We start from the raw sequence: 72,089 nt of genomic DNA on the forward strand, positions 1-72,089 counted from the left end.
ATAAAAGGACTATCACTTCTGCCCATGTTCCATTGTTCAAAGCAAGTCATGGGGTATAAAATCACTGTACTTCTCACAGGAGCAAGTATGAAATAACATGTTAAAGTATGTACATTTTATGGGAACTCAGGGGCCCTTGGGAAGGAAAGGAAGAAACATATGTGGTATAACATTCCAGGAGCCCTGAGAGAGGGGGAGAATCAAGAAACATACACAATGTAATCTTCAGATCTGTAGGACATCATGCCCATCTTGGACTTGATTGGGCAATCTGGGAACTTCTATGCAACATAGGCTACTCCAATGTCCATCCCCTGATTGGTTCACGTAGAATACCTCATTAGCATATACTTCACCAATCAAGCAAACTTCCTCCTTTAGAAACACAAAAATCTCAAGTCAGGCAGTCCTGGCCAGCAACCTTTTTGGAAACACCCACCCCCACTCCTGCCCAGCCACCACCAAGTGCTGCAAGCCTTTTCTGCTTCTTTCAGTAAACTTCTCACTTTGCTCACTCTTCCTTGCCCAGGTGCTTCATTCCTCATGGTCACGAGACAACAAACCTGGCAGAGAAGAGGTGCGGCAGCACAGAAGACTGCAACACTCCTTGCTGAACGAGCCTGAGAGGAGAAGTTGCAACCCAACAGGAGAGGAGAGGCTGCGCCACAGAGCTGCAACCCAAGGAGCTGCAACATGGGAGCTGTGCCCTTTCTAAAGGATCTGGCAAAAAGGAATCTGCCACATCTATTGAAGACGAGACACAGAGCCCAGCTATTGGATCTGCAGACTCCACCTGCCAGTACTCCTGCAACACATTGGTGAGGGAGGAATTATTAGGGCCAGTAATTTCATCTGCCATAGAAAATTAACTGGAAGTCTGATCATAAAATTTACAGAAGAAAGTGACATGGACACCTAAGTTCTAATCCAGCTATGTCTCAATCCAAAACAAATTTGTGAAAAAAATTACTAGAAGTATACAAACTCTATGAATTGCTTAGATACTCGCCTAGGCTATGTAGTCCTCTTTCAATGCTGTCCCCTAATGTCCTGTAATGCCTCTGCAGATTTCTGCGTTGCCAACAGACTTGTAAGGTCACTTAAAAAAATCTGTTGTGGTAGGCTTCTGACTCAAATTAATGTCAGCGTTTACTTTATTCGTAGAGCCTCTTCATAGTAGGAAAACATGGAGTTAAATTTGATTTTGTAGCAGTCCATGGCAGGCATACATATTGGAAATTTCCTACTGTTAGATAGAAAGTATAATTTCTAGGGGTGGGAGTTTGGGACTGTGATTAAGATACATCTTATTATTATTATTTTTTTTGACAGGCAGAGTGGACAGTGAGAGAGACAGAGACAGAGAGAAAGGCCTTCCTTTTCCATTGGTTCACCCTCCAATGGCCGGCGCATCACGCTGATCCGAAGCCAGGAGCCAGGTGCTTCTCCTGGTCTCCCATGGGGTGCAGGGCCCAAGCACTTGGGCCATCCTCCACTGCACTCCCGGGCCACAGCAGAGAGCTGGCCTGGAAGAGGGGCAACCAGGACAGAACCGGCACCCCGACCGGGACTAGAATCCGGTGTGCCGGCGCCGCAGGCGGATGATTAGCCTATTGAGCCACGGCGCCGGCCCAAGATACACCTTCAGATGCCTGCATCCCACATCAGGGTGCCTGGGTTTGAGTTGTGGCTCAGCTCCTAATTCTAGATTCCTGCTAATGTGCACCCTGGGAGATAGCAGGTAATGCCTTTCAAAAAACATGAAAATCAATAAAATCTATAATTTCTAAAACATCCAAATAGGCCATTTGCCTAGAAGTGAATCTTTTCTAAAAAAATAAAAATCGATTATTTTAAAGCGTGAGGGTGAGGGTGAGGGGAGAAGGAATAGGGAGAGGAAGAAGGAGAAGGAGATTCATCATCCTTTAGCTCACCCCCCAGATGGCTGAAGTCAGAAGTCGGGAACTCCATTCAGGTCTCACACATGGGTTGCAGGGGCCCAAGTACGTGGGCTGTCTTTTGTTGCCTTCCCAGTCAAATCATTGGCGAGTTGGATCCGGAGCAGTGCAGCCAGGACTCAAATGGGCATTCTGACATGGGATGCTGGCATCACAAGCAGCAGCTTAATCTGCTGAAGCACAATACCAGTCTCTAGGGCACCTATTTTGCCTCCGAGGAATAGTAAAAGGGAAGAATAAAACTAGAATGCCAATGGAACTTCAAGAAGTGAAGAAGTCAGCTTTCCAGGCTCTTTACTTCCAAGTGTCAGTTTTATCCTCCTGCCTGCCCTGAAGAGCCCAAGAAAACATCCTATACTTCCAACTAGCGCCCATTGTTAATGTAAAATGCATTCTCCTATTGTTCTTATTCCATTAATGCAATCAGCAACTTAGAGGACTGGGTTGGAACTCGAACTTGATTCTCAGGCCTAGGAAGCTCTGCTGCTGGTATTTAACTCAAACGCTGCCCCTCCAGTTCTCAAGAACCCTAGCCTTGCATTGGTCACAACCTTTCAGTCTAAATAGAGCACCCAGACAGAAATCATCCAGAGACTGTAAAATTTATTATTTTGGCCACTGAAAATCAGAATTATGGGTGTGTATAATAAACTAGAATGAATCTGGCTTGCAAACAAAGTACTTTTATTAATACATCAGATGCATGAATAGCTTGACAGCAGAACAAAGCAACCAAGGAGGCAAAAGAATAAACGAAGTTTACAGCCCTATCTTCCAGGGCAGACTCTTTTCCCTTCCGTTATATGCAGTGCTTGCTTTCACTTGGATGCTAAAGAATGAAACCTCTTCCCCTACACAACATCAGCAAGCTCCATTGTAATTATCTGTAACTCATAATTTGAGTAACGTTTAAAAAGAGGGGCTACAATAATTGTTGTAATAATGGTAGTTCTTGTTTAAGACTAGCTTAAGCTTGGGTTACATTATTATTACAATATTTGAGCATTGTTTTTCTGACATTAAAACCTGTATTTTAGGGGAAGAAGTGTTAACTAGTGACAAACATTATTCATGTCAGTACATGACATCTTATGTTAAACTGGAATCAAAATTCTGGAAAAAGGATTAACCAGAGTGACTACATTTTAATTGATAAATAAATTAAATGCATATATAGTATATGTATGATATATACATGAATGTTACATAGAAAATGTGTTAGAACACCATCACTTTACCCATCAGTGACAACTAATCCTATATTTATTGTATCAATGCTATTTACTCAGTTTCACTGGGCTAACTACATGATTGCATATTAGTGGTCGGTGGCTGGCTTCCCTAGTCATGCTTCATTGATACCTATAGACCTAGATCCATCCATTTTTGAGACAAACTTAACCAGAGAAAAGAGGAGCAATAATAAAAGAATGACAGGCCATATTTACTAGATGTTTATGCCACAGGAAAGTTGAGTGTTTTCCTTTCATTTCATCTTAACCATCACCCTATGTTAGATCTGGATATTATGATGTTGTCTATTTTATAGAGGAGGAAATGGTTTCACAAATTATCTAATTTGCCCAACATCACTTTACAAGATGCCCATGTGTCTTTGGAATCCTACTCCCCAGACATTTCATGTCTGAATACTGATCTGAAAGGAGCTTAGGTTACATTCTTGTAATTTTTTTCCCAATATTTTATTTATTTACCTGAGAGGTACAGTTACAGACAGAGGGGAAAGACAGAGAAAGGTCTTCCATCTGCTGGTTCACTCCCCAAATGGTCACAACGGCTGGAGCTGAGCCGATCTGAAGCCAGAAGCCAGAAACTTCATCTGGGTCTCCCATGCAGGTGTAAGGGCCCAAGCACTTGGGCCTTCTTCTACTGCTTTCCCAGGCCATAGCAGAGAGCTGGATCAGAAGATGAGCAGATGGGACTAGAAGCAGTGCATATATGGGATGCTGGCACTGCAGGCAGAGGCTTAGCCTACTGCGTCCATCATCCTGTATTTTGATTTGAAGGGCTGGTCACCCCCAGCGAAACAAGCAATAGGGTGTGGCGATGTTTCACAGTTTCATCCCTTTTCTAAGATAGCATGCTTTAAGATGTTCCTTCTCTCACAACCGAGCCCAACTGAATTGTGAAAACATGGATCTGCCATGAGTCATTGCTTTTCAGCAATACAAAGCATCTTAATGACAGATGATTGGAATAACTGTCCTTAGTTCTATCCTGGATAAAATCTGTGATATCTTTAGTAGCATTTTATTATACTCCAAAGTTTCTAAATGCAATACACAAAACATTAATGGTTCTCAATCAGTGGTTACATGTTATATATTGTTACTTATACTGAAGCTTATGAATACTTTCTTTTTATTCTGTAAATTAGATCACAATCAGTATTTCAGTACACAAACTTTATTTTTATTCACTTGAATTCCAATGTTTCCTTAAATTGGAGGAAAAATGGTGGTGTGGCAGTTTGCTAGCAAATTGTAAATTGTAGCTCTAATTCATAGTACATTGTGCAAATTGAGCTTCTTTAATCCAAAGATCCAAAGTCTGAGATGCTCTAAAATACGCTGCAACATTTTGTGTGCTGATTGACACCACAAGTGGAAAATTCCACACCTGATCTCGTGTGACAGATTGCAGCCGAAAGGCAGGAGCACTGAAAATGCTGTATAAAACGACCTTCAGGTTATGTGTATAAGTTTAATTCTAGTATGAATATATCTACTTTATAAATTACACAAGTAAATTTTATATTTAGGGTTAGATGCTTGATATAACGGTTAGCAGGCTACTTGGGATGTCTCATCTCATATCACAGTGCCTGAGTCTGAGTCTTGACTTTATTCCTGATTCTAGCTTCTTGCTAATGCAGCCCCATTAAGCACTAATGTTGGCTCAAGTGCTTGGATCCCTGCCACTCATGTGGAAGACCTGGATTGAGTTCCTGGTTTCTTGCTTTTGACTGGCCCTGACCCTTCTCTTGCACATGGGGAGTGGACTAGTGGATGGGAGATGTTTGTCCCTATCCATCTGACGTTCAAAAAAATCGAATGTTTTTTTTTTTTAAATTTCATGTTTTGCCTTGGATCTCATCCCCAAAACATCACATTACTTATAAGCAAATATTCCAAAATCTGAAACACTTCTGATCCTAAGCATTTAGAATAAGAAATACTCAACCTATATATGTCTTCTAAATATTTAGGTTTGATGTATATTTATATTAATTGATCATATCTGCTTATTTTTCACTGGAAAATGAATCATAAAGAGTGATTTGATACATTTCCCAGCATTTTGAAAAGTAGTTGAACAACTCTTTCTTTGTGATGCTAGATGGCACTACTAGTCAAGACTTTGTTTTTCACAGTTGACTTTCTTATTTGAAAACTTATACAGAGGCATATGAAATAAATTTTAACCTTAAGATTTGGTGGTGAAATGTTAATTATCATGAATTTTCAGAGTAAATTTTCCTTGGAAAGTTAAAATCTTTCAAGTGAAGAAAATTATAAAGTTATATGTAAAACAAAATAAGAGGAAAAGAACTATACAACAAACATTTTAGGCTTCATAATCCAATTTAAAAATTAAGGTGCATTTATTTAATTGGCTGTTGGCTATAACGCTTTAATATCCATGTAAGCAGTTATTCTAAAAGAGACAACAAAAAAATAAATGTCAGTCTGTAGAATTCAATGCTTGCAGACAGGTTGGTAGTGTGTTTACAATACATAAAACATTCTTCCAAGAGTCTTGTAAAGTATCCTTTCTCTTAAATCTTTTAGTTGTTAAAAAAGAAAAGGTGCAAAAGGTGCAACTTTCTCTTATTTTATTGAGACATCACTGTCTCAAAACACTATCCCATTTCTAGGTAATTTACACTGTTATTTATGTAAATGAGTATGCTTTCTAATAAACAGCAATATGTTTATACCCAAAGACAATTAAAAATTTGTGACAGAGTATTCTAGGAACCTGAAATTCTTTCACATAAAGATTTGTGTTTCAAATACATTTATCCAGGGTTATGGTCTGTTCTTTCTCTATGTTTGGCTAGTATCAAATACCAGTCTTTTGTTTATTGTATAGTAAGCTTACAAAGAAAAGGCAAATTCTCAGCCATTTGTGCAGGCATCTGAATACCAGGTTTTAGCTTTTGGATCGTCCAAACGGAACCTACAGCATTCTGACCATTAGCTGGGTCACTAGCCAGGCATTGAGGCCTCACCTGAGTAACTTGAGAGTCCTCTCAATCTAGCTCTTTGATTTGGCTTTCACAGGCCAGTACTTTTTATTTCTTCTCATCTGTCTGCTATCATGTTAACAAGCCAAGGAAAATCTCAGCAGCTCATTGACAGCATAATAAAATGAGATTAGAATTTCACCAGCTAAAGAATGGCTTACTTTTAGGGCTTTAGACTTGAGACTAATGTTGGAGTATGCTTTGGTAATCAAATAAGAAAAAAAAAGCATAAATCAAGCAAACAACCAAGTAAAACCATAATGATTACCCACCAAGGACTACTTGCTGAAGTTGGTTGCGCCTGATTGAAAACTCAGATAAGATCCAAACCAAAACAATGCAGCATCTTTTGTGTTGCTGACATCTTACCAGCAGGTTCATCCCAAATGTTGTTTTTACAGCACTAATAACTGTTATCTAATTTATATTTTGTTGCTATGAACCCCAGGTCAAGACAAGTCAATTGATGACGTTGGTAGCTGCTGTTTTATTTTAGTTCAGAACAAATAGGCAGAAAGTGTGATCACTGAGTTCCTGAAATGGATATTGTATTAAATACCTCATGGCTACTGGAGATTTTGGCAACTTCAGAAGGCGTTTTTAACCAAAATAAATAAAACTTTCAAAAAGAACTGGAAGGGAGACAATGTTGTTTATTGTGCAAGAACAATCAAGAACATAATGGAATATTCTGTCAAAGAGCTGCAAATTAATATCTAATCTCAAATACAGGCAAGACTTTTATTCTTTTAAGTAGGTTTACCAAACAGACTAAAACAAATTGTTTTAATTATGTTTATATTTTCAAGCCACATTTTCCATATACAATTAAGTTATTTAAAATTCTGCAATTGAAGTACTTGTCTTTAATAATAAGGTCTGGGTTTATTTGATTAAAATGTGATTTGGCATAGTTAGATGTCTAACATTTTAATTAAGGATATTACACGTGATTCTTGATATTTTTCTATTCTATAACCGGTTGTTTTATTGGTTACACATACTTTGAAAATTAGTTTATTAGTTATTCCTTATCCTGCAAAATTCAGACAGCAAAAAGGTATATATTAAGTGTAAGTAATATATGCCTTTATTAGCTTGCATGTAATATAGAGTTAGGTAAATAATGTGACTTTAATATGCTCTATTCATTATTAATTAGTGCAATACAAGAACTTAAACGGCCCAGGCCATTTTAGCAGGAATAAAAGATGTTTTTAAAAGAGTAGCAGTCCTGTAACAAATCCTATTTCTCAGCCGCACTAATTGCTTTCATGCATTTAAATCCTGGCTAGCGCTGAAAGGTAAAAAGCAAGCTAAGAAGCTGCATGACTGAGAAACCCAAACAATTCTTAATTTTTTTCTTTTCCCGCTCTATACCTTGAGAATTTGCCATCTGGACTGCATACTGTATTCGATGTTTTAACTCTTGATGTTTTAAAACAATAGCACCGAAACATTTGAGCATGTTGATTCATGACTAAATAAATGTGCAATACATTAAATTATGCAGGTGTATATTTAAAACTCCTCATAGGCCCAAAGTGTATGGTGAGGACAGGCCCTTGCCAATTTGGTGTTGGTGCATCACCGTGCAGGATTGATCATGGATGAAGCATATATTATCAACACTGTGTTTGTTGGTATTTAGGAGAAATATTTCAGAGATTATTATGTCACATTTTTGCTTTGGTTTGGGCCTTCTCAGAGTTAATTAGTATCCAAGGGACTCAGATGCTTTCTTTCTCTTCATACTTTCATCCCAGGGTGATGTTTGCCTGAGGTTGAACTGTTTTTGATTAACTCTATGTGATAATGAAAACCATGAGAATAGTTTTGTGTAGGAGTTCCTTCTTTCTGTTACATATAAAACTGCGGAAGTCCTACAATATTTAACACTGAACTCCATTCCCTGTCTGCACCCGGACCTCAAACTCATTATGGAAGTGTGAGGAGTGATTTTATCTAAAGCCGTTACTGTTTCTGTAAGGTGTGCTTAAGTGAAGAGTTCAACTGTTTTTATTGGGGTGAGGAAAAACACATTCTAATGAGGGTTCAAGGCAATTTTTGTGCTCTCCAAGGACAGGCAAGGAGTCAGATAAGCAATCGTACATAAACAATTGAGACAAATGGACCCACACTTCCTCTTTTATCGTGATCTGTGTATTTTCAGCTAATCACTAGTTACTATTGGTGTTTCCTCCACATTGTGAATTTATAATAAGGATCAACTGACTGTAAAATTGTCAAAATTGTTCGAGCAAGACTCAAAAAAAAAACAATTATTTTCTTTCATGCAAAAACTAACATTGTGAAAAAATGAAATTCCCTTCTTCTATTTTATAGTCCTTCTGTTTTGGTGAGCCCATTGTCATGCTGATTTTTTAAAATCATCGTTCATGTTAATCTGTAGACAAAAGTCACAATGAGGTGTGGGCATCTCTAAGTACACATATAAACTTTCCATCTTTCAATTTACTCTTTGCAAACTTATATCTGAATCCCAAAGGCAAAGACAATAATAAATCAGTTTGCAAAATTGTCACACTTTGCAAGAAGCTAACAATTTATATTATACTCTCTTCTGTTCAGTTTTCTTCACCATTAGTTGGATCAAGTTCAATCAATGAAAAATGAGTGTATCCAATGCTCCAGAACATAGCAACCTAGACGTTGTTTGATAGCTTTCAGGTTGTAAGAATGAATTCAGTATGCTTCAGTACATAGGATTTTTGGGAACACAGCAAGGGAAGATTGGGAAATGTCTCAGATGCGGTATCTTTCATTGCCATTTACATACAAAAAAATAAGTTTCACAGTTTAAGAATACATCTGGTGACTCCACAGCATTTGTCTCTTTCCTTTCTTTTCCTTTCCTTTCCTTTCCTTTCCTTTCCTTTCCTTTCCTTTCCTTTCCTTTCCTTTCCTTTCCTTTCCTTCCTTCCTTCCTTCCTTCCTTCCTTCCTTTCTCTCTCTCTCTCCTTCTCTCCCTCTCTCCCTCTCTCCCCCTCCCTCTCTCTCTTCTTCTTCCCTCCTTCCCTCCCTCTCTCTCTCCCACCCTCCCTTCCTTCTTTTTCTTCCTTCATTGATTTATTTAAGAGGCAGAATTAGACAGAGGGAGGAAGAAACCAAGAAAGAAATCTTCCATCCACTGGCTTACTCCTCAAATGGCCTCAACCGCTGGAGCTGGGCTGATCCAAAGCCAGGAACTAGGAGCTTCTTCCAGGTCTTCCATGTGGGTGCAGGGGCCCAAGCCCTTGGGCCATCTTCTACTGCTTTCCCAGGTCATTAGCAGGGAGCTGGATCAGAAGTGAGTTAATGCCCTGGCCTGAAGCGCTGGCATCCCATATGGGCACCAGTTTGAGACCCAGCTGGTCCACTTCCAATCCAGCTCTCTGCTGTGGCTTGGGAAAGCAATAGAAGATGGCCCAAGTCCTTGGGCCTCTGCACGCACGTGGGAGACCCAGAAGAAGCTCCTGGCTTCAGATTGGCACAGCTCTGGCCGTTGCAGCCAGTTGGGGAGTGAACCATCAGATAGAAGACCTCTCTCTCTCTCTCTCTCTCTCTCTCTCTGCCTCTCCACTCTCTGTGTAACTCTGACTTTCAAATAAATAAATAAATCTTACAAAAAAAAAAAAAAAGAAGAAGAAGTTTAGCAGCCAGGACTCAAACTAGCATCCATATGGGATGCCAGTGCCACAGGCAGAGGTTTAACCTACTATGCCATGGCACCTGCCCCTGGTCCTTCTCTTTCATAAGCAGAAAATGTGAGGTTCCAACTGGGATAGTAATCACATCTAGAGTAGTAAGACACATTGTTCAGAGCTTCCTTCACAACCTCCTGGTTGCTTTAACTTATTTTCCAAGTCAATTCTAATTGGCCGTATTCTATGCAGGCCACACATGATAAACTGAACTAAATAGCTAGCTAGCTAGCTAACTAACTAAGGCAATTCAGCCATAACAAATACATTATAGACTAGAGTTTTGAGCATGCCAATCAATCAGAGATTTCTCACAAGACTACTAATTTGTGTGACTCAAAGATATGAGCAAACTTGGAGAAGATAAGTGTTTGTTTCAGGTTATTTTACTAATTTTACCTCTAGTATTTGGGTTGTCCAAAGTATGAGTAATTGACAACTTAAAACGTTTGAAAAAGCAATGCATAATAAATAACAATATATATACAAATGCTAACACTGGTTTCAAGTTTAATTAAAGGGACTTGATATGTATAGTTTTCTGCTCTCATCAGCTGAGTGCTATAAACTACTTATGCATTAATTGCTGAGCACTCTGATGAAAATTGACATAAGCCTGAATGGTTGGATCCTTTAATTTCCTTAAAAGAAATACTTTTAAAAGAAATTGAATCATGATTGAATAAAGCAATTCTAAGACTTTAGTGGATATTTAATGGACTATTTCCTACACAGCACAACAAATGGAACATTTTTCAAAAGGAATAAATGTCATGAAAATGCTTACAGACACAAAAGAATAATAAATTTTTAAACTACAAAGCTAATAAACTAGATAAACTGGTGTCATGCTAAGGGAAACCATCCTAGTTCATTAAAGTCTAACATCTGAAACCACTATGCGATCTGTTCCTTTCTACTACCATAGTACAAAGGTGCTAAGTTACAGGCATCAGATTAACTCCTCATACATTTAGGCTGAACTTTACTTGAAATGCTATTATGCATGTTCAAAGAAAGGATGCTTCCTTTGAAGAGTGTTTCTGAAAATTCTAATAACATTTACATGTACATAAATACACATTTTAAATGCAAATTTTAACAAGTCACTATCTTAAGAGGAAAATCAGATCCAATAGTTTTTGACAAATAAAAGTTGTACTCATTGATATCACTCATGCGTCCATTGGGATGTATCACTGCTGATACCATTGCCAGTAATACTGAAAACTCATTTCTCAGAGAGCTATTTTATCTTTGGCTTCTTCTGTAAAAACACTGTAAGAATTAGTGTTTTGAAACAATTTATACCAACACAGCACTGATTTAAAAAAAAATTTGAAATATTTAAATCAGTGACTTGATGGATATTTAATTATTAATGTTTTTCCATAATATCGATCATGATTAAAAACCAAGTGCTCCTATTTTATATTCATGGCATGTTTAGGCTTATTTTAATTTTATCTGATTATTCTGAAAACACCATCTCTTAGAATAATTTGGCTTAATAAATAATTTTTGTTGCATCCCTGAAATTAATATTATTTTAAATGTTATTGAATGTGTTATTTTACATTGATTGATTGCTTTAAGCTTTACTTTTTTTTTTTTTTTACTACAAGCACAAAAATGGAGACACTACATGGAAAAGACATGATATATGATTTTGGTGTGAAAAAAGTACTCTTTTAGGAATATTTATTGGTGAGAAAACTTCGAAATAATAAGAGATTTTCTTCTATTTATTGGAATTACACCTTTTCTACAGATATAATTCTCAGAACTGTCTTACTTATTATATAGCACTGCCCAATAAAATATTTTGCAATGATGAGAATGCTCTATCTCTATATGTCTACAAATGTTACCTGGTGTGGCTTCCTTTCTTTGATCACTTAAAATACAAATAATTCAACTGAAGAGCTGCAATTTTAACTTCAATTATTTTAATTACTTATATCATACAGCTAGGGACTACTATATTGGGTGGCATAGTTTGTAGTAGTGACTGAATGAAATGAATCATTTCCTTAGGATTGATTTTGATTGCCACTAGGAAGAGGGAAATACTATGTATAGTATTTCCCAAATGAACATCTGGATAACCAAAAAACTTAAATATGAGGAACCATATGTGTCCAGGTAGTGTAAGAAACACTTCATACTATTTTGGGCATTTTTTGTCAGTGAACAAAATTTTCAAATACTGAACTTGAAAATGATATGTGTAATTTTTGTGAGATTTCCTCTAAGGCTATTGCAAGGTACATTTTAACTTGCTCTTTGTATGTATGGGCCAGACTTTGGAAACAAGAAAATATGCAAAACTAACTTACAACAGGATGACTGTGACAAACAATCCAATATCTGGAAAATTATTGGGTAAGCCATGCAATTCTCAACAACAAACTACATATTGAAACAAAACAAACCAGAAATCTACCTATACTTCTATCTGTATAAAATTCTGAGAAGGTAAATATTCTGTTAAAATCATTTCAGCCATGAGAATTCATTAATTTCAGAATAATAAATCAGGGTCAACATTTTCCAGTCACTCCTCAAATCGCTGTATTAAATCTAACCCTTTCTGTACCTGTTTACTTCTTTTTCCAGATCTCTACTTTGTGCACAAGCCTATTAGCCTTTCTCTCTGGGTACATTATTGCTCCCTGGTTTCCAGTAAGAGCTCCTGGTTTCTGTGTTTCTAATCAAAGTCTCTATTAAACAGTCACAGAGTTTATTGTTTGGTTATGTTTGTAGTTAGTAACTTTTAGCTTTATCTACTTAGTGGTGGTTTACAAATTCTTGCTAATGTTCAATTAGAACAGTAATTTCTGGTGCCTTCTACTCTTATTTTTCCTTTCCTCTTGCAGATCAGAGATGGGGGGAGGAGAAACCACTGAGAGGAGATGAAAAGCTTCAACAAACTCACCCTGTGGGACAGTGGATAAGGAAGATCACAGTTGTTTGGCCTGCGGATCTGGATCTTATTAATGTCACCAGGCTTCCCCAATCTTCGGTGGCAGAAATCTGGATTCTTCCTGCTGTTAACAGCCCTTAACATGAACTGAAGTTCACTAAACTCTCTGTAACCAAATAAACTCAGGGTTGCTGAAATGTCCCTCCTTCAGGGGAATGGGATAGCTTTGTCTCTTCACAATTCAGCTCACTGTCCCAAAGCTGACACATGCCAGGTCGTGCCACGTGCTCTGTGCCTGATCCTGGTCATAGGCTGCCTTCCTAAATTTGAAAGTCAAAGCAGGTCGCTTTATAAAACACTGGAAGAGAATGTGCCGTAAATGTATTTTTGTCTGGTTCTTGCTCTTGCAGTCTGAATTAAAGCAAACTCCTGCTTTTGCAATTTAGATCACAGGCCAGATAGTCCAAGAATATGGTAAAAAGAATGCTAAATATTTCATAGGAGTAATGATCTTTTAATTTTTGCTCCCGAATGTATTCAGAGTTATTAATAAGTATAATTTCATTGCATTAAACATCAGGATATCTTATCTGCATTGCAGTCATTCAGTGAATGTGTGACTTGTGAGTATATGCACAGTAGATATGTGTGTGCATACACATATGTAAATATAATCATATGGGCATATATCTGATTTAGCAAGATAGCAAACACACTTATTTAGTTTTGTAATAGAAAATAATGTGATCTTTTAGCTATGATTTCATTCTCCTGATATTTTACAAAGGCAATAAGCTTGAAAAATGGTAGAGGTCATTATTTTTAAAATAATGAAGACTAATCCAATTTCAAATAGTGTGGTTCAATAAAATTAGTTCAATAAGAATGTAAGTCATCAGATACATTGGAAGGGTAATCAGTATATATTAGTGAGTGGTGACATGGTTTATGGCTATTTTTCTTTCTCAACAATTAGAGTAATGTATAAAGAATAATATACAAACAGGAAGTAGTCATTTTAATTATTTTCAACTGAAAATAGAGTTGAACATCAAACTTAGTCAGTGGAGTTGGTTAGTAATACAGTAGTTAATCCCTACATAGCAAATATTTCATGCTTCTACTTTATGTATTTTAGCTTGTTTAGCCCTCATGACAACTCTTGAGGTGGACAGTGGTATTACTCCCATTTTTAAAATAAAGAAACTAAGATAAAATTATATTAACTAAATTGTTCGTGATCACTCAGCTGGTAAATTGCAAGCTGGGATGTTAACCCAGGCACATTAGCAATGTGCTGGACTGGCAATGGAGTAGCCAAGACTTGAGCTGGCACCCTGATGTGGGATGCTGGCATTGAAAGCAGTGGCTTAACCTCTTGTGCCACAACATCAGGTCTTTGGTATTTTCAGGGGCTAACACAACTGATAAGTTGGTGATTTTTTTTTAATCTATATTGCTCTTTGGATCGGCACCGTGGGTAGTGGATAAAAGCCACTGCCTGCAGTGCCAACATCCCATATGGGTGCCAGTTTGAGTCCCAGCTGCTCCTTTTCAGATGCAGCTCTCTGCTATGGCCTGGGAAAGCAGTGGAAGATGGCCCAAGTGCTTGGGCCCCTGCACCCATGTGGGAGACCTGGAAGAAGGTCCAAGCTCCTGGCTTTGGATCAGCTCAGCTCTGGCCGTTGCAGCCATTTGGGGAGTGAATTCTCCGATGGAAGACCTCTCTCTCTCTGCCTCTGCCTTTCTGTAACTCTGCCTCTCAAATAAATAAACAAATCTTTAAATCTATGCTACTCTTTGTTCAAATGGTTGCAGAGGCTTAGGGAAAATGCTGGCCTTACAGACCAAGCAGTTTAAGGAATAAGAAACAATTTATTTTTCCTTATTTGAATGATTATTTCTAACAGCTGCCTCCCTAAATTCACAAAAGTACAAAAGATTCCTAGAACATCATATAAATGGGGAAAGGCTTATTCTTTGCTGATCAGAATCCCTCTGCTTTTATGTAGGATTAATGCTCTTTTATTTTCCTGCCCATTCCATTCTAATTCTTTGTTTAGAGTCTCTCTTCTCCAGTAAGCCAATTCCCACACTTCCTCAAAGCCAGTTCTGTCAAGTGTGGAGCAGCCATTTCCTGCTGTGGAGAACAGCTTGGTAGATTTCAGTGCTCAACTCCAGAAGCAGGTGGAGATATCAGAGTATCTTGACAGACTGATCTGCTTACAGTGAAGCTCCTTGATAGTTTTACTGCTTGTCAATCGTGACAAGCAGAGCGGCCTCTACAGATACTGCTTTCACAGACGCCTGCTGTACTCACTTATATCTGTCCTCTGTAAAGACTGTCAGGCCAGTGAGATTGGTAGTCCCACACTGTGCTTGATCTTAGGTGCCAAATAGTGCCTCCCTCACTTTATCCTTTTCCCCACATATAAAGGCATGAGCAATAGTCATTTATATTGTTTGGGTATACTACTGATTTCAATCAAGTTCTTTCTGTAACAGTTTTTGCATTAAAAATCTTTTAAGTTAATTGCTGATGGACAGTCAAAGAGATGTGGAGGCAAATAAAATCACAAAATAGGAAACTGAGAAAACATCTTTGAACTCCTCTAGCCCAACATTTTTATTTAGAAATTAAAAAATAGAGACCCAGAAAGAATGAGTGATGTATCCCAAATCATCACACTGGTGACACAACCTAGCCTGGATTCCACACTCTCCGATTTCTGGCCATTAATGTTTCCATCATAATACCTGTATATTTCTGGTAGGAGAATATATTGGGGGATTGTCGAAAGGTACAGGTTCTGCAAACCATGAATGATGCCTAATCCTAAAACTAAGATACACTTTATTTTGATGGATCTGTAAATTCAAGCCTTCTATTAGTAGAAGCTCCTGGAAGTCTTTCCATCTTTAAATTCTTCCTTTCCTTATTTTGTGTTCTACTCAGACCCATTATTTATTTGATCTAACTTAAATACAGTTTTCTTCTCCTGGTGTGTGCTTTATTTATTTATTTAACACTAAATGTCAAGCTCAAAGTTTAATGTTTTCTGACAATATGATGTTACTTTAGATGTTTTAGTCACTTCTCCATTTGCAGTGCCTAATCAAATCCTCCCTTAAAAAGCCCTTATTTGAAACCAGGAATCACTGCCTCTCATCAAGATAACTGTCATGATTTTTTTCACTTTTTCCTAAAAGTAATACTTGTTATTGTTTTTATTATTTTATCACTTTTCATTGTGGTAAAAAGTCCATAGCATTAAATTTATCATTTTATAATTTTTAAGTGCATGGTTTGGTAGATTGAAATTACTTCACATTGTTATGCAACTCTCATCACCACCCCTGTCCAGAATTGTTTCATATTTCCAAGTGGAAACTCTGTATCTATTAAAGAGTAACTCCCCATTCATTTATCCACCCTATCTGTGACAGTTCTAGGTTCTTATATAAGTAGACTCATAGAGTACTTGGCCATTTATGGATGACTTATCTTACTTAGCATAAGGTCTCCAAGATTTATACATGTTATAACCTGTGCCATGATTTACTTCCTTTTAAGGATGTGTAATATTCCACTGTATACATGCCACATTCTGTTTGTTCTTTCATTATCCAACGGGCAAATGGATTGCTTCTACCTTTGGTCAATGTAGATAATACTGTAATGAATATGAGTGTACAAGTATCTAGTTGAGTCCTGCTTTCAATTCTTTTTGGTACATACTCAAAAATGGAATTATATTACATGATAATTACATCTTTAATCTTCCAAGGAACTATCATGTTGTTTTCTGTAGTGGTTGCACTATTTTACCTTCCTACCAGCACTGGACAATGGTTCCAATTTCTTCACATCTTTGTCAATGCTTTTTGTTTTCTGTTTGTTTAGATAATAGTCATTCTAATTGATATGATACATTCTTCTAATTTTGATTTGCACTTCCCTGGTGATTAGTTACGTCAAGCATTTTTTTCATGCACTTATTGACTAATCATTTTTATATCTTTTTGAGAAATGTCTGTTCAAACTTTTGCCCATTTTTAAATTGAGTTGATTGTTTTCTTATTGTTAAGTTCTATGCTTTAGGTACTAGAGATCCTTTGAGATTCTATATAGATTTTAGAATGGACTTTTCTACTTTGTAAAAAAAAAGAAGTCATTGAGATTTTGATAGTGATTGCTTTGAAACTACACATTGTTGAAGTACAGATATATAAACAATATTGTCTTCCAGTCCACAAATACAAAATGTCTTTCCATCTGTATGTGTTTTCTTTAATTTCTTTCACAATGTGTTGCATTTGTAGTGTACATGTGTTTCAACTCATTGGTTCATTTATTTTCTAGTACTTTATTCCTTTGGATGTAAATGTGAATGGAATTATTTTCTTAACTTCATTAAGAAAGTTATTTAATTTAAAATTAAATTATTCACTGTTAATGTACAAAAACAGAGATCATTTTGTGATCCTGTGACTTTGCTGAATTCACTTGTTATTCCTAACAGGTTTTGTTGTGTGTGTGTGTTGGGGGTATCTTTGGAGTTTTCTATCTGTAAGATAAGATCACCTGTGAGCAGTGCTAATTTTATTCCTTCTCTTCCAATTTTCAGGTCATTTACTTCTTTATTTATTTATTTCTTGTTGAGACTTACAATACTATGCTACACAGAAGTGGTGAAAGTGGGCATCTTTGCCTGGTTCATTATCATAGAAGTAAAAGCTTTTAGTCTTTGATTCTTGAATATGATGTTAGCAGTAGACTTTATTTTTAAATGTCATTCTTTCATCTCTCAACCTTCTTCAAGTCTGAAATCTTCCAATAGTATTTCTGTGTCTTATAAGACTTTTTTTTTTATTCAAAAAGGACTGCTCAATTGTATCCCTTCCTTCAGTTTGCAGATATTTAACGAGATACGGTGCTGGAGGAAAGCACTGTGTGTGCTTCATTCTTTTTCCTCAGTCTTCCTGTTGATGTTCCCTGTATCATCTTCCCAAGACTAATTAACTACCAGATGCCCTTGGTGCACCTCCACTCCCTTCACTTGGATCTAAGTGGGAGTCTCATTTTTCTCCTGTGGATAATTTCATGTTTTATTTGGCCATACTGCAGATCCATATACTCAGTTTATATGCCATTAATTTGCCCCCATTGGAATACAGTAAAAGTAATTTAACACCTAAATTCTGTCTTCTCAGATTAAGTTTTATGAGTGTGGTGAATTCAGTACTTTGCAAACAGTAGGTCTTGGTATATGTTAACTAAGGACTGGATGGAGACTGTGAAGTAATTTCATTATCACAGCAATCACATCTCAACAGTCACCAACAAAAGCTGCTACTTAGGACAGTAGCATTTCACAGCTGCTGATAAGTTCTGTGAGAAAGTACAGCTGTTGACTATCACTGAGGATAACAAAAACATTCCAGTAAGAGCAGGAGGCAAGAAAAAGAGAAGCGCACTGAAAAGAAAATATAGATCGGCTTCCAATTTTTGAAGTATATTAAAGATATAAATGTATATAGCATTACACTTTTTAAAAAGCAGGTACTGCAACCAAATTGATCTAAAAATAAAAAAAAGAACTTTACTCATTTTAATGTCTTGAATGACTTCTTGTATAAGATTTGAATTATAAAACTTCTAAAACAATTTGTTAGAACTAGAAAACTTAATTAAAATTAAATTTCTGTATTTTCTAAAGCTATAAGTTTGGACTATCACAACCGCAACATATTTTCTTAAAATAATCATTTTTTAAGTAGCCATTGAAACTTAACTTCCAATAGTATATAAGGTTTTCCTTTTGTTAATGCAGTCACTGATCTGATCATTATTCAGTTTTTTGAACAAAGAAAATAAACGAACATCTAATTTGAGCTAGTTCATTTTAATTTAAATGAAGTTAAGAATCAGTAGCTGCAAGATAATTACTATTACTCTCTGATATTGTTATATTCAATAAATGTTCCAAACCCATGTTACTAAGGGATTCTAGCCTTGGAATAATAGGTTGGGAGTAATCCACTTGACCTGAACATTTTCATTTACAGTATATTTTTATAAAACAGTATGTTTTAGCAAATGTATGAAAATATTTGAGAATTTGCTCCATAATGCATTAAGTTATTGGACATTCTAAGAGCTTTTTATGTTACTAAAAAGAAGAATCTGAAAGTATAAGCCATTTTTATAGTAACATATGTCATGAATCACAACATTTTTAGCTTTTGATAATGGAGTCATATTATTAGCTTTGCTCAGATTTAGAAAATATTTTTGTCCTGTTGAATGGATTGAGGAAAAGAGGAATGGAATATAATATATGTTAATAGGTGGCCTCTTAATGGAGGAAGTTCCAAGAAAAAGAGGAAGTGCTTCCATTTAGCCACATTTCATAGAAAATTCCAAAGTGGCCACAATAGTTCTTTTTCTTTCCAGAATAAAATCAAACAAACTAAATTAACATTTCATGAGTTGTACAAATATGAATGTTGCATGCTCTTATTTCAATGGTTGTACTGCCTAGAAAGAGAAATGTTATGAAATAGGATTAAATCATGCACAGACTAAAATCTGTTGCACATTAGATGGTCCTTACATCTTCCCATGTATAAGTAGGTAACCAATGTGTTATTAAACTTTTGCAGTTTTATCAATGAGCATTTCAGGTTTTCAAAGGCAGTTTGTCTATTTTCTGTTCATGCCCAAGGACACAATTGATACATAAATGACCACATGGAATTTTTTATTGTTACTTTCTTGGAAACATGTGCTTTTTTGTCCTTATTTTATTTTTTAAATATTTATTTATTTTTACCTATTTGAAAGAGAAAGGTGGAGAGAGAGAGAGAGAGAGAGAGAGAGAGAGAGAGAGAGAGAGAATCTTTGACCTGCTGGTTCATTTCTTAAATGGCTGCAACAGCTGGAGCTGGGACAAGCCAAAGTCAGGAGCCAGAAACCCCATCCAGTGCTCCAGGTATCCAGGTATCCAGTATCCAGGTATCCAGGTAGCAGGTATCCAGGTACTTGAGCCATTATCTGCTGTTTCTCAGGGTGTGAATTAGAAGGAAACTGCATTGGAAGCAGAGGAAGGACCTGAAGTCATGTACTCCAGAAATGGGATGTGGGCCTCCCAAGCAGAAGCTTAACCCAGTGCACCACAATGCCTGCCTCTTATTTTATTAGAGGGAGAAATACAAGGCAGCATAGAATTGTGAGAAAGGCCACTGGATTTATCATTTTTATGCATGGTTCTCTTGTATAAGTCACTTAAACTTTTCTGTCTCAGATTTCTCACATATAGACATATAATATATTTATTCTGGTTTTTGAAATTCTCTCCCAAGTGACTGTGAATACCATAAACTAATATGTAAATATAATTTTAAGGAAGTTAAAAATGATGTTCTTTGATAGCACGATAAATGAATAACATGCCAACCACATGATTTGGGGCTGATACCTCATTTTTAAGCAGAATTGGGACATAAATGAGTTATAAACTTGCTAGTAAATGCTTCCAGCTCCAACATTATGAGAACTGTTAATACCAAAGGTACAGTGTGGTCTGAAGCATTCTTTTTGGATGAGATGCAAAATGTCATCCACTACCTATAAAGACACGGCTAAGGAGACATAAACTGTAACATACATGTATCTATTTACTGACAGTTTTGCCATGTCACATAACGGACAAAACCAATAATAAGGCTTTTTTCCACCTTAAATATTGACTACAGAGGACAGTCTGCTGTTCTAGTTCTACTCTTTCCTAGTCACTATGTGCTGTATCTATCTTTCCTTCCATCTGTGAAGACTATATGTATGCACAACTGGGTGACGCCCTCGTATTAGAGCTGAGCCTTTCATTCTGCCGCCAGTGTTTCTCCTTATGATTTGCTACAACTCTCCTCATGCTACTGGAGCTTTTCAGGAAAACTCTGGATGGCTGTTGCTCATTTTGAAAATGTCATTGATGTGGGAAGGTAGGTAGATAGGAGGAGCTGTTGGACAGCTCCAGGTGACAAACATGGGAGGGAAGGTCACGGATTGACAGCCCCAGCAGACTGTTGGACAGCTCCCACAGATCCACCTGACTGTGGGGGCAGCTGATTGACCACTCCAGGGAATCCCTGGTTTACCGTAGAATAGCTGCAGTTGACCCTTGCAGATAGCCCAGCATGGCCGGTGTGGCACTTCTCTTTCTGCGTACTCTCCAAACTTAACTTCCCTTTCTATGCTTTACTCAAGCTTCCCACTCCCATCATGTACCCGATGCCATGACTCTTCTGATGTCTCCACAAATGGGTACAGAAATGAGCAATGCTCAGGCCTCAACCCTCTTTTGAATATTCAATTATGCTCCATCCTGTACATCACCCTTGATGCCTCCTGATGGCAAAAAGGAAGGTTTCACATTGGTGGGGATGGGAGAAGGAGTCTTTGTAAGAGATTTTGCTCCCTAGTTTGAGGTTTTTCTGCATTTGGGGACTTTTATTCATTCACTCCCCACGTCCTTCCACACCATTTGTCTGCACTTAGTTCTTGCCTGTGCAGTTTGCTTTGCTTTAAATAAATCCTACTCTCCTGAACAACTCTGTGCCTCTACTTTGAATGCTTTCATGTGTGCAGGGAAGAACCTGGCATATGCTTAGCTGGAGACCTCACTGCCCACAGTAGCACTAAACTTTCTAGTCTTTGTACTCTAGATTCTTTAAAGTTATTTTGGGGAGGGTCCAGCACTGTGGTGTAGCGGATTGAGTCATGGCTGGTGCCAGCTTCCCTTATGGGGGCTGATTCACATCCTGGCTGCTTCACATCTGATCCACCTCCCTGCTTCTGTGACTGGGAGAGCAATAGGAGATGACTCAAGTATTTGGGCTCCTGAACCCACATGAAAGACTTGGATGAATCTTCTGACTCCTGGCTTCAGCCTGACCCAGCACCAGCCATTGTGGCCATTTGTGGAGTGAGCCTGTGGATGGAAGATCGATCTCTCTCTCTCTCTCTCTCTCTCTTTCTCCCTCGCTCTCTGTAACTCTGTCTTTCAAATAAATAAATAAATCTTTAAAAAGATTATTTTGGGAAAGGGAATTCTTGATTGCCAGTTCTACATTTAAGTGGATCTAGACTTTTTTTTAAACAAATATGTGAATATGATAATGAGGATTATCCAGGAAAATAGACACATAACATTATTTAGGCTTTAGGATCCCTTGGGTGCCCCAAAGTATGTACTGCAGGGAGAAGGGTTTGGAGCTGCTCTCTTGATCCTTGCTTTGCAGCCTATTAAGTCATGCATTACTTCAATTAGGTTTCAAAGATGACTTTCACTACTTTTCTTACAAAGGCTTCCCTGATTGTTCATCTCCCAGCCTGAGCAAAGTATTCTCTGTATGGATCCATCGTGATGGCTTGTCCCCCCGCCCCGAAGATGGGACAAATGAGGCCTTTTTCCAGATTCCAAGGTCGAAAATTTTGTCAAACTCTGCAAGGTCATATCCAGAGCATGCGCTGGGTGTAAGTACATCTGAAAGCACTAAGTCGGTGGAGACCTTCATTATTGAGGTCAAGTTTAAAGGAAGCAGTAGCAACTGTTCGGCTCCAGTAGATTTGTGTTGAGGAAATACAGGCTGAGTTACAGCAAATCTTCAGGATTTTTTGAGAAACGAGAGTTGAGTTTTTTTTTTTTTTAATTATGAAATCCTTCACTTTCTAAAAGCTGTCACATGTGTTATGTAAAACTCTGATGTAGGCCAAAGAAAACAAGTCTGTGGCCTTGATTTGCCTGATGGACCACAAGTTTGTGGCCTCTGCAATAAGAAGCAATATTTATTATCTGGGTGATGATGGGTGAGACACTGTGCTCAACGGTTACACAACTTATCCTAAAAAAGGTTTCTCTCTGTGTGTGCATGTGTATGATGTCAGTGTGTGCTTCCCGACAAACTCTGGTTGTCTTGTGCAGTGATCCTCTCATTTTACATCTATTTGAACAATTGGTATCAACTTGTCTTGTCAGTGGCTCCACACATACTTCTCTTTCAGCGATATCCTTTTGCTCTGAAATATATTTATGAAAATCATCTGAACCTTTAAACAATTTTTTTAGACTTTTTTGAAGGACAGAGTTACAGAGAGAGAGAGGAAGACACAGATCTTTCATCTACTGGTTTACTCCTCAAATGGCCATAACATCCAGGGCTGGGCCAGAAAAAAGCCAGGAGTCAGGAACCAGGAGCTTCTTCGGGATTTCCTTGTGGGTACAGGGGCCCAAGCACCTGGGTCATCTTCTATGCTTTCCCAGGTGCATTAGGAGGGAACCAGATCAAAAATGGAGCAGTTGGGTCTTGAACTGGCACCTATATAGGATGCTGATATCACTTTACCCACCTTGCCACAATGCTGGCTCCTATCTGTACCTTTAATTTGCTATTTAAGAAATACTACTTTGTAGCATTCTTGTATCTATTACTTTATTGTTAATCATATTTTCTTGAATGTTATATTTAATTTCCCAAACTACATGCACTTAATATTCAAAGCATCAATAATTAACATTAACAGGAGTGTGAAGTATAAAATTGAAAAACAAAGGTCCAAAGCAGGAGGGCCCACATTTAAACTCTGTTGTGGTTTAAACCCAAAACCTAGAGTTTAAACGCATATGTCATACATTTCCACCCTCAGATGAATGCAAGTACTAATAGACTTATTCAGTCCATGGACACCCTCCCTATAGCTATTCTTGACTTTTTAAATATAATGTTTCCTCTTCTCTGGTCATCTACCTTAAAAGGATTGATTAATTCTTTTAAAACCTAGTTGCTTGAGACATCAAATACAGAACAATGAAATTAGGAATTTAGAAATTATTTGTTCTAAACCACTCATTATCATGAGAAACATAAACCCATGAACAGATTTGTGGAAGTATATACCATTCAGGAAACAAATATTAGACCCAGTACTACGTTCCCATACAACAAAAATGAAAAACAATTATTCTTAGGAAATCAATATAGTTTATTTTAGATAGCTTGTACAAGCATGCTGGACCTTCCTCTCCTGATTGACAGAGAACAAAAGCAAATGGATTGTCAACAGCTAATTCTTCATCCTGATTGACAATGATAGTTTCTTGCATTGATCTGAGCCATCTGGATGCAGGAAGATAGGGTTGATAAAGCTTGTGATGACCAAATGATGCAGAAAATGTCTGTTTCCTAGACTCTAGGAAATAGAGCTGAGCTCTTCAAGAAGAGCAACTATATCCTGCTTATTTTAATTTTCCAGCAACCCTCTGAATACATAACATTCCTTGAAGAAATGGTAATGGTTTTTCTTCTGTTTCTGATCCAATTAATATCTAAATATTGTGTTCTGTGTCTCAGTCACTCAATGTGTTGTTTTGAGTTTGAGTTTTCACAGGTATTAATCTAATTTACTCTTCACACACACACACACACACAAAAGAAAACTAAACAAAATATCTCTCTTCTCTGTTTCTCTCTCACACACACAAACATATACCTTGTGAAATAAATAAATAAGAATCTCTATTTTTCAGATAAGGATAAAAATTCAGATACAATAATTTCCCCTATAATCATTAAATCTGATGTTGAAACACTTGATTCCAACTAGAGTCCTTTATGACCCACTACTTTCTCTCCCACAGTATCTGTGAAAACATTTTCCTTGAAGCTGTTTAAGCAAACATCATATCACTGATTCTACTACTGTATATCTATGAGTGAGTACAGTATCATGACCATCTAATAGGAAGGAGCATAGATGACAGTTACAATGTCAGGAGCTGAGCTTGCAACAGACACACAGGATCAAAGTATTAAGCAGCTATTATCCCTCACTGGGTGGTAGAAAAGCCAGGGAAGAGCTACAGAGTTTTTAAGGCAACAAGACAAAACACTGCTTTTTCCTTCTAAAAAAAGCCATAGATATTTATAAGTCCCTAGGCTGGCAGAACCAAACTACACAATATAATAGAAAGCACCAAAATCAATATTTAAGGAATATATATATATATATATGCATATATATATATATAATGCAAAAAAATAGTATTCTGGTCCTGACTCTGAACTCCTGTAAGGCAGGAAAAATTTCTATCTTTGTGAAGCCAGGTACATGCAGATGTTGGTGAGTGAATCCTAGAACTAGTTGTAAAAATGTTCAAAACAATAACAAAATCCCCTAATAGAAGAATATACCTGAGAAGGACAAGATTCTTCACCCCAAAAAACACTTAACCTAAAGGTTTATAACTATCATACTTAACAATTACTGTGAATTTAATTTGTTAAAAAAACAAACCCTGCTGATAGTCTATGGCTGTTCTAACTGTCCTGTCATTTACATGGTGCTGTTCATAGTGCCTAACTCCAGTTACTCTCATCTTTAAATCACCTGGCTATTTTAATAAATTTTAGTTAAAAAATGAAATAACTTGATCAGATGCTTTTTGAGTTCCGTCTGACAAACAGTGTCTTCTGAGAATAGATATAAAAGCAGCACCAACTGAGTTAATTTAAACCCAAACAAAAGGTCAGTTGGCAAAAAGTAAAGACCTTTATGACCTCTTGTTCAAGTCCTGGAAGCTATAAATCCTACTAAACTACTTAGGGCTTTATTAAGCAAGCCCAACAAAAGATAATCAACATTGTAATTATTGTTCAATTATGGACTGAATAATAAGCCTGGTTTTTATTTGTCAAAGCAACAGGCCTTTAGTCATTTGCAAAACCATTCTAATGAATGGTAGAAAGCTGTAGGTTACATAAGCAATTAAAGAAAAATCATAAAACTGAACCTTTAAAATCAGTTGAAACCTTTAAAGTATCCATTTAGATTTTTGAAACTCAAGGTTCAAGGGTAACTAAAATGCAAAATGCAAGGACAAAATCCATTCAGGTTTCACAATCTCCAGTGTCTCATTTTGATCAAAAAGTTCAGCCAAATAGAGAAGAAAAACCTGTAGGATTCCAAACCGCAAGTGACCTTGGATTTTCTTTGTGAAGTGTCTCAAAAACAAGAAGCAGGATGTTCTGTAAACCAAAAGTTTAAAATCTGGGTAACACTTTATATGTCTTTTTAAGTACTTAAAAAAAAAAAACAATTAACAAATGACTGGAAGAAAATCCTATCCTTAATTATTTTAAGATGTATTTGTGCCTCATTGCTCATGCAACACACAATGCAATGTGTTTTACAAAGCCATTAAAACTGATTATTAAATAATTTTAGAGCATTATATTTCCTGAAATTATGCTAAATCATTATATGTAATGGTTCAATGGGAATAATTTTGAAAATATATTTTTGTTGAATTCTTACATTTAATACTTCCCAATTATTTAAATTATGTATGTATTTTGTTTGTAAGTAAAAATTATAGAGCACTCTTCAGCTAATAACTCTCCTTTTTTGAATGCAAGGGCATTTCAAGCAGTTTATGGGAAAACTGACGTAAAAGGTAATTTGAGAAAAGTCTGTGGTGCTGTGGATTAAGCTGCTGCTTGCAATGTCAGCATCTCATATCAGAATGTTAGTTTGAGTCCTGGCTTTTCTGCTTCTATCTTCTTGTAAATGCAGCAGGCAAGGCAGAAGAAGATGGCCCAAATGTTTGGGACCTTGCCACCCACGTTGGGAAACCCAGATGAAGTTCCTGGATCCTGGCTTCAACCTGGTTCAGACAAGTAGTTGCGGCCATTTGGGGAGTGAGAGCCAATAGAAGATCTCTCTGTTCACCTCTGTGTCCCTGACGCTGTGCTTTTCAGATAAATAAATGAATACATTTTTTTAAAGATAAACCTTTTTTGGTGCAAAACATCTGAAAATCTATGCATATATTTTACATAATGTGCATTTTCCATGAACTGAAGCATCCCCATATAATTCTATTATTGCTTAAGAGATTAAAAAACGAAAGGACAGAATGACACCTCTTGAAGAGAATTGGACTCCCTCTTGAAACGTAAACTGCTTATTTTTCTGTCTGCATAAATATGCTTTACATGTCAGTAGTCTGCATTTTTGGCTTTGCATTAAAATTTATATGAACAGCTTATGAGTGAGCTATCCCCAAGGTTACAGAGATCTTATGTAATCATCCAATTGGAGAGGTTTCATAAACACAGTATGAAACTTCGAACCCTCTGGTGCTTAGCTACAACATGAACTAGAGGGAAAGAGTGTCACAATAAAGAGAGAATAGTGTCACCTGGCCTCTGGGGATTGGAGGAAGCTTTCTGTGACAAATGTGAAATGCACTGAAACCTGCTTTGGCATTTCGACCAGGACTCAAACCTCTGGCAAAACACAACATTCTGTTTCTAGGAAAAGAGGTTTACAAAGCTCAGAAAACCTTGGACATCAAATAGCTCTTACAAAACAACATTTTGATGATTTAAGTGTGAATGAATGAGAAACATATGGATTAAATTTCTCTTAAAATACACATGGGCTTAAAAATTAAGGGCAAAAGTGCTTGGTGGAATGAGTTTTTAGTTTTACTGAATCCAAAAGATTTGAAAAATAGTTGAAGTTGTTTGACAAACCCCAAACACGGTTGAGTTCTTTAGTGTTTCGTTGGTGGTACCAATCAATTTTGATCTCAGGCCCTGGGTTTCCATCCTATTCAAAGCCTGAGTTATATGCATCCTTGACATTTGATACAATCGCTAAAAAAAAAGTGGATACACCAATCATTCAAGTATAAGAGTTTAGATTATATGTTAAATTTTAGAGTGCTGGGTTTATATCTAAATGTTACAATCATGATTGAATCATTCCAGGAAATTAGAGCGAGTTTCCAGGATTTTGAAGTCAGTTCTTTTCCCTTCCTACTCTTGAAAACTTCAGAAGTGCCAATGACATCCAATAGCAGTGTTTTCAGGAATACTAAAGATGCCTAATTCCCTTTCCAGATCAACCACATCAAAATCTTTGGAGGCAGGGCTTTGAATATCCATATTAAACAAGCTCTCACTCTAATGCCCTCCAAAACTTTGAGAATCGCATTTCTAATACATGTGGCAAGCGCTGTTAGATTTCATCAGGAAAAGGCCATTGTCATTTTCTGAGTGGCTGATTTGAGTGTCAGTACGGTTCAGTTTCTAGACTGAAAGATCTCCACGGGCTGGAACTGTGACCACTCACACTTGCTGTTGCATCACTACCTCCCAGCCCAGTGCCAGTGATAAAATGGGCTCCTGATAACTGTACCTTTCAAAAAGTGTTCTAATAAATTCAACGAGCCAAAAGACACATGGTTTTCTTTAAAGCATTTGCATGGAGTAATATGAAGGTATTTCAAAAAGTTCATGGAAAATGAAATTGAAAGATATTTAGTGCAAAAATTTTGAAATCCATGCCTAACTGCCTTCATAATACACATTTTCCATAAACTTTTAGAAATATGTTTGAAATGACATCAAAGGTTAAATAAATACTGCTCTAGTCAGCATTTTATTTTCTATCTATTTTACTATTGGCTCTTAAAATGCATATGAGACAACATTCAAATAACTCCATATGTCAAAATTGCAGAAAAATGGCTTAACATGTTGCAGCTTTTGTCCAGGTAATATCAATCCATCTAAATTGATCCCCCTCTGCTAAATCTCATGAATAATTCTGTCAAGGGAGTAAATGTTAAATCCAGGATAAAGTATCTTTACAAAGTTACCCGGTTAATGACGCCCTGTCTGTATCTGGTATCGCAGGAACAAGCAGAAAGTGTATCCCTGTAAGGTGATATGATGAAAGAAAAATAAGTGATGAATCACAACCAGTTAAAATATTTATGCCAAAAGATACAAAGAAATGTAATGACAGGAGGAAAAAATTAATACCCGTGTTATTAAAAACATTCTTTCTGACTCACAAGTTGCATATATATTGCTTTTTTCTGTCTAAAAGCAATATTTCATCTTTTGCTAATGTTTGGGAGAAAAAAAATACATGATCAAGAAATCTTCTCGTAATCCAGAATCAATATGATATCAATAGTTTGAACACTCTCTATTCCTGCCCATTAGAGCACCTCAAGTTTAAAAATTTGTATGTTTACAAACATAGACACAGATAGATGCACACTATCCAACATGTAAGTACTTTTTAAATATACTAAAATTTGAACTTATTTTTTAAGTACAAATTTATTCTTTGTGATAATACAAGTCACATTTTCCTGTGTTAGCAAATATTTCTTATTTTAATGATTACAAAATTGCTGATCTAATTTAACTGTTGTGATATTTTTAGGCATTTCGACCATTTAGCAGTTTTGCTATTATGAAAAAAATTCTCTATTTATCAGAGTGTATTTTCAAGCACATCCTTGATGATTGCCTTATGATAGACTCAATACAAGATTAGAATGATAGCAAATGTTTACTGAGCACATGCTTTGGTTCTGACTCTGACTTAAACCCTTTGTAAACATAAGCACATTTATTCCTTACAAGATGCTTGTGAGGGAGATGTTAATTTCCTACTTAACACTGAACCCAGTGTTGACTGTTTTCAAGGCCTGTGCTCTCTACCTGAATGAAACGAATGTGTTAAGAAACGTGTGAACTGTTTTAAGGTTACATAAGGAGTGGTTCTGCAGTCAAGCTGAGCTAATCTGAACATCCTGTGTGAATCAGAAGTGTTATTTTGTTTGACAAAAAGTAGAAACATAAATTTTAACATTGTTTCCATTTTTGTTAATAGGAAACTGAATATTCACATACAAGGACATTTCAAAAGATCAAGAAAAAAATTGAGGAGTGGGCACTCTGTTTAGCAGTTTTGACCTCCACATACTGCATCATAGTATCTAGATTTGATTCCTGGCTGTGGCTCCTGAATCAAGCTTCCTACTAACTCAGACCCTGGAAGGCAGCAGTGACAGCTCAAGTAATTGAGTTTACACCGCTCATGTGGAAGACCTGCACTGAATTCCTGGCTTTCAGCCTTGGCTTCAGAGCAATCCTTGGCCATTTGTGGGCATTTGAGAATGAACCAACTTGTGGGAGTGCTCTGTGTGTGTGTGTGTGTAGGTGTGCATACATGTCTCTAGCTCTCAAAATAGAACCGTTAGAAAATATTTGGAATCCATGCTTATCAAGGGTCTTCATAAGGTTCATGGACAATGTATATTATGAAAAAGTATATTATGCAGGGATTTAAAATTCTTGCATAAAATAAATTTAATTCCATTTTCCATTAACTTTATGAAGTCTCCTTATATTATAAATCCTGCAATACTCTGCTTTTATTTTAAATATATAGTTATTTATTTGAGTCAGACAGACACATACACACAGACACACACACACATACAGCTTGCATTTGTTGGTTCACTCCACAAATGCCCATAACAGCTGCATGGCTGAAGCTGGGAGGTGGGAACTCAATCCAGGTCTCCCATGTGCGCTGGCAGGAAACCAATTGTTAGAGCCACGGAAAGATCTTTTCCTGGGTAACCCATTTTTTCCTGCTTTTATAACTTCAAAGTATTGGCTTCTGGCTTACAGAGTTTCTCATGAGAAACGCACTGTGATTTTTATAGTTGTTTTTCTGAATGTGATGCTGGCCACCTCTCCATCATCCCCATCAACTGTATTCAAAATTCCTGGAGGGATTCATAGCAATATTCATTGCAGGAATTTTAAGTGTTCTTTTAACATTTCTATACCAATTTTTTGATCTTCATTAGCTGGAGTTAAGGAGTCCATGGCTGGAATCAACTGTAGCAGGGCACAAACCCCTCTCAGAACAATGTCTTCTTCAACTGCAACTCTTTTGGCATTTAGGGCACCTGGAACCCTTTGTCCTTTGCATTTGCTTTGACACCACTTGTGCCACCAGCCTTCAACACAGCTATTTATCTGAAAGCTTTGCTAGGTATTACTTCAGTTTTCCCTCTTTACAGTCACTGCTGTGATAGCTAATCGCTCAGTGATTTCTTGAATACTTTTTAAAATTTGAGTCTTGTTACTTTTTCAAAAGAAGTGTAGGGTTAATTTTATGAGTATAAAAATTAACTGAAAAATTGATCCCTGTAAAAAATAAGAATTGGAAAGGGAGAAGGAGGAGAAAGTAGGGCAGGAGTATGGGTGGGAGGGAGGTGGTGGTGGGGAGAATCATCATGTTCCCAAATCTGTATATATTACATGTGTGAAATTATATTCCTTAAAAAAATAAATTAACAAAAAACCCTATAAGAACTCACACAAAAAAAGCATAGCATCATTTTTGGCAACAACGACTTCTCCAACTTTTCATAAGTCATGAAATCCAACACCTTCAAGATTTAAAGTCAATCCTTCTCCAAATATTGCACCACCAGTAGCAGCAGCCACATCTTTTTACCTGGTTCTTTCTATTGTTACCAAGACCTGGAGCTTTTACTGCTACAACCTGAAGATCAACTTGGCATCTATTTAAAATGAATGTACCCAGACTTTCTTCTTCAATGTCTTCAACAATTGTGACTAAGGGCTTAAGGTGAGCACTGGAAATTTTTTGTTAAAACTATTTTGTTTGCAAAGGCTTTATTTTTTGTTGTTTTTAAAATATTTATTTATTTGACAACCAGAGTTACAGAAAGAAAGAGAAAGACATAGAGGTTGTCCACTCAGTGATTCACTCTCCAAGTGGCTGCAGCAGCCAAGGCTGCGTCAGGCCAAAGCCAGGAGCTTCATCTGGGTCTCCCAAATGGGTGGCAGGGCCCAAGTACTTGGACCATCTTCCTCTGCTTTTCCTAGGCCATTATCAGAGAGGTGGGTCAGAAGTAGAGCAGCCGGGACATGAACCATCATCTGTATGGAATGCCAGTGTCCCAGGCAATGATTCCACCTGCTATGCCACAACACTGGCTCTGAGCGCTGGCAATGTTAAGAGCAAGTACAGGGGCCTTCTCTGTGGCAAAGCTGGTAAAGCTGCCTCCTGCAGTGCCAGCATCCCATGTTGGTGCTGGTTCGAGTCTCAGCTGCTCCACTTCTGATCCAGCTCTCTGCTATTACCTGGGAAAGCAGTGGAAGATGGCCTAAGTGCTTGGGGCCCTGCATTCATGTGGGCGACCTGGAAGAGGCTCCTGGATCCTGGCTTCGGATCGGTGAAGCTCTGGCCATTGCGGCCATCTGGGGAGTGACCCAGTGGATGGAAGACCTCTCTCTGTCTCTCTGCCTCTGCCTCTTTGTAACTTTGACTTTAAAATAAATAAATAAATATTTTAAAAAAAGAGCAAGTACAATGGACTGGACATTATAAATTTTCATTTCACTCAGTAGAACATAGGCATCTTGGAATCAAAATTTCTGACCATTCAATGTATTACTCAAGTATGAAGAAATATAGCCTCAATGAAACTTCATGCCTTCAACAATCTCTGAATAATCATACAATGTGTTTCCATCCTTCACTGGGATGACACCTTCTCTTCCCACCTTTTTCAGAAATGATGTTATCAATTTCTTTGTCTCCATCTACAGATGTTATCAATTTCTTTGTCTCCATTTACAGAATTTTTGTAGTAACCTGAGCCGTTTCTTCAAGGGTTGTCACAGGTTTTGACTGCTTCTTAAGCTCTGCAATTGCAGCATCAACAGCTGACACCACATTTCTGATTTCCACCAGATGATCACCCTTGCCAATCTTCTCAAAGCTTCCTTGCCAACAGACAATCCCAGTATAGTAGCAGTGGTATGCCATCCCCAACCTCTTTGTTTCTGTGATTGGAATATTTTGAACATGTTTAACCACAATATTTTTATATTTATCCTTTAAGTCAATTGACTTTGCAACAGTCACACCATCAGTTGTTATTTTGGGACTTCCCCAAATCTGTTTTGTATTTACTGTTTGTCCTTTGGTCTCAATGAAATGGCTACAGCATTGGCTAAAATGTCTGCACATTGAAGCCTTAAGGCTTGGACATCTACACCAAATTTTACTTCTTTGGCATAAGCCCAAATGAGGTGAAGAGCCAGTGTCCTAGACATAGGTCTGATCTGGCAAAGGACTATGCACTGTGAAGCATTTCTGTGGGGTGGCAGCCAGGAATGCACAGGGCAAGGCAGGCTATTCGTAGTGAGTAGGGGTTCAATTCTGGTTTTTTTGTTTTTATATTGGTTTGTATTGTTGTTATTGTGGCCACTATTACTTTCTATCTGCTATGGACTTCAAATTCTTCCAGTAGTGATATCTGTTGCTTCCTTTTGTGGGACACTAAATTAATTTCTGAGTGTTCCTAGTCTACCTTTAGCACTAGGAAATTCCTAAATGTCTATACAGTAGTAGAGATCTCTAATTTGTTGGCTTCTCCCTCAACAGTTTGTTTCTCAGTCTTATGGTATGGATGGAGAGTTTGTTAGTTCTCTTGGTCCTGCATCCGTTTTGGGCAGGCCCTGTAAAACTGGGCATGGGAATGGAATTTTTTTCAGCATTCCTGCTTCCCAATCCACGGTATGCATCAGTAGGAATCTTGAGCAGAAAATTATTTTCTGTCCCTTTGCAAGAAGTAATAGGTCTCTGCTTTTCTGTGTAGTCTTGTGTTGGAGAACTTTCTTGTCCCATTTGTAGGGGCAGTCAGATTTCTCTTCTATTCTTCCTCAGGAAGTGGTAGATCTTTGCTTGATAATGGGAATTGGTCATTTCCCCCCATCTTTCCAAAAGCAGAAGATTTTGTCTTCTACCCTGTCATCAGGAATAGTGAATTTTCCCTAAGTCTTGGGTGGCAAGAGGGTTTCCTGACCCATGCACAGTGTCCTAAGACTTTTGCTTTGTATGAGAAGGGTCCATGAAAATCTTATGGTTTCATGCCAATAGACCACTGACAATGCTTCCTCTCTATTCTTCTGCCTTAACCTCAGTTTTTCTCATGAGTAGAGGCCAATGGAAATGAGTTTCTGAATGGCTGCAAATTCTCCATGTGTCTGGGTGTGTCATGCTAACCCATTGTTGGCCTTTAAGAAATTGTTAATATATTAGCTGTTTCTTATTGGCCATATTTGTCATGGCTCCTTTGTCCTCTCAGAAGGGAAGCAGTTCATTTGTCTGGTATCTGCTTGCAAGGACTTGCCATTTTTTGAATTTAATAATCTGGTTACTCTCGATGAGTGTGAGAAAAAATATGACTTTATGTCCAGCTTTTTCTCATTATTAAGGTGGGGACAAAGTTGTTTTGTGGCTCTCCATGTTCTAAACAGAAATAAAACTCTTTTATCACATATATGTAAAGTCTAAAATTTCACCATATCCTGACAGTCTACCCTCATTTCAAATAATAAAAGGATTATTGAATGGCTAACCTCCAGTCTTCCACTTTCCAATTCATATTATTATTATTACTTCTTCAGTTTTTGTATTCAGTTTGGAATTTGTTCATCCCAGAAATTAGAAACTGTTTTTGGAAGCATTAATTTGGTTTAGACACTTTCTTCTGGTCTTTTGTTATGTTTGCTTTTGAGTCCACCAGTCATTCCTTTTTTTTTTCTTTATTTTAGAAACCTTCTATTTAATGAGTACAAATTTCATAAGTACAACTTTAGGAATATAGAGATTCTTCCCACTATACCACCTACCCTCCCACCACCACTCCCACGCCACCTCCTTCTCCTTCTCTCATTCCCAGTTCAATTCTCTATTAAGATTCATTTTTAATTAACTTTATACACAGAAGACCAATTTTATACTAAGTAAAGATTTCAACAATTTGCAGACATACACACAAAATAAAAAATGGTTTGAGAACCAGCTTGACAGTTAATTCTCATAGTACAACTCATTAAGGACAAAGGTCCTGCATGGGAAGTAAGTGCACAGTGACTCCTGTTTTTAATTTAACAATTAGCACTCTTATGTATAACTTACGTGATCACCTGAGGCTCTTGACATGAGATGCTAAGGCTATGGAAGCCTTTTGAGCCCACAATCTCTGTCAGTAATTAGACAAGGCCATAAGCAAAGTGGACATTCACTTCTCCCTTCAGAGAGAAGTACATCCTTCTTTGATGACCCTTACTTTCCCCTGTGGTCTTATTCATAGAGATCTTTTTTTTTTTTTTTTTTTTTTTTTTTTTTTTTTTTTTTTTAACAGGCAGAGTGGACAGTGAGAGAGAGACAGAGAGAAAGGTCTTCCTTTGCCGTTGGTTCACCCTCCAATGGCCGCTGCGGTAGCACGCTGCGGCCGGCGCACCGCGCTGTTCCGATGGCCCTTTTATATAGGACATTTTTTTTGCCACAGTGTCTTGGCTTTCCATGCCTGAAATGCTCTTTTCAGCCAGACTAGAATGCCTGAAGTGCTGATTCTGAGGTCAGAGTGTTATTTTTTTTTAACTTTTATTTAATGAATATAAATTTCCAGTGTACAGCTTATGGATTACAATGGCTTCCCCCTCCCATAACTTCCCTCCCACCCGCAACCCTCCCCTCTCCTGCTCCCTCTCCCCTTCCATTTGCATCAAGATTCATTTTCAATTCTCTTTATATACAGAAGATCAATTTAGTATAAAGATTTCAACAGTTTGCACCCACATAGAAACACAAAGTGAAACATACTGTTTGAGTACTTGTTATAGCATTAAATCAAAATGTACAGCACATTAAGGACAGAGATCCCACATGAGGAGCAAGTGCACAGTGGCTCCTGTTGTTGACCCAACAAATTGACACTCTAGTTTATGGCGCCAGTAACCACCCTAGGCTGTCGTCATGAGTTGCCAAGGCTATGGAAGCCTTCCAAGTTCCCCGACTCTGATCATATTTAGACAAGGTCATAAAAGACAGAGTGAGGATAGTAACCAATGATCCTAAGAGTGGCATTTACCAGGTTTGAACAATTATACAGCATTAAGTGGGGAAGAGGACCATCAGTACACACAGGTTGGGAGTAGAGCCATTGGTGGTAGAGTAGAGGTTATGATTACAAAGGAATGAGGCCCAAGTGCACTAGACAGGGCCTAGGGCAAAGGAAAGAGTCATTATTAGAGGAGCTAAGAAAGGTGCTGTCTAAGCTACAAGTAATTTTTCTGATTGAGAGGCAAATAGAACCTGATAGAAGGGGCTTGATAATAATCTGGTGGGCTTTAGGCCTTGTAAATTCAGAGGCCCAGGCCTATCTATCTCTTCACATGGGGTATATCCTAAGGGAGGTGTGAACCTCCTAGGGGAAGGCACTCTGTTGACTTTCATTACTTGGCTGGCCTGGGAGGAGAGCTGGCCAGGTAAAGGCAGGGGGCATCTCTAACAAGAAATTTACAGTTCTGCCTGCAATGTTGCTGACCCTACTTGACCATCCCCTCAGCTGCAGTGGTCACTTTGGAAGTTGGGCTGAGTGAAGGGCTTTTCAGCTTAGAGCCAATAAGATCTGTGGCTCTGACCTGGGCATCCTTCGACTCCAGGGCAGGTCCATTTCCAGTGATCCAACTCTTGGCAGAGCTGCCAGGGCTCTTCACAAGCTGACTTCTGCTGAAGCCCAGGCTTACCACATTGAAAGCCACTGCAGTGGACTGGCCTGTTGGGTCTCCTTGAGGGCAGAGTGCTATTTATAGTGATTGTCATTCTATGAGTCTGCTGTGTGGGCTGCTTTCCATGTTCGAACATTCTCTCCTTTTTAATTCTATGTATTGTAATTGCCAGACATTTAATCTTATTTATATGATCCCTTTAAAACTTAATCCTATCAAAATGATCAAATCAACACTTAATATAATCACTTTAAAACTTAAGATAGCATTATCACCACACAGCTTAATGGGATTTGAAGTTCCATGGCAAGTTTTTAGCTTTACCCTTGGAAGTAAATCTGTAGGAATGTATGCAGAACTATACAGCTCCTCCCTCTTTTATTCTCACTCTTATTTTTTACTGGAATCTATTTTCAATTGACTTTATACACATATGATTAATTCTGTGTTAAGTAAAGGGTTCAACCAATGGTATTAAGAAGAAAGAGAGAAAAAAAATCCCAAAATTTGCTGACAGTCAAGACAAGTGCTGTTCAAGTCATTGCTTCTCAAAGCACCATATTTTTTTAAGCACCATTTTTCTTAATCTCTGTATTTGGCCATTCCTTTGCCTTCAGAATTCCCTTTAGACATTGCCTTTTGGAAATTGTTTATCACCAAGTATATTTGACACTCATTCTTGAGAAATAAATTAGTTGAAAACAAAAATCTAGCTTGATAGTTACTTTTTCTCTTTGAGACTTTGGAAATAGTTTTTCATTGTGCTTTAGCTGTGCTGATGGGGATAGACCAGAAATCTTCCATTCTTAGTCATCATTCCTTTCTTTCTCTCTGGATAATTCAAAGTTGTTCTCTTTTTCTTTGGTGGTCTCCTTGCTTCTCCCTGCCCAGATATACTGCAATGTGCCGAGACATGGATTTATTCTTAATTTGTCCTTCTAATCACATATTGTGCTTCCTATATTTGGGTTTCAGGACTGCAAACAGACATATGTTTGAGCTTCTCATTTGATTTTTTTAATTATTTAAATCTTTTTTAAAAAGTACATTTTCTTAGTTTTGCTACATTTTCATAAATTCTTAATTTTTTTCTGGTTATTATTTTTCTTCAGTTATGACTAATCTGCTAATGAACCAAACTGTTGAATGCTTTCTGTAACCTATTTTTTATTCCTTAAATATATATATATATATAAATTTCTGAAGCTTCCATATCAGTTTTAATTGCTTTCTTAATTTCCTAAAATATGTGTGTAATATAATATGGATTATATACACATATATAAAACATTGGTATTTTATAGCTTTCATTTTCAACATCCTTTTAATATGGGTGTTAAATTATTCTTCATGAGCTGCCACAGAACAATCTCAAAGACTTAGTGCCTTAAACAATAGACATTTGTTTTCCCGAAGGTTCGGAAGCTGAAATAAAACATCATGATGACCAGGTTCCAGTGAGGGTACTCCTGTGGCTTGCATTCACCTTCACACTGTGTCCTTACAAGGTGGAGAGAGGGCAATCTGGCAACCCTTCCTCTTCTCTTATCAGCACCAATCCTGCCATGAAGTCATGTGAACCTAATTACCTCCCTAAAGTCCCATCTCCAAATACCTTCACACTGGAGTTTAAGGTGTCAACATAGGAATCATGGGAGGCTACAATTCAGTCCATAGCAAGCGTCAATAGAGTTTGCATTTTTATTTCTGTCCTGTTTTATTCATAGTGTCTTGCCATATGGAAATTTTACTCCAGAGAAGTATGCTAGCTGTAAGAAATACTCCTTCCCCAGGATCCCTTAAGCCCTCCTCAAAGCAAGAACAGCTTTCTCACTTTCCTGTTATTCTTAGTTTCCTTCTGCATACAACAGTGTTGTAGCAGGAATCTGACATTGAGACAATTCCAGTTGTGGCTCCCTTCTGCTGATCATAGGCTTCCTGCTGCTCTGATTCCCAGTCTTCCAACTCCCCACTCAGGTCCAGGTATCCGGCTTCTGAAGTCCAGGATTGAGCTCCTTTAGCCTATAAGGGAGGAGGTATTCTCATTATAGAGTTATTTAAAATATAGGTGCTCAATATGAATTTGTGTGTACACATTATTTTTAAAAGAGGAAGAAGAAAGGAAGACGAGAATGAAAAGAGGAGAGGAAGGAGAAAAAGGAGGGGGAAGAATAAGAGGAAATAAGTCAGTGTACTATTAGAAAGTATTTTTAATAAAAGCAAGAGTTTATTTGCAGAATTTTCATGCCCTCTTGATGTTTTTGATCATAACAAGGACAGTGTTCCATTGGTGAATTCAGTTTCTGGAGGCAGCAAGATCCTATGAGCTATGCTTTTGTCAGAAGCAGCTGATTGGGTGAGGAGGATAAATGGAAATTTTGTAAAAATGATTTGCGGACATCCATCTTTGCAAGCTGAAGCTAACTCATCTTGAAATAATTAGTTCTCTCAATAAAAATCATGGCTATAAAAATGGGATCTCTTCAATGAATTCAATAGAAATTATATAAATGAGTTTTGATTTCTCTACTGTTTTGAATCTCTTCAATGTTGAAACATTTTCTTTTTCTTTTTTTTCTTTTTTTTTTTTTTTTTGACAGAGTGGATAGTGAGAGAGAGAGACAGAGAGTAAGGTCTTCCTTTTTGCTGTTGGTTCACCCTCCAATGGCCGCTGCAGCCGGCGCATCGCGCTGATCCAAAGCCAGGAGCCAGGTGTTTTTTCCTGGTCTCCCATGCGGGTGCAGGGCCCAAGCAATTGGGCCATCCTCCACTGCCTTCCCAGGCCATAGCAGAGAGTTGGCCTGGAAGAGGGGCAACTGGGATAGAATCCGGTGCCCCGACCGGGACTAGAACCCGGTGTGCCGGCGCCGCAAGGCGGAGGATTAGCCTGTTAAGCCACGGTGCCCGCCGAAACATTTTCATTTTCTAAGATGAACTTGGTGTTTGAAAAGAGAATGAGAATTTGTGAAATAAGTTTGGTGACCAAGAACTGTTAAATGAACAAATACAGAAAGTACTTAAATGGATAAAGGACCAATGATTGTGCCACAGATCACACATACTTATGACTCTCATATGTTTATGATACATAAAATTTAGTTTAATAACCATACAAATACAAGCATTATAGTTTTATTATAGCTGTTTGGAGAGTTGAAAAAGCTTTTTTAAAAAAGGTATTATTTTGCAATTAAGAGCTAAATAGGGCTTCTTCCCTCTATTTCTCTCTACTATGTCTCTTCCTTATACTTCCTTTTTTGTCTTCACTCAGCCATCCTTGCTTGAAAATATTTTGTGGGCTGATATGACCCTTGGGTTATGCACAAATAAAAAGTGAAAGCTCAATGATACTTTATAGAACATACAATCCAACTTTTTTTCTTGATGAAAAAAAATTAAGTTTCACAAGTAAACACATTTGGTTAGCAGAATTATAATTCAAACTCTAAACTCCTAGCACAGTGCCTGTGCAGGATATTAAGTTGGATTTATTTGCAGCCCTTGAGAAGGCAACACAGGGAGAATATTTGACACCTGGAATGGCACAGTAAATGTTGTGATAAGGATTTGAATACAGGTAGCTTTTTGAGGAGGTTCTCACAGGAAGAACAAGAGGAGAAAGCAAATGTAGGAAAGAAAGCAGGGCTAAGAAAGGAAATGATTATGAATGAGTTATGACTTCTAGAACAGGAAACCCAACCCCACTGGGGACTCTCTGAATCACTGTGTTGAATATGCCTTGGAATATTCTGTGGGAGATCATGGCTTTTGGAGGTTATTCATTGGGCCATTAAATCCCCAAATTTAATCCTCATTCCTGAACTGTGGAGAGTCTGAACCAGTTATCCTACTACAGCAAGAGATGGGCCACAGGCAAGGAAATATAGAGATTTCCCATCAGCAGTTATAGGAAATACCCATATTAACTGCAGGTAAACTCAAGGCTATATAGGGATAGAAAGCATGGCAACGATGGCATGTGCTATATGAATGGAAAAAGATATTTCTGAAGTTTGAAAGACTTTCTTGATAATTCTTCCTGATGCCATACCTAATCTTAGCCACTCATATCAGTTTATGTATTCTCATTGGCTATTATCCTTGTTCTAAAAAAAATATTGGGGCATAATGGTTTTTGTCTTTCAAAGTGAAATGTTCCGTACATTTGCAGAATGATATTGAAACAAGTTGTAGTAATTCTACTTATCCAAACTTTTCTCACGTAAGAAAGCTTTTCTCTGAGTCTATTTTTACATTATTTGTTGAAAATACCACCTTGGACTCCTTGGCTATTCCAGACTACAGGAACTTTAAAACTGAGGCAAGAATAGTCATTTTCTTTCTTTCTTTCTTTCTTTTTTTTTTTTTTTGACAGGCAGAGTGGACAGTGATAGAGAGACAGAGAGAAAGGTCTTCCTTTGCCATTGGTTCACCCTCCAATGGCCGCCGCGGTTGGCGCGCTGCGGCCAGTGCACTGTGCTGATCCGATGGCAGGAGCCAGGTACTAATCCTGGTCTCCCATGGGGTGCAGGGCCCAAGCACTTGGGCCATCCTCCACTGCACTCCCTGGCCACAGCAGAGAGCTGGCCTGGAAGAGGGACAACCGGGACAGAATCCGGTGCCCCGACTGGGACTAGAACCTGGTGTGCCAGCGCCGCAAGGCGGAGGATTAGCCTAGTGAGCCGCGGCACCGGCCAAGAGTAGTCATTTTCAAACAGATGAAAGGTTTTGTTTGTGGGGTTAAATAATCTATGAATGTTCAGTTACTTTCTATTCAATAAGGTTTCCAAGCACTCATTAATGGATCTAAATTTCATTGGTTGGAAATACAAAGAAGTTGTCCCATAATCATTTCTTTATTTAGGGATACGAATTGAGTTAGAAGTCTAGGAAGAGCTAATTTTTTTGCTTCTTTGTCTAGCTTTTGTTTGTTTGTTTTGCTTGTTTTGTGTTTTGTTTGGTATTAGATGTTATTTTGATATATCTAAGTTGTAGTTTGAATTGAGTCCATGAAATTAGAGGATATTGGCCTTTTTTTTTATTATTGTGTAAAAAGTCAACCAGTATATTCAAAACATCAGAATTTTTTTGTTTAAGCCATGCTTTGAAAGTTGGGTTAATTTTTGTGCTGTGCAGTAGTGTGTAGTGGTTTCTAGTCTATCTGACTTCCACTTCCTTTGATATATCTAAAAAAGATTAAGAGGATTTTGATGATGGCTGTATTTTCCAAACCTACCTGATACACAGAGAAGTGAAAAAATCACTCTAGTCAAACAAAATTTTGGCCAGATATTTATTGGGTTATCACCATACTGCATATAACTGCATAAGCAAAAGGAAATTAAACTTTCTGAGCTTTAGTCTCTTTTATCTATTAAAGAAATACATGAAATTTAGTGCTAGATAATATCATAAAAACTTCATTCATCAAAATTCTATGATTTTATAGATGTTGATGACTTCTGTCTTTTTATCTTTCAGAAAATAAATCTCCAAATTGCTTGTCAAGGAGCACATTCAACTCAGTACCATAATGAGCAAAAGAACCTTCTGCAGTCTTTAATACTATGTTCATTTCCATTGCAGAGATGCATCTTGGTCATCTAAGTTTTAAGATAGCTTAATTTCATGATAATGAAAATGGATTGGAGATTGGTATTCATCCAATAACCAGCCTTCTGCAAATCTTGACTTTTAGGGGGATAGACGGGAAGGGGAAAAAAAAAAGAGTGAAGGGAAAATAGGGGAGGAATTGTAGGAAATCATGTCCTAGTATTCTCCTGGGGCAGGAATTTAAGTCAAGGAAGCAGGTTTGATTGATTTACTGATATCACTGCCCTTACGTCCTGTAAGTCCAGCCATCCCAGGGACCAGAAGCTTCCTTACAGCTAATTAAGTACAATTAAATAATTACCACCAGGTGGAGCCAAACTGCAATTGACATTTGGTGAATTTTGATCTTTGGATCATGTGATTTTGCTGGTCATTTTTAGGGACTTATGATTTTATTCATGATCAATCCCATTATGAACCAGTGCTCTCAATTTTGATAATTCCTTCTCATTGCTTATTAGTAAAACCCCAAACCTTCAGCATAATCTAAAATAAGGTCTTTCTTATTTTTCAGATTCATCCCTTTCTTCTGATCTCTCACATTTCAGCACAAGGGAACACCAACCACTTGCTAAATTTCCCCTTTTCTGTGCTTTTGCAAATGATCTTCCATCTGCCTTTTCCTCCACAGCCTTTGTGTTCCAGATCTAATTAAAACCTGTTGTCCTCAAAAAGGTCAAACCTGCAGCTATCCACTCCACAACGTCCTCTGTGAAGCCCTTTGAATTTTTCCATCCTTTCCAAGGACAGGATGATTCATCCAGACTTTTTGGTCCTTTAAAGCATATTTGTAAGAATTATCATATCTCGGGGCCGGCACTGTGGCACAGTGGGTTAATCCTCTGCCTGCAGTGCCGGCATCCCATATGGGAGCCGGTTCTAATCCTGGCTGCTCCTCTTCCCATCCATCTCTCTGCTATGGCCTGGGAAAGCAGTAGAAGATGGCTCAAGTCCTTGGGCCCCTGCACCCGTGTGGGAGACCAGAAGAAGCTCCTGGCTCCTGGCTTTGGAGCAGTGCAGCTCCGGCCATTGCAGCCATTTGGGGAGTGAACCAGAGGATGGGAGATCTTTCTTTCTGTCTCTCCCTCTCACACTGTTTGTAATTCTGCCTCTCAAATAAATAAATAAATAAATAACATCTTTTAAAAAAAGATTTATCATATCTCACATTAAAATATCTTTGTTGGATTTGTCATTTTGCCACCTAGAATGTAATCCAGTCAAGTACAGGTGCATATAAAACCTTTCGTCTTGTGTTATCACTGTCTGGTACTATATGTGTCCCATACTAGAACTTCAGTAGTTCTATCTTTTTTTTAAAGGTTTATTTATTTATTTATCTGAAAGGCAGAGCTACAGAGAGGCAGAACCAGAGAGAGAGAAAGAGAGAGTGAGAGAGAGAGAGTGGTCTTCCATCCACTGGTTCACTCCCCAGATGGCTGCAACAGCTGGAGTTGCACCAATCTGGAGCCAGGAACCAGGAGCTTCTTCCGGGTCTCCCATATGGGTGCAGGGACCCAAAGACTTGGGCCATTTTCCAGTGTTTTCCCAGGCCCTGGCAGAGAGCTGGATCAGAAGTGGAGCAGCCAGGACTTGAACCGGTGCCCATGTGAGATGCCAGCACTTCAGGCAGCAGCTTTACCTGCTAAGTCAGAGCGCTGACCCCAGTAGTTCTATCTTGAATAAGTAATACAGAAGTGTAGTAAAAATGTGTTTTCATCTAGATTTCTAAATTGGGTTAAGTTAAAAAAAAAAAAAAAACCAGGGCAGCTAAGCACCTAAAATGATGCTACTGTGTAAATCATATAATCCTTTGCTAATATATATAAGCACTTCATTCAGTGTTTCTTTAGCCTGTTGGAAGTTGTCTTATAGTAACCTATTTGTGAGTGTTATATAATATTAGTATCACAGTGGTCTAGTACTACATACTTGTGGTATTCTTCTTGGAGTTAATAAGACTCAGTGAGGGACAAGCGGTATTTTATTGTAGTCTACTAGAGACTGGCATGCCATTTATTCCCTGATTCTGACTTTTTCCATGTCCAATTCTTAGCGACAGTGATTACCATGGAAGGTCATGGGCATTTTTTCATTATAATTATTGACAGTTAAAATAGTATGGCAAAGTTCAAGATCAGATTTTATTTCAAGAATACCTTAGGTCATACCTATAATTGTGCAGATTAAGGGACTTTGATATAGGAAAGTCAGATAGATTCCACACAGTTTATTATTGGCCGAACTGCAACCAGAGCCCTATTTACTCTCCCTCCACCCTGCAACTTGCCTCTAATCCACTAATAGCTCATCATGAGTTACTTAGTTTATGATATGTAATAACAAATCTGAACAGTGATGGAAGAAAAACGTCCAAAGAGCACATTAAACTATAAGTCATATGTTGAAGCCCTTCTCTCAACATTCTTCTACCACAAATCAATCTTGATGCTCAACGCTATTCCAATGGTTTGGTTTTCAAATCATTTCTCTGCTTTTGAGAAATACCTACAGATACTCCATAATACTTTCTGCTTTTGATCTAGTCCGGGACCTTATTTTGGCAGTTAAAGGACTTGGAGTATTCCACAAGGAACTGTTTGCTTTCTTATCTAATCTTTAGTGCATCTAACAGCAAAACAGGCCATTTCATGGTATCATTCTGCCAGCAGAAGGTTGTTTAAGGATACACAACCCCTGTCACTTTTATTGAGGCATCTCCAACTCCTGACTGTCATGCATTTGCAATTTTCTTGTTGTAGCTCCAGTTTGCATCCATCCTTTAGGGGTAGTTTCCAACTTGAGATCCGGCAAATGTTTTTTTCTGGGTAGGAGTGGCCTTCCTCCACTTAGGCAACACACATTAAGAAGCCTCACAAAATGGTGATTTGATGCTGTTTTCTGAATTCTCTGCTACCTCTTGAGCAAGGACATATTTGGAACAGCAGTCCATTTGGCCTAAGCTTTTCACCTGTTTCCTCTTTTCTCCTCTCTTCAGTGACTTGTAAAAGTAACTTTTAAAAATTGGATCCTGTTGCCCTGTCGGACCCTTATTCAATCACACACAAGGTGTTTGGATGAAGCTTGTACCTTACAGGCATGTCTGTTCTGTGTAAACATTAGAGTGCCCATGAGGTTTTGTAGGTTGCATAAGGACTGATATCAATTTTGCAACCGGCTTAAGCCTTGTGGATAATCAAGACTGTGAATTTCTTCTAGACAAGCCAGACCACCTGTGAACAAACCAGAAACATGCACGAGATTTGCAACTACTAGTCAGAAGAAAATAAAATTGTTGATTCCAGAAGCTTTACAAATTACTGCACAATCTCAGGAAGGGAGAAATTAAGAGGGTAGAAAGTGGACAACTGCATGAACACCTGAATCTAATAGAAAAACTGGAGTGTTTTCAATTGGCAGAAAACTTGGACATGGAAAAAGAACAACAATTTTGTTTGCCTTTGGCCAGTGAACAAGTGCTACTCTATGATGCTGCTGATCAGTGGGATCCTAACCTTGCTGAAGTGCATGTTAGGCTCCTTCACTCCTCCCACAGAGGGAGTAGCATTTGCCCCAGAAATGGCCACAGTTGTTTCTTTTTTCTTTTTTAATTTTATTTATATATTTTTATTTACCTGATGAAAGAGAGAGAGAGAGAGAGAGAGAGAGAGAGAGAGAGATCCTCTATCTCCGGTTAATTCCCCAAATGCCCACACAGCTGGGGTTGGGCAAGGTAAAAGCCAGGAGAATGGAACCCAATCTGGGGCTCCCAAATGGGCGGCAGAGAAACAACTACTTGAGCCATCAACTGTTGCTTCCCAGAATGCACACTGGCAGGAAGTTGGAATCAGAAGTGGAGCCAGGACGTGAACCCAGACATTCCAATATGAGATGGGGGCATCACAAGCTGTGTCTTAACCCCTACACCAAAGGTTCACCCTTGCATTTGTTTCTTTTGAGCTTTCTCTCATAATTCATGGGTGGTCTCTAGGTACGAATCCTTGACAGTTGACAGCCTAGTGTTGGGTTTTTATCAGTTAGTTGGAAAATATGAAATTCCATAAACTCTGTAGCATTAAATGTATTCAACTTAAAGTGCTGTCCATTTGCTATTAAAATACCCATTCCTTTATGAAATGCTGGAAGAAACATGAAGTGAGCAATAATGTTTTATTTAAAAGCCTTTGGTTGGTAAAATTACAAATTGGAGAACCTGTCATTCTTCAATTTAGTAGCTCTTCAAGAAAGGAACCAAGGAATTGATATTCTCGTTAGAAGACTCAGTTATGCTTATTCTCTATTAACCAAGGTCCTTTATTTTTTTAACTGTCTCTCCTTTGTCCCCTACAGCCATTATTTCTCCTATGTCCTGACTGTCAATCTTGAGTCTGACTGCTCAAACTTTTCTATTCTGAAAGCCCCAGAGTTGTCCTAAGTACCTTACCCTGGGCCAGTCTGCTCTTCTACAATGTGTTTTATTCTTGAGATTCTGAAACTGGACTTCCCTGTAGCAAGTAGCTAATCACTTATTAGTGATTGATTATCATTTAATACGTAAACATGATTGGAAGTATTGGTATATAAATACATAAAACACCTTAAGCTTAGGTGCAGTGATGTGGCTCAGCAGGTTAAGCCACCTGCAAGTTGGCATCCCATATGAGTGCTGGTGGGAGTCCTAGCTGTTCTACTTCTGATCCAGCACTCTACTCATATGCTTGGAAAAGCAATGGAAGATGGCTCAAGTACCTGGGCCTCTGTCACCTATATGGGAGACTCAAATGGAGTTTCAGGATCCTAGTTTTGGCCTGGCCCAGCCCCAGAAGTTGCAGCCATCTGGGGGAATGAACTAGTAGATGGAAGAGCTCTCTCTTTGTTTCTCCCTCTCTCAGCAACTTTGCCTTTCAAATAAACAAATAAATCTTTAAAAAGCCCTTAAGCTTAAAGACTGACTGTAAGAGGGCAAGTTTAATGTGACAGGTTTAAATTTCTTGTGCCTGCCTATCTGCTTTAGTTAAATGTAAGCAGATGTGCTTTTCTTGTTGTGTCTGAGGTTAGCAATGTTGGACATTAAAAAAAAACCCTTCATGGGGGAGACACAGCAGACTCATAGAATGGCAGATGTCCTAAATAGCACTCTGTCCTCAGAATCAGCCCTTAAGGCATTTGGATCTGGCTGAAGAGCCTATGAGAGTATTTTAGGCATGGAAAGCCAAGACACTCTGGAAAAAAAAAAAGAAGAAGAAGAAGACCTAAATGAAGGATCTCAGCGAGTGTGATCCCAGTGGAAAGAACGGGGCCATCAAGGTAGGAGATACCTTTCTCTGAAGGGAGGAGAGAACTTCCACTTTGACTATGACCCTGTAGGAATAAGATTGAAGTCGGCGAACCCTAAAGGCTTCCATAGCCCTGGCAACCCATGACTAGAGCCTAGGGAGATTACTGACGCCATTAACAAGAGTGTTAAATTGTTAAATCAACATCAAGAGGCACTGTGTACTTACATCCCATGTGGGATCTGTCCTTAATGGGTTGTCCAATGTGAAGTAATGCTATAGCTAGTACTGAAACAGTATTTTTACACTTTGTGTTTCTGTGTGGGTGCAAACTGATGAAATCTTTACTTAGTATATACTGAATCGATCTTCTGTATATAAAGATAATTGAAAATGAAAAAAAAACTTGGTGTTAATTGGAAATTACATAGAAAATTAATCAATTTTTAAAAAAAAATATCATGTAGTATCTCTGTTATTAATGTGCTTTACACTGTTATTTAATGCTATAACTAGTACTCCAACAGTATTTTTTCACTTTGTGTTGCTATGTGAGCGCAAACTGTTGAAATCTTTATATATACTAAACTGATTTTTCTGTATATAAAGAGAATTGAAAATGAATCTTGATGTGAATGGAAGGGGAGAGTGAGTGGGAAAGGGGAGGGTTGCGGGTGGGAGGGAAGTTATGGGGGGGAAGCCATTGTAATCCATAAGCTGTACTTTGGAAATTTATATTCATTAAATAAAAGATTAAAAAAAACCCTTCATTTACACTTTATACAGCATCCATAATTTCTGTGAATTATTTTCTGTAGAAATTATTATCTATAAGGCTCATGTCAGTTCTCAGCTGAATCACTGAAAATTGGCTTTTTAAACGGAGTCCTTGTTTATAGTTTAGAATGCTACTCTTCCTTACCCCTCAGTCTCCTGGCCCCCTATCTCTCAAAATAACTACCAGAATGACTTTTCTAAAATGTAACCTCAACTTGGTAGTACCCTTGTCCACACGGGCCTCATGGCTTCTCAGAACCCCAAAGGATGTAGGTCATACATGTTATGGTATGCTTCTTCGTGGAACCCACACATCCTCAGCCTCTCCTCCAGAAAGAAGATACAGTTAGAGTCTCTCCACTCTGCTGTGCTCTGTACACACAGCACAATATAGCAATGTGCCCTGGACTCATTACTACATCACTGTGATCTCCACAAGTCTTGGGTCTCTGGTTATATCCTTTTCCATTTCCAATGTCTAGATCAATTCCCGAGGTGAAAAAAAATTTGCTGAAGAAATATGTGTTAAAAGTATGCAAGACTTGTCCCTTGTAAGAAAACTTTCTCAATGTAGCTTTCTGTTAAGTAATTTACTAGGGTTTTCTATTATGTGTTATCTATAGTAAAATCTAATTTTGTTAAAATGGGAGGAAATTTTTTCTATTCTCCCATTTAACAAAAGAGAGCCGGGACATGGATGCTTTGCTCTTTGCAAACTCTTATCTCACCTTCCAGATTCGGTTGCACAAGAGATCTTTTCCCTTCATCGTTAAGTCCCCCAAATTAGGAGGTGTGGAAATGAGAATCAATAATACATGATAGGTAAAGAATATATTTTTTTTCCTCACCTTCCATGTAAAATATGAGAAGCAAGTGAGCAAGATTCTATATGGTTGCAAGAACAGTGAAAAAACACTGAACGTTGTAACTTTGGTTCTATGTCATTGTTACATAAAAAGTCACTTAATTTCCCTGGATCTTGGTTCTTTATCTGTAAAATATAAGATGTGGACTCTATGATTGCTGAGAACATGTTTATTTACATTGCATTATTACAATCTTATTTGCTCATATAACTTACATGTTTATGATTCTATCATACATAAATGGATATAGTACAGTGATAAATCCAAGGATAGGAACATTAGAAGGCATTTAAGGAAGACAAAGGGGACTTAAGATGACAAAGCTAGCTACAAACCTTAAAGATGAGGAGAACTACCTCAATCTTCACTCAAAAACATCAGGCATGAAGTAATCACCAGAACAGGCAATGCTAAGAGGAAGCAGCGAGCCTCACAGAGGCGAGAACAGATAAAAATGACCAACTCAAATTGGGTACATTAAACCCATAGATCTTGACAACCTTCATATTAAAGAACTTAGAGAATTGGCCACAATCACTGCTGGGTTGCAAATGATTATTTTCAAGAACTAACAGGGCTTTGCATAGCCTCAAACTGGAAAGTCTTTTATCAGTTCTTTCAGAGGAAGATTACGGACCATGCTGGATATTGCTGATTTCCCAGAGTGGGGAAGAGATGAACTCAAATGTTGGTTTTTCAATGCTTGGAAAGCAACAGTGTTGGAAATGCTTGCACTTGTGAAAGAAAATCGTAAAACTTTGGACTGGATGTTATCCTAGGGATCATGTAATATGTTGCCTTAATTTATCGAGGAGCAAACTGAAGCTTAGAGAATTAAATCATAAATCCTTGAAAGTTCATTTCTTAATTGCAAATTAGCGTGGCAAGCCTGGGCAGTTGAGGTAATGAATTGATGCAATATCTCTTGCTATTTTTGTCTCTGATTTTCTCCTTTGGGATGGTTTTTTTTTATATATCAAAAAAGAGGCTACTCCTGTCCATGTCCTAACAGGAAATTCTGACATTCTGGAGAGAGGACAAAGAACTTACCAACAATCAAGATCCTGATACCCTTCAGGTTGTGCTACAACATAGTTATATTTCAGGGGGAGAAAAATACATCTTTTGTTGAATAAGTTGCTGCTTTTTTTTCCTTTCCTGCTTTCTAACTCAAGCTTCTAAAAACTTTAACTATGAGAGAGTTGAGCAACTGAACAACACATCTCTTCTTACAATGTCTGGGAATTTACTTGAAGTGAACTGAGTATAAAAATACTCTTTATTGGGGCCAGCGCTGTGGCATAGTGGGTAAAGCCACTTCTAGCAGTGCCAGCACCCCATATGCGCACTGGTTCGAGTCCCAGCTGCTCCACTTTCAATCCAGATCTCTGCTATGGCCTGGGAAAGCAGTAGAAGATGGACCAAGTCCTTCCAGCAGATGACAGACCTCTCTCTGCTTCTGCTTCTCTGTAACTCTGCCTTTCAAATAAATAAACCTTTTAAAATACTGTTTTACAAAGAATTATTGCCAGATTCAGAATAGACCTTGTCAAATTAGAGGGATTTCAAGCAATTAAAAGAATGGCACTGCATTCCTTTCCTTTGATTTCTGGTGGGTTCATCTGAATTTGTGTCCCTCTTCTCCCAAATTTTCAAAGTTACTTGTTGAAATCACTGACAGGTCCATGATTTGGGAGGGAGGTCAGAAGGTCACACAGAAACAGCAAACCACAGACAAAGTTTGTTGCAACATACACCTGTTGCTGCCTTGAAGATACCTTCTGGAGCGATTAATCTAGTTTTTCCTCAAGGGGCAGAATTTCCTTACTTTCTTGTTTCTCCAAATTTCTTTTCCTGACCAAAAATATTGTTCTATTTTTCTTCCTTTTTAAATTTTCATTTATTTATTTGTGTATGTGAAAGGTAGAGTGACTGAGATGGAGAGAGAGAGAGAGACAGAGACAGAGACAGAGAGAGAGAGAGATTCTTGCATCTACTGCTTCACTCCCCAAATGGCCCCAAAGAGGAAGGCTGGGCCAAGCTGAAGCCAGGAGTCAGGAATTCCAGCCGAATTTCCCACTAGGGTGGTGAGAACTCATGTACCTGAGACAGCATTTGCTACATTCCAGGTGCATTAGAGGAAACTATAGGAAGCTGAGTAGCTGGGCCTCACATCAGGCAGTCCAAGAAGGAAAGCAGGCATCCCAAGTAGTGGCTTAAAATACTGCAGCACAGTGCCCAGCCCTATATTTTATTTCTTTTGAGTAACAATTCTTGTATATAACAAATGAATTCTGGCTGTTGATTCACATTTAACCTCTTTTGTATGTAACATACGACAAGTAGGAACTTGTCCACACATGCTTCTTTGGAAGAAGATATTTTAAAAGATCTTCTTCCCTCTGTTTCTGAAGGGTCTGTGCTCAGTCGCTAGTCATTGTAGGAGAGTGTTACAAATTACTCCCAGAGAAAGAGAAGAAATCAGAAGGCCTAGGATGTTACAGAAAGTAAACACAGGAATATGGCAAATCATGAGAGAGGCTATATTTTCTTTTTTAATGAATGAATACCTATAACTTCCATCTAGAATCCAAGCCAGCTGGATTTATAGAAAACATACTTTGAGAGTAATTTCTTATGTGATTCTTTATTTCCACTTCGTTCTAGATATCTTCATAGACCTGAATGTTTAAAGACTGCATCTTATTTTCTAAGAGCACTAAAGCCTATTAGTCCACAGGAAAATACTATATTGTTTCAGAAATATTTTTATTTTACTCACAGTCCTTACTATTATCTTCAGTGTCAGTTTAGCACAAATCCCATGTCTCCTGAATATGGCAAATCTCCAGATAGGTTTGAGTGTGATTTTTATATTCCCTCACATGCACTTGCCAGAGATTTCATATATATTCTATACATCTTATCTTGCAAAATTTTCCTGTAGTCAGAAAAGCCTACTTGCTAATACCCAGCAGCTATACTTTGATAAAATAAATATTGTATAGTATTGTAAGGAGATTACATTCTCTACTGGGGTCAAATGAGTGTAAGAAAATAACTTTGGGAGTTTCTACTTAGATATTGATTCTTCAAACACGATTCATGGAAGTCTTCACTTACATACACCTGCTTGGATACATTGCGGGAAGACCACAGACAAGTGATTTAAATTTGAGATGTTTCAGGCAGCACATGCTATTTCTTCTTACTGTAAAAAATAAGGAACATTTCTGAGTCATTGCAGTCTTGGAATGCAATACCAAACAAATGAGAACCAGACCACAAACAGTGGGGCCAAGTACATCATTACTGAGTGAGTAATGCGAACAACTTACATAAACTGTGGCTGAAACTGAGTTTCTAGCAGACGACCATAACCTTTTGATTGCATCAAGAACAGTTAAAAGCTCTTTTAATCTGCATGTTGTCCTTCAGGAAAGAAAAACTCACCAATCCAATTCATATTCTCCAAGACTTGACATTTTTCATTAAGACTTAACTCTAGTTTTCTCTGATTATTGTCCTGCCCAGGAGCAGAAACAGCTAGAGACTTAGCTGAGGTACAAGTATTTTTTTTTTTCTTCTTTCTTTCTACGAGTTGTAACAGAGGGAATGTGTTGCAGCTAATAGAATCTTCTTCCTTCCTTTACGACACTATGAAGTGGCTCCAAAACTTCAGCTTATAGAAGAGTAGTCCTTTTTTTTTTTTGAATACCTGTGTTATATACTAAGTTTCTCATCTTTTAGGAAACAGATTTTCATTCTTATCAAGATCATTTATTCTTTTTTTTTTTTTTTGACAGGCAGAGTGGACAGTAAGAGAGAGACAGAGAGAAAGGTCTTCCTTTTGCCGTTGGTTCACCCTCCAATGGCTGCCGCAGTAGCGCGCTGCGGCTGGTGCACCGCACTGATCCGATGGCAGGAGCCAGGTGCTTCTCCTGGTCTCCCATGGGGTGCAGGGCCCAAGCACTTGAACCATCCTCCACTGCACTCCCTGGCCACAGCAGAGAGCTGGCCTGGAAGAGGGGCAACCGGGACAGGATCGGTGCCCCAACCGGGACTAGAACCCGGTGTGCCGGCGCCGCAAGGCGGAGGATTAGCCTAGTGAGCTGCGGCGCTGGCCCAAGATCATTTATTCTTAATCATAATGAACAACACCTTCCCACAATCCCATTTCCTTGAGGTCTGTCATTTGCTTTTAAGAAACAGATGGTTAACTAGCAAAACATCTCACTAGGAGTCTAACATGGGGCTAGAGAACATTAGCAACTTCTTCTGGGAAACAGACTACAATTTTTCATTTTTGGTTTTATTATCTAAATAAAATATAAATATTAAAATCAATGAATTTTTTTTAAAAAAGAAGATTTAAGTATATATTTGAAAGGCAGAGTTACAGAGAAAGAGGGAGAGAGATCTTACATATGCTGGTTCACTTCCCAAATGACCACAATGGCTGAGGCTGGGCCAGGCTGAAGTCAGGATTCTGGTGTCCCTGAATGCCAGCAGGGACCCAAGGACTTGGGCCATCTTCCAGCTGCTTTCCCAGGTGCATCAGGGGGGAGCTGAATCAGAAGTAGAGCATCTAGGACTCAAACTGGAACCCATATAGGATTCTGGCATTGTAAGAGGTGGCTTTGCTCACTGAGCCACAATGCCAGCTCAACATTCACTGCATTTTTAGACATATTTTAAAAATTCGTAATGTATCAAGAATAATTTTAATATTTTACATTTCTTATTATTTTATGTTCATATTTAAATGAGATTCTAATATAATTCTCTGTATTTGGGAAGAAAATAAGAGAAACAAAAAGGGAGGAAAAAAGGGTTTTCCTGGGGCCAGCACTGTGGCGTAGCCAGTAAAGCTGCTGCCTGCAGTGCCAGCATCCCATATGGGTGCCAGTTTGACTCCCAGCTGCTCCACTCCCGATCCAGCTCTCTGCCATGGCCTGGGAAAGCAGTAGAAGATGGCCCAAGACCTTGGGCCCCTGAACCTGCATGGGAGACCTGGAAGAGTTTCCTGGCTCCTGGCTTCGAATCAGCACAGTTCAGGCCATTTCGGCCAACTGAGGAATGAACCAAAGGATGAAGACTTCTCTCTCTCTCTCTCTGTCTCTCCTTCTCTCTGTGTGTAACTCTGACTTTCAAATAAATAAATATAAATCTTTAAAAAAAAGGAGGTTTCCTGACTGGTATTTTGTATTCTTTACTCTTGAACCTTGGATGCAAATTCTCTTGTTCACTCTACTTTCTGTCCTGCAGTTTTAGAAGCCAAATTCCTACTCCAGATGAACTGCATGAGAATCTTGATTTTTATATGCATATAAAATCTTGATTTTATATGATACGTAAATACACTAAAATTTGATAAATGTTATTCACTGAATATCAGCAATTCTTAAAGTCAAATAGTCTCACTGGAAACTCCTATTGTACTACCCACTTAACCTTTTTCTATTTGTTTTGCCCTCAATTTTCTGGTATTAATTTCCTATCAATATTTGGGGGAAAAGTGTATTTTCAATACCTATGAATAGACTCGCCTTAATATCCTGACTTTTCAGTTGTTTGGCCTTCTCTTTTCCAATCACCTTGTAGTCTTCCAATCTTACCTGAAACTTTGCCCTTATTGAAATCTCACAATCTTCTCTTATATCAGTTTCACCATCCTTGTCATCGCTACCGTTTACCTTCAGTTTCACTCCTTCTGGTACTCAAACTTCAGTGAATTTTTGATCCTGCTATAACTCCAAATCCATTTGATTCTTCCTCTTTCTTCCTTTTTCAATACTCACTATACCTTGCTTATCTGTCTTAAATTCCATAGCACATCAAAAATCACTCTGTTTAATCTATTTCAGTGTTCTTGCACTTTGTCTTGCTTTGTTATGCTCACTTTACAAAAGTTAATCACTCACAAAATTAAGCTCTTTACCTACGTATTTCAAGCCTTAGAACAGCTGGATTTGGCTGGGAATCTCCTCTCCTCACTCATTCCGCTCTCTCATCCCTACTCAGATCTCCAAACAATATCACCTGTTGAAGTGAAAGGGACACTATGAGAAACAGTGACTTGATTAGCACATTTTCTTTTTCAGTGATCATGTATTTCTTATCCTACGCTCAGTTGTAACTTTGCCTCTTATTTAACATGTAAGTACAGAAGCAATTAGAAAAGAGTTTTCCATCATACACATGTATCCATGTCCGTAGATCCGGTTGGCTTCTTTCCCAACAGAAAATGTGAACTGTTCTTACTTGCTAGTGAATTTGACTTCTTCCCTTGGGTACGAGGTGCTACATTTTTTTATAGCCTGCCTAAAGACTTAGCTCTGGAAATTCTCCTTTTTCTTACATGATACCTTCTTTTCTATGCGTTGAATTCAAACATGCCATTTTGTACAAAAATTTCCATTATAAATTAGTCTCTCTTGAAGCTCATGGCTTAAAAGACATTATCTCGTATTTCTCTTCCTTTTTACAAGAAAACTCTTTGAAGGAGTTATCTCTATTTGTCTCCAATTTCTTTCCTTTTCTATTCAAATTCACTTCAAATAAGGCATTTGCCTGTAGCTGTCTACTAATTTTTTTTATAAAGTCATCAATGATCTCCTGTTTTTAGGTGATAGTTAATACTCAGTTCCCATTTTGCCTTATCTAGCAGCAGTATTTCATACAATTGTGCTGATCTCTGGTTTTTCAAACAATTTCTTCACTAGGCTCCTGGGAGACCACACTCTGGTTTTCTTACTTAATCAGCTCTTCCTACTCAACTGCTTAACTGGCTTCTCATTGTTTCCCTGACCTCTAAATATTGATGAGTCCCAGATCTCAATCCTTGACCTTTACTTTATTTGCACTCTCTCCCTTGGTAATATTATTTATCCCTCATTTTTTGTCTCTAGCTCTGAACTCATCCCTGGTCTTTAAACTTGTGTATGCAACCGCCTACTCTAGTTGGATGATGAATATGTATTTCAAACATAACCTGCCCAAAACTGAACTCTCAGTATTTCTTCCCAAACTTATTTCCACCTATAGTCTTCCACATCTCATTAGATGGCAAATCTCTTTGTTCAATTATTCAAGCCAAAAACTAAGTCATCTTTGGCTCTTCCATTAGCAAATTCTGTCAACACTATTGTTAAAATGTATCCTAAATCAGACCACTTTTTCACAATTACTTCCTTTATCAAAGTCTCCACTCTTATTTGTATTATTGCAAAGTCTCTTGATTAGTTTTTCTACTTCTGTCTTTGTCAGTTTACCCTCCAGTTTCTTCCTGATACAGCAGTAACAGCAATGCTTTACCATGATGGCAGAACTTATTCCCCCAATCTTCAAAACCTTCCAACATATTCATAACACATAACACAAAATCCAAACTTATTACAATCACTCAACATGATCTACGTCTTCGTATTTTTAACTTCATTTTTATTTCTCCTTCTCTTGTTTGTTCTAACCTAGACATAGAAGCTCCTGCCTCAGAGCTTCTGCTCTTTTGTCAGCCTGAATATTTTTCTCTCAAGTTCTCTAATTTTTTGAAAACAGCTGTGTCTCTACTCTGCCTATTTCTCTCTGTTTCTTTCATCAAACAGACATCTATATTTATGCCCATATCTGTATCATCTATATCTGTTCTTACTTATTTGTTTAAATTCTATCTCCATTGTTAGATGTCGACCCCACAAGACCTAGAATTTGAGAAACTTTTGCTCACTGCTATATCTTCATTTATTTTATTGATTACATGGTTTCTAACTGGCTGAATAAATACATAAATTTTCTAGCAATCTAGTTTTGAGGTGCTAGAAATGTTTGTGGCCCAGGCTTTCTAAGTTATCTGAAGATTTTCACTGAATCGTAGGTGTATATTTTTTAAGTGCTGTAATTTATTTCTAAATTCTTCCCAATGATGAAATGCCTAAAGGTCTATTTTCCTTGAATGGACATCGAATACAATAGTTTAATGACTACTTATTGGCAGATTCTCTTTTGTGCAGGCTCAGCATTGTTGAGCCACAAGAGCACTGTTTTTTATTCAAATTCCAATGTCAGTTACATATAGCGATGAAAACAAAACCTCTGTCATTACTATCTCCACAGATTTCTACCAGAGCCTAATAAAGTGCAGTGTACCCTGTGGGTGCTTAATAAATAGTTGAGTAGTGACTGACTACAGTAATTGAATACACTTGTAATTAATTATTTTTATCTTGTTCATTTTTCCTCAAGTTTGACAGCAAAGCAATCTTGTTGCAATTTGTTTTGGATGGCTATATACAAGCATAGTGCCCCCCTGGAGATTCCAAATATATGTTAATTGATGATAAAATGGATAATATTCTTTCTGGCATCTGTTACAGATTTTCAAAGAAATCTCCCTAGTATATTATCATAGAATTTATTAAATCTAGAAACATTTCCAAAACATATGTTTATAGTTTTGTATTTTGAGCTGTTCCAAGAATGGCTTAACCTGACTGGTATTCCAGCCTCCTGCCTGTCTCGCCTCCAATCCATCTTGATATTGCTGTTGACTTACCTCCCTGGTCATGACTCCAAGCCAGCCATTGTCCTGCTGGAACAGTGTTGATGGTTCCCTACTGAATGGCAAATAAAGTCAAGTTCATCAACATATGTGCAAAGTGACAAACGTAGCAGCTACTGGGTAGCTTATATTCAATATAGCCCAGACTGTCTTCTGTGAAATATTTGAGTCATGTGGGATATTAATAGTTTTTCAGTGAGAACAATGATTAGAATCCATGTATGTCTGGCAGATACTGAGTTAATATAAAGTAAGCTTTTTGAGTTCAGGAGTAGGTAAGTACATCTGGCACATTTTGACTTAATATAAAGTAGGTGTTTTGAGTTCAAGACTTGTCACAGCCTTCAAAATTTTCAATGTGAATCTCTGAAAAAGAGTCTATTTTGATTACAGATCTATATATTTTTCAAGAGAACTTCCAATATTAAGAAGTTGTCCTCTACAAAACAGTTGGGAAGCTGCTAACTACAAGTTAATTCTCAGCTTATCATCACACATTATAAGATTCTAACTCATTGGACCTAGTTCCTGATATTGCCAGACTTAGCATGTCTCAAAAAAACTCATAGAATGATTATTTAAGCTTCTGTCCAAAATGCCATCACTTCAAACATCAGATTAATTTATACTCATCTTCAATAATCCAACCAAATTCATGAAGGAAGCTAATACTGAAATCCCAATATGGGTAGTAATATTTCTTATTATAGATCTGGCTGTATTATATTGATATTATCACTTTAAATGTTTTTTATTCCACTCCCTCAAGTACACGGAGAACAGAGGGTATGTCTTATTTATCTTTACATACTTAGTGCATAATACAGTCCCTAGAAAATATCAGACATTTGATAATTAGTTGTTGAACTAAAATAAGACAGCAGATAGCCTATATTTGAAAATGTGGACAGTGGAATCTATTTGTAAGTTATAGTTGCTTATACAAGTACGTTGTGTAGTTTAGAAGGCAACACCTATCTATGAAAACAAAGAGAATCAAGACAAATTAAAGTATTGCTAGAAAATGTGCTACTTTTATCATTTATAAGGTAGTCATACTCTTTCAATATTCTGGTACATTTACTCCTTTTTTAGTATGCATTGGGTGTACAATGTTTTTGAAAAATGTCTTGAAATGCTTTAAAAATATTTGCATGGTCTGGTGTTGCTAATAATTTTAATAAGTAGTGATTTCATCAACTCCTTTGCAGTAATGCCCTAAGATGATTTGGAAGATTGAGGTAGAGAGGCAACAGTGGTATCTAAAGAATTGGGCATTACTGTGAATGCCTAATATGAGTGAATGAGACCCTCAAATTGCTTCTTTTTTCTATCAACTGGTGTGGGAATGATCCCCAATACTCTCAAACCTAGAGCACTTAACTGTGTGCAAAAAATATTTTTCCCACCTCACAGAGGCATCATGATCTCATATCAGGAAACTAACAAGTAATTGTTTAAAAGCAATAAGTAATTGCTTAACTCTCTTCTAGTGGATTTTGACAGTTATATTCCTGAACATTATTAGTTTTCCTAATGTTTTCTGAATAATTCTGTTTAGTGATGTGGGAAATTCAAATCTTGATTCAATAGTCTGCACCAAAAAATTTACAGTATAATTGGAGAAACAGGGTAAATCCTCAAATAACCACAAAGCAGTGTAGCTAACATACCTGTATTCTGAATAATACAATATGCTTAAGAGTGCATGGGAATTGCTTCCATATGGGCTTTTCAGGGAGGTCTTTGTGGAAGAAGGGACATTTGAACCAGATTGTGGTTCAAGTTGTTATAGAAATTTGAACACTGAGGAGAGTTCTAGGCAGAAATAGTGCATGGACACAGGCATGGAGATGAATGAAGAAACATGCCCATGAGCTGTCCTGAATTCCAACTAATACGAAGTGTGTATTTAGGGTAGTGACATAGTGGTGTATCAGATGGGATGATAGCTTGGATTAACACTGATTAGAGTCTTAAATGTTGGACCAGTGGGATCAGTGCTGTGATGCAGCAGGTTAAGCCACCCTTCCATATGGGTACCAGTTCTAGTCCCAGCTGTTCCACTTACAATCCAGCTCTCTACTTATGCATCTTGGAAAGCATCTGAGAAAGGCCCAAGTGCTTGGGTTCTGTACCCACATGGGAGACTGGGAAGAAGCTCCTGGCTCTTGGTTTCAGCCTGGCCCAGCACTGGCCATTGTGGCCATTTGGGGAATGAACCAGCAGATGGAAGACCTCTTTATCTCTTTCTCTCTGTCTCTGTAACTCTGCCTTTCAAATAAGTAAAATAAATATTTAAACAAAAAATAAATTGGAGGCCATTAAAAGTATAAGGAGAAAAATGTTATTATCTATAGAGTGGATACCCACAGATGCATACAAAGACACACATGCATGCAACATTACCGGATAAACTACATCAAGGAAGCATGTGCCTAATACATCACTATGAAAAAATTAATCAGTATAACTCATCACATTAAAAGGATTAAGGGAGAAAATACATGTATCTTAGCAGTAGAGGTAGAACCAAGACTTTGAAAAACTCAATATTACTCACTATAAGAATTCTTAACAAACTAGAACTATAAAGGGACTTCCTTAGTCTTGTAAAAGACAGCAATTAATAACCTGCAGTAAATGTCCCACTTTCTGGTGAAACTTTAGAAACATTTCTGTTGAACTCAGGAACAAGAAAATATTACACCCTTTCTGTAGGCAGTTCAACTACATAAGGGGAGGAAAAAAGTCATATTATGAAAGAAATAGACAAAATTGTATCACTTTAGGTAATATTATCTGCTTAGAAAATCCAAGATTATTAATAGATGGGACTCCAGAAATTGCAAGAGAATGCAGACAAGTAACCAGCCCAAAACTAACATAAAATAAAAATGACAGCACTTCGTAATAGATATTGCTACGTTTCTTTTCCTTTCCTCACTGAATAACGCAGAGAACTATATTTCTCCAGCTTTCTTATAGTTTTTTTAAAAGATTTATTTTATCTGTTTGAAAGATAGAATTACAGAGAGAGGTAGATACAAAAAGAGAGAGGTTTTCCATCTGCTGGTTTACTCTCCAGATGGCTGCAACAGCTGGAGCTGGGTAGATCCTAAGCCAGGAGCCTCTTCCGGGTCTCGCACATGGGTGCAGGGGCCCAAGGATTTGGGCCATCTTCCACTGCTATTCCAGTCCATAGCAGAGAACTGGATCAGAAGAGGAGCAGCCGGGACTAGAACCGGCGCCCATATGGGATGCTGATGCTTCGGGCCAAGGCTTTAACCCACTGCGCCATAGCGCTGGCCCCGCCACCTTTCTTAGAGTTAAACAGAGACATGTAACTGGATCTTTCTAATGCTATTTCCCCAGAAATACTTCCTGAAAGTAGGATTTGTTGTTTTGAATGACAACTGTCAAACTATATTCAATATGCCTACTCTGCTTTAATGATGGAAATCATCTCACACACCTGATTCATTGTTCTAGTAACAACTCTCCCCGGGGAAGATTTCTAGCTTGTACAAAGAGATTTTGTAGGCCTTTCGTAGGTACAATAACTTAACCTTCAGACCTATCTAAACCCTACCAATGAATGTAGCTTAAGTTCCATCCAGTAAACCTAATAATGACACATTTCAACATTCCCACCGAAATAGAATTAAGCATTCTAAATAAAAGCAAGAAACTGATAGCTAAACTGAATGTTTCTATTAAGACTCTGTCCACTAAAAGTATTTTCAAATTTGAATGCAAAAATCTATTGTGAGGTCCAGCATTCAGCATATACCCATAAATGACAAACATATGTTCACCTTTAGTGGATGCAAATGGCCATGGCACAATGTAAAACACAACCAGAAGTTTATTTTAAAATCTCAGCACTATTAAAGGTCAAAATATTTATAATAGTTGATGTTGGTGTATTTTGTTTCTTTCCCAATTCTACTTGTAATTTTAACTGGCCTTCTTTTCATATCCCATAGCTTTTCAAGATGTTTGGTTGTACAAGTTCATTGAGATTCCTCAGGGGAGCCAAGGCAGAGTCAAAGTTTGTTCTCTTAATCACCGTGAAAAAGACAACTACTGGTTTCAATAGATGTTGACTATGGTTGTATTTGAGGCACTTGGGATGAGACCACTTGGGATGAGTCAGTGTGTGTGTAGAATAATAATAAAGATATCCTCTGTCCTCTGGTTATTAACTCAAACACTAACCTAGGTACTGCTGTGAAGGGACTTTGTACATCAATGTTACCATTTGTGTCTGTTGCAGTGAGCTCTTATAGCCACAGAAGAAGTCAATCAACAAGATGTGGCAGAAAGGGAAGTCAGAGAGAAACATTTTTGCTGAATCCTTCAGTTCTTGCAAGCTCTGAGATGAAGTAGTCTACATGCAAGCACTGGAGAAAGTCCTCCAGGAACTGAGTGTGGCCCCCACCTGACAATCGGCAAGGAATCAGAACATCAATCCTACCTACACCTGCAAGGAACTTGATTCTTCCAACAACTTCCTGGTGCCTCTTAGTAGAGGTCACTGAGCTAATAAGCTTGAATATATCCTTGGGGGACCCAGAGCAAAAACAAACAAACAAAACAAAACAACAAAAACAGTGGAGAGACAGAGAGAGAGAGAGGAGAGAGAGAGAGAGAGAGAGAGAGAGAGAGAGAGAGAGGTCTTCCATCCTCTGGTTCACTCCCCAGATGGCCGCAATGGCCACAGCCGTGCTGAACCAAAGCCAGGAGCCAGGAAACTCTTCCAGGTCTCCCACATGGCTGCAGGGGCCCAAGGACTCAGGCCATCTTCCACTGCTTTCCCAGGCCATAGCAGAGAGCTGGATTGGAAGCGGAGCAGCCAGGACTCAAACCGGCACCCATATGGGATGCCGGCACTGCAGGCAGCGGCTTTACCTGCTATGCCACAGCGCCAGCCCCAGAAGGGATTTTACAGAAGTCACAAAGTTTCTGAATCAGCTACTTTTAAAACTGGGGGATTATTCAAGTGGGCCCCATACGGGATGCTGGCACTGCAGGCAGCAACTTCACTGGCTATGCCACAGTGTTGGCACCTCTAGATTTCTGAGCCAAAGAAATACAGGATAATTAACCAGTGATTTCTTTTTCTTCTGATTCTTTGTGAGAGCTATTTTTTAAGTTCACAGCAAAAGTAAGAGGAAGGGAAAGAGATTTCCTAAGAGTTGTTGGTCTTTTTCTTTTCTTGTAATTTCTTTTCTTGCATTATCTTTGTCTATTTTGCATTAGGACAAACCTGATCTCATGAAATGAATTAGGAAGTATTCAATCTGCTTCTATCATCTTGCTGATGTGTTGCATAGAATTCACAATTAATCCCATTTGGATCTGGTGCTTTCTCTTTCAGAAGGTTATTAATATTGGTTAGATTTCTTCAATAGAAATATTCTTTAAAGATTTATTTATTTATTTATTAAAAAGGTAGAGTCAGAAAGAGAGAGAGAGAGAGAGAGAGAGCGAGCCAGAGAAAGGTCCTTCATCCACTGGTTTACTCCCCAAAAGGCCACAACATCCAGGGCTGGGCCAATCCAAAGCCAGGAGTCAGGAGCTTCTTTCCAGTCTCCTATGTGGTTGCAGGGGCCCAAGCACTTGGGCCATCTTCTACTGCTTTTCCAGGCCATAGCAGAGAGCTGGATTGGAGGTGGAGCAGCTGGGCCTCTGTCTCTTTGTTATTCTGTCTTTCAAATGAATAAATAAATCTTAAAAAAAAAAAACTTATATCCATCAGATCAAGAAAAATAAAATTTTCAATTTACCTTCACTTCTTCCTACTCAAAAAATGCTCTTTCTATATGTATACCTAAATCTCCAAGCTATATAATTTTCCTTCTCAGTAAAGACAGTCTTTTTTTTTTCTTAAACATTGATTTATTTGAATGGCAGGTGATGGGGGAGAGAAATAGAGTTAGATCACCTATCCACTGTTTCCCTTTGCAAATGCTTGCAATAGCTAGGGCTGGACCAGGCTGAAGCTAGGAGCCACAAATGCCATCCAGGTCTCCCATATAGGTGGCAGAAATCAAGCACTTGAGTTATAATTCACTGTTTTACAGGTACACTAGCAGAGAGCTGGATTTGAAGTGGGAGTTGCCAGGAGTCAAACTGATACTCAATATGGGATGTTGAGTCCCAAGAGGTAGCTTATCACACTGTATCACTATGCCCTCTGCCTCTTTTTCTTTTAACATTTAATTATCTTTTCATTTCAAATGCAGTATGAGAAAAGAAAAGAGAAAGAGAGATAGAGAAAGTCTTTTAACTGTTACTTTCCACACAGATTTACTACAAATTTCCTTTATTTTTTTTTCTTTTTATCTGAGAAAGCTTTTATTTTTCTTTCAGTTTGTCAGGAAAATTTCACATGTGATAGAATTCTAGGTGATTATCTTTTTTCTGTCAGTATTTTAAATATTTTTCTTTACTCTCTTCTTGTTTATATGGTTTTTGAGATGTCAAACATAATTTCCATCTTTATTCCACCATAGGTAAGTTTTTTTATTAAATTTTTGTCCTTTAGGTTTCAGAATTTTTTTACTTATTTTTTCTGTATTTTAAAAATTATATACCTAGATGTAGTTATAGATTTTTTTTTTAATTTGCTGTTTTTTTTTTCCTGATTTTGTGTTCTGGTGTCTGTTGCTAATTTGGAATTATTTATTTTATTCCCTTTTTGCTTCTCATTCTGGTATTCCCATTACATGTATATACCATAGCTTTGGTAGTTGTACCACAGCCCTTGCATATTAATTTGTTTCTTTCAGCCTTTCTTCTCTTTTCTTTGAGGCTTTCAAGGCTTCTATTGATCTATCCTCAAGCTTGGCAATTCTTTCCTCAACTGTTTCCAGTCTCCTAGTAAGGCCATCAAAAGCTTTCTTCATTTCTGTTTGTTTTTGATCTCTTACACTTATTTTTGGTTCTTAGATTATTCTTCTTTCTGCAGTCACTGCCAATTTGTTTTTCCATACTTTCTACTTTTTCTATTAGAGCTCTTAACATATCAATCATAGTTACTTTAAATTTCCACTCCGACAGTTCCAATATGCATGCCATGTCAGGAACTGATGCTTGCCTTGTCTCTTCAATTTGTACATTTTTTGGCTTTTGGCATGCCTTATAATTTTTTTCTTGATAGGCAGACATGATATACCAGGTAAGCGAAATGTATTGTAAAAGTAATGTGGTGGTGAGTTGTGGGGACAGGAGAAATGTGCTATACAATCCTATGATTAGCTCTCAGTGCTTTAATAAAGCCTATGCATTTAAATTAGGAACTTTGTGTTTCTAAGTTTTTTTTTTTTCCTACCCCTCCTTAAGTGGGGATGTGTTGGCTTGAGTTGAGTACTTCCTCCAAGTCAATGAGACTCTTATAAAATAAAATAGTTTCCTTTAAGATCAGGCCTTGCTAAGAGGAGCAGACTACTCCATGGTATTTCACCATGGGTCTTTTTCTCCTTCCCCTGCTAGGAGCTGGAGAGAATGTTTCCTCTAACATTCACATTGAGAATCTGGTTGAGTTACCAGAGGTAAATCTCATATTATTGTGGTGACCTCTACAAGGTTGGGTGCCCTCCTGGGACTTTCAGACTTGCCCATACTGAGTCCCCAGCAATTCATCCCCATGGTTCAGATTTTTCTCCCCTGTTTCTGGATCCTTCAAGAGTTTCTGGTCATGCGTCTCCTTCAGGTAAGCCAGGACTCCCTGTATTTTTCTGTCTGCTTCTCCACCTGAATGTATGGTCACTTTCCTTATGTCCTCATATCTTTTACAGATTGAAAAACAGATACTGATTTTTTCTGTCAGTTCAGCCAATGTCTTCCAAGCGCCTTAATATAACACTGGAATCTGGAAGCCTCCATATGTTGTTTTCAGCTACTAGGTTTATAGTTATCTGTTCCATAGCATTCAGAAACTAATGCAGCTAACAGAACCTGCCTGGCATCATTCTGAGGCAGAACATCAGAGAAGTTTCTAAGTCAATACTATCTCACTTCAAGAGAGATTGTAGTAAATCTTTCTTTTAGTGAAAAAAACTACAAGTGGGTATATAGTTGATTTCATAAAAATCATTAGACTGCACACAAGTTGAGCGAAATTTTACATAAAATTTCAAAAGCCAGATACAAAGGAAAATTTGGAGAAGTGCAGTTTTTGATAGGTTTGTTTAGAGAAAATAGCTATTAACTTTCTTTAAGCAGAATCTTGGAGTGTATATATTTAATATGATCACTTATATATTTAATATATATATTTAATATGATCACTTATTTTAAATTTATTTTTATTGTATTTGAAAGATAGAGGGGGCCTGGCGCCGTGGCTCACTTGGTTAATCCTTGGCCTGTGGCGCCAGCATCCCATATGGGACCGGGTTCTTGTCCCTGTTGCTCCTCTTCCAGCTCAGCTCTCTGCTGTGGCCCCGGAGAAGATGGCCCAAGTGCTTGGGCCCTGCACCTGCATGGGAGACCAGGAGGAAGCACCTGGCTCCTGGTTTCTGTTCGGCTTAATTCTGGCCATAGTGGCCATTTGGGGGGGTGAACCAATGGAAAGAAGATCTCTCTCTCTGTCTCTCTCTCTCACTGTCTAACTCTCTGTAAAATAATTAAAAAAACAAAACAAAACAAAACAAAACAAAACAAAACAAAACAAAACAAAAAAACAAGAAAGAAAGAAAGAGGAAGGGAGAGACAGAACCAGAGACAGAAAGACAGAGATCTTTTCTGCATGTTCACTCCCCAGATGCCTGCAACAGGGCTGGTCCAGGTCTGGAACTCCATCTGGATCTCCCTCGTGGGTAGTAGGGATCCAAGTACTTGATCTATCATCTGCTGCCTCCAGGATGTGCAGTAGCTGGAAGCTGGATGAGAAGTGGAAGACCTGGGATTTGGATCATGCACTTCTTATTAGGCATGCCAGAGTGATTTATCCTCTGTGCCAAATGCCCACTCTGATTTCTTTTTCAACCTTTCAATTTGCTGAAAGCTGTCTAAAACATGTCTTTTGAATATAATTAGCAGTTTATGGATCATCTAAATTCCGCATTCCAATATTTTAATTAATAGACTTTTGAAAATTAGTTATTATATTGGCACCAATTCCAGAAAATAGATTATAATAGAAAGAAGACAGCTAATCCTCTAACTTTACTGATTGCTAAATACGGTACCTGGGATTATTGGTTACAATAAAGTTCAAATATCTGTGCTTTATTTTGATCTAAAGGAGAATATTTGCTTTATCTACATTAAAAAACTATAAACTGTTTGTTGTCTGATTAAAGATCCTACATGAATCCCTTCTAATAAGAAGGCAAATAAAGGGGAGCTATTTGCCCATATTGTTTAATGACTGCTTCAGTTAGATAGTTAAATCAACTTGGACAAAGCAAATGCTTGTGTCACTAATAATTATGTGTGTGGACTCTTTCAATTGTGCTGGACTACCCCGGGGGAGTAATTGGCATAGTTGTTTGTTGGCCTGTAGGGTAACCTGCACTTTCTGACTTTTCTCCATTTCCTGTTCCTCTAAAGGAAATATGACCTGACATGCTTGAAAACTCTGTCTACTGATGATGACCTTGTATTATGTGGGTTTGCTGGACCTACTTTGAAGAGGTGGTCTGACTCAGAGCAGATCTCCTGACATAAGAAAAGAAAGCTAATTAGGCACTAAGGAAAGTCTCATTCTTTTGAGACTGAAAGCATTCCATTTTGTTTTGTTCACAATCAAATGGTCTGAAAGAGTTAATAGTTTTAAAAATGAAGGTCTCTTTGAAAAATAATGAAGGCTTTGTATTTGTTTTTTTAAGAGGAAATAAGTTTATGTTTTATGGTCTTAGTTCCTACTCAAATTTAAAAAAAAACTAGGTCTTTTGACACAATTATTTTCTTCATAAGTGCATCAGATTTTTATATAATTTTAATGAAAATGTGAGTCAACTGACCACACCAATTATTGTTGGATTTGTGGGTGTGACTTCATTTTGTTTCTTATAAGCTATTAGAAAAATTAGTAAACATTTTAAAGGCATAGGAGTAACAAGATGGTCTGAAGTTGCATTATGGAACAAATATATAACAACTACTCTTTGAATGTGAATAATGCCTTCCATTTGCTTCTGTTTTTCTTCAAAGTAATTTTGCAAATGTTACAGGAAATATCTTATTACTCCCTATAAGAGTTGTAAAGGAAGAGGCCCATTTACCTCATTTTAAAACTAGACATTTTGATAACTTTCTGTGATATTTATTATTCAACATTTTTGTTCCAAATATTGGAGAGAAACTTTCCTTTAATTGTAAACTGTAGCCTCTTTATCCATGAAATGACTCAATGAAATCTGATCAAAGATTCCCATTTGACCAATCAACCTGCCCTTCCTCTATAGCTTTCTGTTTATTTCCCATTTAAACTTGTGTCAAACTCCCTGGCCAATGACCCAGATATTTCTGCACTTACTCTTCTTGTCTCAAGTGGATGAGGATGAAGTTTCTATTCAGTCCTAATTACCCTGTCTCCTTGATCAGTGATGGACCCTGGATCCAATTACCATCGAGGCTGTGCATCTTGATGCACACCAGAATCCAGGGTCTGGAGAAATGGCTTGATTTGACTTGTTTTTCACCCTTCTACAGAAGTTTCATTCTTCTTTGCTTTGTAGAAATGGAAGGTACCTGTTAGTGCCTTGGACTTCCATGACCTACAATAGACTGGGGCTTAGTAAAGTAGACTTATTCATAATTCTAGGCTAAAATTAGACTTCTTGTAGTTTTAAAAAAAGGGTTTTTCCAGAAAGTAATCTGATGATGGATTGGGTCTAAGTGGCAAGTATTTAGACTATATTTGTTTGCTCTGGAATATGAAGGCATTACAACAGTTACCAAAGAAGGTAAGAGCTGCGAAATCTGTGACAAAAGAGCCATGCTGTTAGCTGGTCCAGCACACACAGAATCTTGGAGGAGAGTTGATTTTTCTTTCTCTTCATGTTCACATAACATAGTCCAGTTGACAGACTCTAACTTGGCACAGGTTAAAGAGAATTCTCCAGACTGCTTGCTGTTGGGTTACATTGGGGCATAAACTTAGCCGAACTTTCTCACATGCAAGAAACTGCCACCCTTCTTTAGCAATAAGTTTTGCTAATTCTGTGCCTTCATCCCTTCAAGTTTGCTTTAGTTCCAACTTTTTTCATTCAGCTTCCAGGGCATCCAATCTCTTTTCTAAATAAAGGCAACTGAGGAAGTGGGCCAGCAGGAGTTGGGACAAGATGAGTCTAAGTAGTTCAGATTGTGAAGAAAGAGCAGGGGAAGAGGAAGCCTCTGGTCTAACCTTAGGACAGAGAAGGTAAAAGCAATCTGACATTGAACCCTGAGAAAATGAAAATCTGACTCAACTGTATTATAAGAAAACTGCCTACATAGCATCTTTCTTAATTTTAAGTTAAATAATGAAAGGAACTAGGACTGGATTTGAGGGGTGATATATAGGTCAGAAAAAGAAAAGGAAAATACTGCCATCACACTTGAAGGCAGCTTGTGTAAACTTACACCGCTTATATTATATACTAATGTAAACATTTTGAACGTAGGCATATTCTCTGCTGTCTGAATGATTAAGAGCCAAGTGATATACTAGTTTGACAACATAAACAACAACATAGAGCAAAAGCGAGAATGGAGGCCTCTGTATTATTCTGCTAGGGCTGCCATAACCAAAAAAAAAAAAAAAAAAACCTCAGACTTGGAGGCTTAATCAACAGAAATTTATTTTCTCACAAGTATGGGCACAGAAGTCCAAGGTCAGGGTATAAGCAAGTTTGGTTTCTCCTGAGGCCTCTGTCCTTGACTTGCAGACGACTGTTTCTAGCTGTGTCCCCATGTGGCCTTTTCTCTGTTGATGTGCATCTCTGGGGTCCCTCCTTTGCATTAGGACACCCATCATATTTGTTTATGATCCCACCCTAATGACCTCTCTTAACTATAGTTACCACTTTAAAGACCGTATCTCCAAACCATCATACTGGGGTTTAGGGCTTCAATACGTGATTTTAGAGGGCACAGAATCCAGTAAAGAACAAACTTTAACCCCACCCTGTACATTGCTGAGCTGTTTCTGTGAAGAATCTAGTTAATATCAGTACTATCATAATCTAGTTAATATCTGTACTTTGTTTCCTGAGTTTTGTCATCTAATAGATGTAAAAGGAATCCTCTGGTTCCTACTAAGAACAGCCTCAACTAACCACAAATTCTACATGACCTCTTCATTAACTAGTGGGGACATCCTGAATCTTTAATCAGAGCTGATTCAGGACCGGCCCTGTTGCAGTATAATATTTCCATTCATGAAATGTAGGGGTTGCTAAAATGACCACTTGTTAAATGAACACCCATTCATACAAAATACATTTTGTCAGTCAAAGAGTATATTTTATTGGGGTTTTCCTGCCACTTTATAAGAAAAGATTAAAGAGCAGGAGCCGCTTGTAGCTGTTCTTTTGGGGAAAGCGATGGCTACCAGGAATCTATTGTCAATAATGCTATCTATTATCATCATGTCATACCATGAGGGACATCACTTTCAGAGATTATAAAAATCTACCTGAATGTAATCAAATAGGCTATAATGAAAGCCAGTAGAAAACCATATTTTGTTATTTTGAATGTGCTAAAAGCTGAGATTTGTGCCTGGCCATTGCATGGAAAAGCAAGGTGATGGATTCAATTCATAACTCTTTGTTCTGCATTATTGGAATTGCCTCAAATAGGAAAAATGCCTGAAAGTACATTTGGTAAAAGGTATCCATTGTCATTTTCCATATTAAATGGTAAAGCAGATATGGATATGTAAAAAGAGGTAAAGACCCACTCTGATAACATCCAGAGTGATGCTGAGTGTTTGTTTTATGGGATGGGCATTTTGGCACAGCAGGTTAAGTTGCCGCATTCCATATCAGAGTGCCAGGGATCGAGTCCCACCTCTGCTTCTGACTGAGTTTCCCACTAGTGTGCCTGGGAGACAGCAGATAATTATCTGAGTGTTTGGGTTTGTGTATCCTATGTGGGAGACTCAGATGGAGTTCCTAGGTTCTAGCTTTGGCCTGACACAGCTGTGACTTGTTACAGGCACCTGGAGAGTAAATCAGTGGATGGAAGAGCTCTTTCTTTCTGTCCCTCTCTCTCTGTTACTCTGCCTTTCAAATCAATAAATAATAAAACTTTAAGAAAGAGTTTATTTATGATGGGTAAGTGGTTGAAATTGATAATGAATTGAAAGAATGCCAAAAGTAAAATTCAGAACAATTCTACATTCTAAACTATACTCTAGGAATAGGAAAATATATCAATCACACAGGAAATAGTTAATTTCTCCTAAGGGCTGTAATGAGAGTCACCCATGATGTTTATTGCTTAACTTTTTTTTAAAAAAAACATTGATTTATTTATTTGAAAGTCATAGTTATACAAAGAGAGAAGGAGAGGCAGAGAGAGAGGTCTTCCATCCTCTGGTTCACTCCCCAAATTGCCACAATGGCTGGAGCTACGCTGATCCGAAGCCAGGAGTCAGGAGCTTCTTCTGAGTTTCCCATGTGGGTTCAGGGGCCCAAGGATTTGGGCCATCTTCTACTGCTTTCCCAAGCTATAGCAGAGAGCTAGATGGAAAGTGGAGCAGCCAGGACTAGAACCAGTGCCCATATGTAGGTGGGGCTTTCCCCACTGGGCTACGGCATCGACCCCTATTGCTTAACTTTTTACAGTGCGGTTGTGACTAATCCCAGGGGATATTAAACCACTTTGTATATTGCTACAACTGTATTAATTTATTACTGTTTTGTGACTTGACTGGTGTTATTTCATTAATAATATTAATAACCACTTTATGACCTATGCCAGTTTTATTGCCTTCATTTTAGAAGAAGGAAAAAGGGAGCGCACAGATCAGTAACAGTTCAAGATCTTCAGTGTCTATGTCTGTTTTGGGAATCCTCATATCTTCCCTGAGATTCTGACATTTTTTAAAATAAATGAAATAAAAACCATGTTCAATCCTTTAACTCAGAGGTGACAGTCAAAACAGTTAGCTACCAGGAAGGCATAGACAGCCTCCCCTCAATATGGTGTGCTGAGCAGTCGTACGCAGCCATTGTAGCTAAGGTAAAACTTGCTGGTTGTGCATCTGCTATACAAGTGGCACCATTTAGTTTTTTCCACTATTCTATTCTCTTTCAACAAAATGAAAAGGAGCATAAGATCAGATTCTGTCTTTAGGTGCCTTTTGATAGACGTCAGGGTTGGGGAAAAGCATTTGTTGATTTCAGTAGAAATTGCCTTTGTCTTCACATAACACAGGGCAGAATTTGGCACCAAGAAGCCTGACTCCCTATTTGTGCACAATCAGCAGCTGTCTGCTACCAATCTTGGTGAATATTTGACGTAGCAATATTCATAAACAAGGTTCCCTTCCAACAAGCAAAATGCTTCTTGTTTCACAAATTCCAGAAATAAATTAAATAAGAAAACTTAAAAGAGATTAAAGTTCTGGAGAGCAAAGCAGTTTATATTAGAAGCAGAGAATATTGTAAAATTTTGTGCCAACTCTGAATAATA

The 72,089-nt window shown here is 37.9% G+C and overlaps 1 pseudogene; it reads right to left on the bottom strand.

Annotated features, from left to right (window-relative positions):
* Positions 1-30,502: 30,502 nt before the first annotated feature.
* LOC133774273 (60 kDa heat shock protein, mitochondrial-like) lies at positions 30,503-48,790 on the bottom strand (annotated as a pseudogene).
* Positions 48,791-72,089: the final 23,299 nt, after the last annotated feature.

The sequence above is a fragment of the Lepus europaeus genome, chromosome 15 (genome assembly GCF_033115175.1).
Source record: "Lepus europaeus isolate LE1 chromosome 15, mLepTim1.pri, whole genome shotgun sequence".
Taxonomy (NCBI): Eukaryota; Metazoa; Chordata; class Mammalia; order Lagomorpha; family Leporidae; genus Lepus; species Lepus europaeus.